Source organism: Physella acuta, unplaced genomic scaffold (genome assembly GCF_028476545.2).
Source record: "Physella acuta isolate Inbredline_101_S28 unplaced genomic scaffold, ASM2847654v3 ptg000746l, whole genome shotgun sequence".
NCBI lineage: Eukaryota > Metazoa > Mollusca > Gastropoda > Physidae > Physella > Physella acuta.
This window is the reverse complement of record NW_026732264.1, coordinates 310,735-382,823: the sequence shown is the minus strand read 5'-3', so window position 1 is coordinate 382,823 and position 72,089 is coordinate 310,735. Positions and strand designations below refer to the sequence as shown.

General features: G+C 35.0%; 6 protein-coding genes across 8 annotated transcripts in view; 4 read left to right on the top strand and 2 right to left on the bottom strand.

Annotated features, from left to right (window-relative positions):
- The window catches only part of LOC131950233 (inactive pancreatic lipase-related protein 1-like), a 10,020-nt gene extending 6,923 nt beyond the window's left edge, over positions 1–3,097 (bottom strand). Inside the window, exons 1-3 of the mRNA XM_059312302.1 lie at positions 3,001–3,097; positions 2,268–2,436; positions 1,805–1,951 (exon numbers count right to left, since the gene is read on the bottom strand). Coding sequence (XP_059168285.1) covers positions 1,805–1,948 — 144 coding nt within the window. The 5' untranslated portion in view covers positions 1,949–1,951; positions 2,268–2,436; positions 3,001–3,097. The remainder of the gene's footprint in view (positions 1–1,804; positions 1,952–2,267; positions 2,437–3,000) is intronic.
- A 2,762-nt stretch (positions 3,098–5,859) lies between these two features.
- On the bottom strand, positions 5,860–6,505 carry LOC131950232 (salivary glue protein Sgs-4-like). Its single transcript, XM_059312301.1, has 2 exons — positions 6,490–6,505; positions 5,860–6,407 (listed from the first exon to the last, which is right to left on the bottom strand). The coding sequence occupies exons 1-2, from the start codon at positions 6,503–6,505 to the stop codon at positions 5,860–5,862; spliced, it is 564 nt and encodes a 187-aa protein (XP_059168284.1).
- Positions 6,506–8,889: 2,384 nt separating this feature from the next.
- LOC131950230 (putative ankyrin repeat protein RF_0381) lies at positions 8,890–9,876 on the top strand. Its single transcript, XM_059312300.1, has one exon. The coding sequence runs from the start codon at positions 8,890–8,892 to the stop codon at positions 9,874–9,876; it is 987 nt and encodes a 328-aa protein (XP_059168283.1).
- Positions 9,877–16,521: 6,645 nt separating this feature from the next.
- Positions 16,522–22,691, top strand: LOC131950229 (putative ankyrin repeat protein RF_0381). Its single transcript, XM_059312299.1, has 3 exons — positions 16,522–17,411; positions 17,645–17,745; positions 21,790–22,691. Exons 1-3 carry the CDS (start codon positions 16,528–16,530, stop codon positions 22,689–22,691), a joined length of 1,887 nt encoding a protein of 628 aa, XP_059168282.1. The 5' UTR covers positions 16,522–16,527.
- A 6,984-nt stretch (positions 22,692–29,675) lies between these two features.
- Positions 29,676–38,839, top strand: LOC131950228 (putative ankyrin repeat protein RF_0381). Its single transcript, XM_059312298.1, has 3 exons — positions 29,676–29,745; positions 29,976–30,808; positions 38,065–38,839. The coding sequence occupies exons 2-3, from the start codon at positions 30,018–30,020 to the stop codon at positions 38,837–38,839; spliced, it is 1,566 nt and encodes a 521-aa protein (XP_059168281.1). The 5' UTR covers positions 29,676–29,745; positions 29,976–30,017.
- A 4,420-nt stretch (positions 38,840–43,259) lies between these two features.
- Positions 43,260–50,558, top strand: LOC131950247 (mitogen-activated protein kinase kinase kinase 3-like). Of its 3 annotated transcripts, none has more exons than XM_059312320.1 (7): positions 43,260–43,347; positions 45,245–45,341; positions 47,096–47,256; positions 48,356–48,469; positions 48,835–48,973; positions 49,691–49,865; positions 50,318–50,558. In XM_059312320.1, the coding sequence occupies exons 2-7, from the start codon at positions 45,317–45,319 to the stop codon at positions 50,556–50,558; spliced, it is 855 nt and encodes a 284-aa protein (XP_059168303.1). In that variant the 5' UTR covers positions 43,260–43,347; positions 45,245–45,316. The 3 variants fall into 3 exon arrangements, with proteins under 3 accessions (XP_059168303.1, XP_059168301.1, XP_059168302.1); XM_059312318.1 differs by lacking the exon at positions 43,260–43,347 and adding an exon at positions 44,827–44,921 and having other exon boundaries at positions 45,142–45,341; XM_059312319.1 differs by lacking the exon at positions 43,260–43,347 and adding an exon at positions 44,840–44,921.
- The last annotated feature ends 21,531 nt before the right edge of the window (positions 50,559–72,089 follow it).

Sequence of the window (72,089 nt, the reverse complement as noted above, 5' to 3'; positions counted from 1 at the left end):
TTAATTTATTGATTTATTCATTGGTAGATTAACCACGTTAATTTTAAAAGTTTAGAAAAATGACTTTACTTTGAGTGAATAGTAACGTCACATGATTTGTTTACTTTTTAGTACAATAAATGGCGGCTCCATACAAGATTTCGTATCTTATTCAGATCTTTAACGCGTTCTAAAGCTAACTTTCTGTCGGCTATAACTTAAACAATACGTCCGTTTGCTGTTTTTTTATTACGTTCCAACACTTATATCAATTTTCAACTGTCTTTTTCATTTAGTTTTACAATAACTTTCTCTAGCGCTAGATCTACAATCTGTCCAAGAAAGTTATTTATAGATCTAGATCTAGAATCTAGGTCAAACCAAAGATTTATTAGTTAAAAATACAATCCATTTTAAAATCATAATACATTTTTAAGTTTCTTTATTAAACTCCTTTAGTCCTTAATTACGTAATATAAATCTATGTGATTTATCTATCTAGATCTAGAATAGGTCTAATCTAGATCTAGCAAGAGTTACGCAAAAACTAGACTTAAGCAAACCAGCCGTAGAATCAAGATAATTCTTTCTAGATCTAGAAATATAGATAATATACAGTGTAGGTGAAGTAGAGTTCATTTGTTTCTTTGTCCTAAGCATATGAAGGGATAGTGTGGTCAGAGACATGCTCGGCCGGAATCGTTTTTTTAACGATAAAAACATGTTGTCTGAGACTTGGCGGGACACTGGGCAGGTGAAGTAGAGTTGAGTAGGTCACATGTGACGTCAGTATATGAAGAGATAGTGTGGTCATACCTATGCTCAGCCGAAATCGGTGTTTTTAAAAGATATAAAAACGTCTTTTTGAATGTTGGGTCTGGTTATTTTGTGATGATAAGTGACAGAGGTGAAGTCATTTATGGATGACCCCTGAAACCCATACTTATCCAAGGGATGATGGGTAAGTCCAGTAAACGAATACAGATTTAACTAACTAATACACGGGAGTAGAAAACTATGTGAAGTATACACCATAGTTCTGATGGCCTAAAACTCTAATGATGGACGGCGTGCTCGGATAGTTGAACATACGACTGCTATCCCGAAAGTCTTGAGTTCGAACACCGGATTTGTATCTCACGTTAGGGAAAGTAAAAGCGGCTTGGCACAGTGCTTACTACATTATTCCTTCGAATTCCGAAGTCACTGAAACAGGTGAACTCTACTGAACATGCGTCATGGGCCGTTATATTCGAAAAGGTACTTCTTACGCTAATTAGGGACGGAGTCCATATTTTCCTGTTGTGCATTTACTAATTAAACTATTCCAACGACTAGACTAGATGCTGTGTACAAGGCTTTACACAAATTGAATGTGGGAGGGTTCTTTTCCTTCAGTACGTCGCTGAGTTGACTCAGCTCATGTGAGTACTTGTCCTTTGTTATAGGTACACATGTCACACACTAAGCTTAATGCCCAAAACCAAAAACCTAATTAAGCTATACTTTATCTAGAACGTTGATAACAAGTCTATCGAAGCCAAACACTTTCCCAACCCACGTACACTGATGTGGTTGATGAGTTAAGCTATCTGAGCCCCTACGACTCTTGTTTTGGCTGTTAAAATAAAACTACGACTCTTGTATTGGCTGTTAAAATAAAATGTACGTACACTGATCAGGTTGATGAGCTGAGATATCTGAGCCCCTACGACTCTTGTATTGGCTGTTAAAATAAAATGTACGTACACTGATTTGGTTGATGAGTTGAGCTATTTGAGCCCCTACGACTCTTGTATTGGCTGTTAAAATAAAATGTACGTACACTGATCTGGTTGATGAGCTGAGCTATCTGAGCCCCTACGACTCTTGTATTGGCTGTGGCCTGGGTGTAGGGCGGCTTGTTGCCGCCTGACCAGTCCACAAGGATGACATTGTAGTCTCCCTGTTTCAACAGCTCGTCCTTCATCAGCTGAAACAACAGGGGGAGATCATTCAAATAAGAGGGGAGCTAATTTACACAACAAGGGAGATAAGTAAAACAACAGGGGAGATATTGAAAAAAGGGGAGGTAATTATTACAACAGGGGATGTAATTGAAACAATTAGGTAGATAATTAAAACAACAGGGGATATAACTGAAAAAATATGGGAGATATTTGAATCATTAGAAGAGATAATTGAAACATCAGTTAAAATTTAAACACTTTAAATTGTACCAAACTTTTCTATAAACTTTTAATTGTACTTTATTTTGTCTTTAATTATTTGATAACTTAATCTCTGACCTTTCCCCAGCTTGTTATTTCGACACTGTCGAGAAATCCGTGTACGATAATTTTGGTCGGTCGTGAGACAAAACCTGGCCAGATGGTGGTGAGACTTGTCTTGACTTGTGTGGCTGGCAGGTCTAGTGGAGTTGCCGGTTGGGCTCGGGTGTACAGCTTGAACAGGGTGCTGGGGAAACAGTGGGTGGGAGGGGGGCGGGGGTTCTAAGTGTTAGGAGCTAGGTGACAGGTTGGTGTGTGATAGAAGAATGTTATGGTTATATATACATCTATAACTTGGTTATAGGAAACAGATAACGGTCGAGGTATAAAGTAAAGTTCCCTTTCAAACCTGACAGTCCTTGCGATATGTGGCGTTCACCTGTTTCACTGCCTCGACATTCATATGCCGAGGTCGCAAAAACAGATTGACACTACTTGCCCCATGGACTATCAATGAAAGAGTGGTCAGCGCTTTGCCCAGCCGGCTCGATATTTTAAAGGGTTACTAAAAATATAAATTTATATCACCAAGGAAACTTCATTCTTGTGTTTTAAAATGTATATATGTTTGTCAAAATCATAATAGCATAAAGTTTGTGTTTGTCAATTGATGCTTAAAACTAAAAAACTGAATTTAGCTATACTTTATCTAAACCATTTGTCAACGTTATTTGGTTTATTAATTATATGTCTAAGCGTCAAATACTTAGTTGTCTCATTGTAAATGAGGCTAAAGCCAAATTGTGTTTACCTGATGAATTCAGGTGACTGGGGCAGGACAGCCACTGGTCTATATACGGTGAGGCTCCAAGGTGGGTCAATAGAGAAACATTCTAAGCCATCGTAACACACGTCTGGGTGGGGGTGGGGGTGGGGGAGACAGCTTTCGTTAGGGTTGGTTCAATGAAAAACATCAATGGTAGGTTATATGTTATATCGCGTAGATTTTTATTTTTCCTTTAAATATTCAACTGTTAGAATACTTATATAGTATGCTTTGAATGGAACTTATTAAAAATTTTAAGAGCCATGACTTTTGTCTAAGAATTGAGTGCCTCTCATATTTCACTAGAAACTTCGTTCAAAGCTTTCAAAATCAATTTGCTCCCACTTGTAATGACGTTTTTTAACTTGTGATTATTTGATGTAATTAAAAAAAATACACCCAATATTACTTGAACTGTAAGGTGAATGTTTTGAAAGATTGATAACAAACTCGATTTCATTTGCAAAAACGTTGTTGGCGTTAATGATAACATTGCATCTATGTTAATTGTAATAATAAAACCATACACTTAGTTTGAATATCAGTATTATAAGACTAAAACACTTACTGGTCAAAGTATTCTGGGCTGTAACCAGCAAGATGTGAAGAATTAAACAGAGTATAGTCGACTGCATCTTATCGTCAGGTCTTCTAGAATATCGAGCCAATGCCTATATATATATATATATATATATATAGATATATATATATATATATATAGATATATATATATATATATATATATATATATATATATATATATATATATATATATATATATATATATATATATATATATATATATATATATATATTTATATATATAAGTATACATTCTTATACTTACATTTAGTGAAAAAGTTGAACAAATTTCACTGATATCCGTTGCCTCTTCTCTTCCTTTTAAAACTCTTGGCTGAGTTAATTTTGGCTGGTACTTTAAAGTTGATTAAATTAATTGCCTTTGTTCTTTCTAAATTAATATTGATTAGGCTTTTAAAGTCCTTATTGTATTGTTAACGTTTCATTTTTTTTTCGCTTCTTTATAGTGTGGTGTGAGAACATGAAAGCTACACTAGATAAAAGTAGATAGGTAGCCACGATGTTGAGTCAGTCGCTTTCATTTGCATTTCATTGTTTGAATAATGAGTAGATTTTGGTAGAGATAAAGTGTGGCGAATATTAGAATGTAGTTATGCTAATGTGGTTGTCTTAGCAAGGTCGTTATTATGATTGTTACTGGAGGGTTTTGTCAGTCATCTAGTTAGTCATTTAGTCAGTCAATTAGTTAGTCATTTTTTTGTCAGTCATTTTGTCAGTAATGTAGTCACTTATTTTGTCAGTCATCTAGTTAGTCATTTTTCAACAATTTAGTCTGTCATTTTGTCAGCCATTTTGTCAGTCATTTCAGTAATTTTGTCGGTCATTTTTTCAGTCATTTTTCAGTCATTTCAGTAATTTTGTCAGTCATTTTTCAGTCATTTAGTCACTTATTTTGTCGGTCATATTGTCAGTCTTTTTTCAGTCATTTTGAATTTAAAAACAGGTGATTCTTACACAGGTGTAATCAAATTTATAACGAGCGATCTAAGTCATGAACGCATTTTAGTCTAAGTCGTATGACTTAGATGTTGCCTAGTAAGTAATGAACGGTCAACAATGATGAAAAATATCTTGGTAAATGTTAAACACAATGTCATATTATGAGCTTAAACACTAAAGTGTTTAAAAAATTGTGAAATTTCACGGAATATTATTATGTTAGTAAACGCTGAACACAAAACTATGCTATGAGTTTAAAAGTGTATTAGAAATGACATAAAACAACATGCACTTTAAAACAAATACAGTGAAGGAGTCTCCTTTATAAAACAATTTCACGCATCATTTTGACACTTGAGAATGTCGTATGTTTGGGGTGGGTTGGGGTGAAGTGGTAGCTGGGCGTGGTTGGGTTCATGTTGTTGGACTTGTCAAGCTGTTCTGTTGTTGCCGTTTACTACCTGTTTTGTGAGTTGTCTGTCGTTGTTATCGTTCTTTATCGTGCCGGTACATAAGGACGATTTATAGAATAACGGTGCCGCCTTAATCCGATGATTATGCTTCATTTCTGTGTTTCTATAATCTTGATTGTCAATACTAGATGTGTACTAGTTGTGGGGTTATTGTAAGATGCCACAAAAATCCTTGTGTTTGGGTGTCAGTTGTTTAAGTGTGGCACGTTGTAGGCTTGACAGACTGTGTTTGTTTACTTTATGTGTCCAGTGTTATGCAATCAGCGTGTGGTTGTGTTTATGTGTACTGTTACGCTTGACTGCGCTTAAAGGTGGGTCGGCGTGTTAAAAAATGCGGAAGGGGTGAGGTTTTGTAAAGTTAACGTTGCATATTTTCTGTGTGACTTGAGAAGAAACATTAGACAAAATATATTACATTATTTTACCATGTGTATTGCGCTTTAAGATGTCTGTTGTGTTGATGAATGTCGATAAAATGGATGACGGGTAGTTGTAAAAGAGATCTAAGTATGTTTACTAGCTAGCAGTAACACAACATGTAACATTACATTGCACTTTGCGGATCGTCTCTTTGTTCTTTGACTTATAAATTGATCATAAATTATACTAATTTTATGCGAAGATAAAAAATAATTCCTTTTGCCTATACATTTTTTGGGGTATTTTGTAAGGCACCAGATGTAGAAAAACTCTGGTGGCAAGTATTACAGGTGAATGTTCACAGGTGACAGGTGAATGTTCACAGTGACAGGTGAATTCACAGGTGACATGTGTTACAGGGGAATCTTCAAAGGTGACAGGTGAATGTTCACAGGTGGAAGGTGAATGTTCACAGGTGAATCTTCACAGGTGACAGGTGAATGTTCACAGGTGGCAGGTGAATGTTCACAGGTGGAAGGTGGATTTTCACAGGTGAATCTTCACAGGTGACAGGTGAATGTTCACAGGTGGCAGGTGAATGTTCACAGGTGACAGGTGAATCTTCACAGGCGACAGGTGAATCTTCACAGGCGACAGGTGAATCTTCACAGGCGACAGGTGAATCTTCACAGGCGACAGGTGAATCTTCACAGGCGACAGATGAATCTTCACAGGCGACAGGTGAATCTTCACAGGCGACAAGTGAATGTTTACAGGTGCCAGGTGAATGTTTACAAGTGGCAGGTAAATCTTCACAGGTTATTACAGGTGGATCTTCACAGGTTGTTACAGGTGAATGTTCACAGGTTGTTACAGGTGAATCTTCACAGGTTGTTACAGGTGAATCTTTACAGGTTGTTACAGGGGAATCTTCACAGGTTGTTACAGGGGAATCTTCACAGGTGACAGATGAATGTTCACAGGCAACAGGTGAATCTTCACAGGCCACAGGTGAATCTTTACAAGACGTCAGTGAGGCGTGTCAGCAACACCACAGATGTGACGTACCGTAAAGGGCGTGTAGTTAACATCAGTTTGCCGTTCACGCGTGCCATCGTTACAATAAGGTGATCCCTCTGTAGTTCATTATACATGCTAATGAGATCGTACTTCAAAACTGCACCTGTAGTTATGTATAATAGGATCCGTTTGTCTGGCTAGATGGTAAGAGTAACATTCTGGCTAGATCAATAGCAAGGTAAACAATTGAGCCAGATCACACACAGAGTGTTTCTTTCAGGCATCTCTATCCCACGCCTACCGCCCTCCCACGAAAGAGATAGAATTTATATAGAAAATAAATACTTTTTCCAGTGTCCGCCCCCTCACGGATAATATGGTCAGCCCTCCAGGAAAATTAATTCCGCCCCCCCCCCCCCCCTGCTCCGCCGAAAGTTTCAAATGTGCCGCTGGAGAGAAAAAAAAAACACTGCATACACATGTGAAAATAATTGAAAATTAAGGAAATTTATCTCATTTATATTATGAAACACCTAACATTAATGTTCATATGTGTCTAGGTTCAGTTAATAAATGTAACATCATCACAACAATTAACCCACTGGTATAGAAGTGCTATCTACACGAGGTACCGCATTAGTATCTGTCTAAAAAGTAAAACATCCTCTTAAGACCTAAGATTAATCGGGCAGATGAAGCAGTGTTCATATGTTTCTTGACTTCGGCTTATGAAGGGAAAAGTGTGGTCAGCACTTTGCCCACACGCCTTTACTTTCTCTGACATGCGTTAGGTACCCATCAGAGCTAAGTGGACTCAGGGACGTTATACTGACATGGATCAGATTTTAAACTCTACCGCTTAAGCCATGCCATCCTATAGTACCCATCTATTTAACAACTTTTTGTTTCGTATTATATTAGTCGTGCGTTAAAAATATAACATCTACCCCCCCCCCCCCCTTTTCCACCATTATTCTAATCAATCAAAGTACTGGTAAGTGTATCGTATGGGCGAGTAATACTTCTGACGTCACATAGCTATCATACAAATATAAATACACATTTATTAACATCGTTCTGTAGCAAAATATTCACGCTCATGTCAATTATTTGATTCACCACGTTAAAATAGACATCGGGATTTCAAAAGCTAAATCATATATTTACGGGTATTCCCGATGTAACTAAGAAGCTAAAAATAACACCAATCACTTCCTGATGCACGTCAAACTTGGAAATTTGGAACCACAGAATGTAGGTTAAAGTCTTTGTCTAATCACTTTTTTTCGTTCTATGTGTTTTTATTGGTTTTTTTTTTTTGTAAGTGGCATCACAACCAGAACAGCCAAATCTATGTATTATAGGGATATGATTTTAACTTTTACACACATCTAAGAGGACGATTGTTTTACCAGAAAAAAAAAGTTTGTCTTCCAAGAAAGATTTTAGTGACAATTTTATCTTTGTTTATCGAATTATAACCACGAATTATTATGTTCTAATATTTATTTTAAAATATATTTATTTTTTAAATTGCAATAAATAAAATGTAAAACTTAGTTGTCACGTTCTTCAATCTATTTTATTCTTAAAGCCCAGTGTAAGATTTATTTATAGCAACCATTAATGTCTATAGCAGTGGCTGAATTGGGTTGTAATCGATAACTCAAAACATATTTACTGCAGCTATGAAATCATAACCGGCTTTACCCGATTGTAAATTATGTTTATACTTTGAACTAAAACATGTAAGGACCTGCAAAACAATTTGCAAAAGCATACAAATTCAAATTGTGATCGTTATATTTCTGCATTAATTAAAAAACTATAAACAAAAATATAAAAAAAAAACAATTTACATGAAGATGTTACCACTGGTATGGTTCACAAACTTTAAATGTCCATTCATTTAAAGAATGTAAATGGCCTTAATTATAATTATATCTCTTCAGATACTTAAGGCTGTAGATCCAATGACCTTTAATTATATATCTGCAGATACTTAGTATTGTATATGCAATGGCCTTAAATTATAATTATATATCTGCAGATACTTAGTACTCTAGATGCAATGGCCTTAAATTATAATTATATATCTGCAGATAGGCTACTTAAGACTGTAGATCCAATGACCTTTAATTATATATCTGCAGATACTTAGTATTGTATATGCAATGGCCTTAAATTATAATTATATATCTGCAGATACTTAGTACTCTAGATGCAATGGCCTTAAATTATAATTATATATCTGAAGATAGGCTACTTAAGACTGTAGATCCAATGGCCTTTAAATATATATCTGCAGATAGTTAGTATTGTATATGCAATGGCCTCAAATTATAATTATATATCTGCAGATACTTAGTATTCTAGATGCAATGGCCTTAAATTATAATTATATATCTGCAGATAGGCTACTTAAAACTGTAGATCCAATGGCCTTTAAATATATATCTGAAGATACTTAGTATTGTATATGCAATGGCCTCAAATTACAATTATATCTCTGCAGATACTTCAGACTGTAGATCCAATGGCCACAACCAGCATAAACCAGGTGTCTGCTACAGGAGGCTACAATTTGATAGACCAATCAAGCGCCTTAATACTGGCTGTTACAGTTAACGATGTTACATTAGTGAAACAACTGCTGGAAAATGGCGCAGACGTGAACGAGAAGAACGCTCAAGGAATAACTCCCTTGATGTTTGCCGCCAATAGTGGCAACACTGAAATGGTCCTATGTTTACTTGAACATGGCGCTTACGTTAACATGGCCGATGTGAATGGTACCTCAGCTTTTATCATCGCTGCTTGTGTAGGTGACGTTAAAACCATAGAGGCTCTCGTCAACAACGGGGCGGACGTCAAACAGAAAACAATACAAGGGAAAAACGCTTTGATTGTTACGTCAGCGTTGGGACATTCCGAAGCTGTAAAATATCTTCTTGAGGCTAAACTTGATGTAAACGCTACCGACGACCACGGCAACACCGCACTGATGTACGCCGCACAGAAAGACAATGATGACCTTGTGAAATTACTTATCGAACACGGAGCAGATGTTAATAAGTTGGGCAATTCCTACTCTACTGCACTACATTTTGCCGCGCTTTTTGGAAAAACTGACAATGTTGGTGTTTTGATAGAAGCAGGCGCTGATGTGAACGCGAGACAAGGTGAAGGTGTAACCGCTATTTTGCTTGCAGCCGAGAGGAATCATGAGGATACCGTGAAGAAACTTCTAGAGAACAACGCTGTGTTGAACATGGAAGAGAATCTCTCGCAAATTGTTCTCATGCACTGTATGAAGAACCAGTACACAGGCGTGTACACACTGCTGCTACAGCGAGCTACACCTAAAGCCGTCATCATTCACATCATCAATGTAGTGCTTTATTTTATCTGTTTTATTTGTGCCAGCGCTTTTAGGTTGTTTATGAGAGCTATTTCCTACAACTAAAAGTGTTGAGAGCTATTTCCTACGATTAAAGTGTTGAGAGCTATTTCATACGACTAAAATGTTGAAAGCTATTTCCTACGATTAAAGTGTTGAGAGCTATTTCATACGACTAAAAGTGTTGAGAACTATTTCCTACGACTAAAAGTGTTGAGAACTATTTCATACGACTAATAGTGTTGAGAGCTATTTCCTACGACTAAAAGTGTTGAGAACTATTTCAAACAACTAAAATGTTGAGAGCTATAGAGCTATTTCATACGACTAAAAGTGTTGAGAACTATTTCATACGACTAAAAGTGTTGAGAGCTATTTCATACGACTAAAATGTTGAGAGCTATTTCATACGATTAAAGTGTTGACAGCTATTTCATATGACTAAAAGTGTTGAGAGCTATTTCATACGTCTAAAATGTTGAGAGCTATTTCCTACGACTAAAATGTTGAACTTTATAATAAATATTAACAACAATGTTTAATACTCCAGACTATTTTGGACGTATCCATGTGATATTTAACATAAAAGTAGATTAAAATATTTAAGTTAAATAAATTATATAATGATTTTATATCAAATCAATTATTGATGTTCGTTTTAACAATATTTAATACATTTAAAAAAAAAAAGAAATCTTATATTTTTTTTCTTAAAAATATAACCATATTTAAAAATAATTATTACAAATAATTTAGTTTGTGATTTATTTAAATAACATTTACACCAACCTTACCTATAAATAAAAACCACTAATTGATATTGAGAAAGAGTGTTTACTTTATGAATTATTCAGACCTATTGTTATAAAACGTGGTATAGACCCACACGCCCTTATAGAAGTCTGGCCGTCTCGTATACTGCTTGTGTAGTTTATGGATCACGTTGTTATAAGAAGAAAAATGTTTCCTTATTTTGTTTGGACAGGGATCTACATAAAGTTTGTTAAAATCTGGTTATGCTCCGTTATACTAATGTAATGTAACACTCTAATCGCTCCGTTATACTAATGTAATGTAACACTCTAATCGCTCCGTCATACTAATGTAATGTAACACTCTAATCGCTCCGTCATACTAATGTAATGTAACACTCTAATCGCTCCGTCATACTAATGTAATGTAACACTCTAATCGCTCCGTCATACTAATGTAATGTAACACTCTAATCGCTCAGTCATACTAATGTAATGTAACACTCTAATCGCTCCGTCATACTAATGTAATGTAACACTCTAATCGCTCCGTTATACTAATGTAATGTAACACTCTAATCGCTCCGTCATACTAATGTAATGTAACACTCTAATCGCTCCGTCATACTAATGTAATGTAACACTCTAATCGCTCCGTTATACTAATGTAATGTAACACTCTAATCGCTCCGTCATACTAATGTAATGTAACACTCTAATCGCTCCGTCATACTAATGTAATGTAACACTCTAATCGCTCCGTTATACTAATGTAATGTAACACTCTAATCGCTCCGTTATACTAATGTAATGTAACACTCTAATCGCTCCGTCATACTAATGTAATGTAACACGCTAATCGCTCCGTCATACTAATGTAATGTAACACTCTAATCGCTCCGTCATACTAATGTAATGTAACACTCTAATCGCTCCGTTATACTAATGTAATGTAACACTCTAATCGCTCCGTTATACTAATGTAATGTAACACTCTAATCGCTCCGTCATACTAATGTAATGTAACACTCTAATCGCTCCGTCGTACTAATGTAATGTAACACTCTAATCGCTCCGTTATACTAATGTAATGTAACACTCTAATCGCTCCGTTATACTAATGTAATGTAACACTCTAATCGCTCCGTCATACTAATGTAATGTAACACTCTAATCGCTCCGTCATACTAATGTAATGTAACACTCTAATCGCTCCGTTGTACTAATGTAATGTAACACTCTAATCGCTCCGTTATACTAATGTAATGTAACACTCTAATCGCTCCGTCATACTAATGTAATGTAACACTCTAATCGCTCCGTCATACTAATGTAATGTAACACTCTAATCGCTCCGTTATACTAATGTAATGTAACACTCTAATCGCTCCGTTATACTAATGTAATGTAACACTCTAATCGCTCCGTCATACTAATGTAATGTAACACTCTAGAATCTAGAACACAAAAGGGGTAACGAGTGTATCTGCTAAACCAGGGGTTCCCAACCTTTTTTTTTTACTCTAGAGCACATTCTAAAATATCGGTAGGGTGGCGGGTACCACATATTTTAAATCGACAAACTCCTTCCATAACTTGTCATTTTCCCATAATTTATTTTCGTACAGTCATAATCAGTGGCGTAGCGAGGTCAAGGTGACACCCGGTGCTGCACTTAATGGTGTAACTCCCCCCCCCCCCCCCAGTAGCGACCTTTCCCGGGGATAAACTTTCAATTTTCGATTTGCACCCCCCCCTCAAACTTTCGACTTTCGATTTGCTCCCCCCCCCCCCTCAAACTTTTGATATGCACCCCCCCTCATGTTTTTCTCTATATATTTTGTTATTTTTTACCTTGGTGTCACCCCCCTAAATGGTGTCACCCGGTGCGGTCCGCACCCCCGTCGTCCCCCCCCCCCCCTCGTTACGCCTCTGGTCATAATGTATTAATAAATAATAAACAAAAATGTTTCAAAATAATAAAATTATTTGGCACTTTTTTCAAATTGCATACACACAGAGAAATGTATTTACAAAACGTAAATAGTGCAGCCTGGCTCGCCGCTAGACAAGTTGGGAACATATTTAATAAACCTAGGCAGTCAACCCCTGTGCTAAACAAACAAAAAAAGAGCAAAGGGGATTAACTGAGAAAAAATGTACTTTGTTGCCTGTGTTTTTATCTTAGCAACTGAATTGTTTAAGGCTGTCATCTCTGTTATACCTGCCATATATCCCGTCATGTGAAAAAGATTAACGTTATCTGCCCTTAGGACTTTTCAGTTCATAAGGTAAGTTACATTTTTCTTCTTAACGTGTCATTTTTTTTTCACTGAGCGTAGCGCCTTAAAAAATGTCAACATTAGACTATTTATAGCAGTCGCGTGACTCGTGTTGCTGTCACATGACCATTAGAATTTAGAAGATTTTTGCTACGGGCGAGGTCAGCGTTTGTCTTGTTTGATACGTATAAACGCAATACCTTTTATAACAATCCTATATTAAGTACGGAACATGTCCACATATTCCATCCTTTTTATTTTTCTCGTATACAGATATTGTAATCGTGCACAAAAAATCACATGAAATTTTGATAGGGGATTTACTTTAATCGGGCAAAAATTCCAAATCTAGATTTATTAAAATTTCGTTGTTTTACGAGTAGTCGAGTCGGAAAAACTAAACTTTCTTTAATTTTCTTTCTTCGGAAGTGGTAATTTACGCTATTTCTGAATTAATAAAAAATGCTTATGAACTTATAAAATACTAATAATAGCCCGCACTATTATACACATATTGTTTGCCATTCACTTGGTTCGCATTTTTTTTTTCAATGAGATTTTATTCTATTTTAAAAAGTTTAAGTAATTAAAAATGGATTTAAAAAATCATGTCTATATTCCGAGTTACCATCCCCCGTAGTGATATATCAGAATATTCGATAAAGTTTAGGGGAGATCACTACCGGTTTTTATTTAACTCACTTTTTATTACAAGCTTTTATTTAACTCACTTCCTCTACTTCAGTCTGTCCAGTGTTTCTTCCAGACTTTTTTCTCCGGGGGGGGGGGGCACTTGAAATCTTCGGGGGGGGGGCGGTAAACTTTCTTCGGGGGGGGCGGACACTGTTAAAAGTATATATTTTCTATATAAATTATATAAATTTCATATCGTTCGGGGGGGCGGTAAAAATTTTTCGGGGGGGGCAAAGCCCCCCCGAAGAGATGCCTCGAAGAAACTCTGAGTCTGTCTGTCATCAGTCTGACACTTCTAACTGACAGATACGGTTCGTAGTTGTTACGTGTGTCAAGACATAAAGACTATGCAACATGACATTCAATTTGACTTAATTGGTTGCTTGATTAATTTTTTATGAATTAATAAAAATTTGGTCCAAATTAGTAGACTGACTCATCAAACTATTCCGAGCTATTAGACACTCGTCATCACGTTTAATAGGTGCGCACTGGTTTTTAGTCATGCAACTCTAGTGTAAATAAAACATGTAAATTACTTAGAATTTTTTTTTCATAAAAAACGTTTTAATAACAAGCTTGGGTCTCTTCCTAAATATTAGTAAAGGTATCCAATAGATACTAAAGGAACACACTCTTTTCTTTATAGTTATTTAAATAGTAATGTATACTTTATTTTTTACTTTTAAGTGCATTATTACATAAAAGCTTTTTATGAAAACGTTTTTGATGACATTTTTAATAACAAACTTTTTAAAATAGATTTCTACGTGTTAAAGAAAAAAATTCTAATGATTTGTGTCACTTTAGCGAATGACGCAATCTGCATTATTGTTTCATGATGCTTTTTGGCGCTCTGGGTTATCCTGTGAATACTAATTTAATTTTAAGTAGCCAGGGGCCGTATGCGGCGCCTTTGCGGCAGTGTAATCGGGGGGCTCCCGAAGGCGCCCCTCTACGCTCCTTACACCCTGACACATGGGCGGTCACCGAAGTGTATTCTACCTCATTATTTCTGTTAGTGATTAACGTACACTCAATGTTTTCATGCAGTAGTGTAGTTAAACACGTGTCCCAATATTTATGATCCTAGCGCAGGCACTGTTTAAATAACTTAGTTTTAGAAAACAAGATCACGGGTTTAGAACATAGGATTGGTAACGCATTGATGAAACCCTTCTTTTATATTTCGCCAGACTTTCTTCTATCCCCGCGGCAACGCGCGAGTACGGGTACGCTAGATTTAATAAATGTTTACCTACTTAAAATTTTTGAATTGCACACCAAGCGAAAAGCAAACAAAGTATGTGTGATAATGAGGGATATTAGCACTTTATAAATTCATATGCGATTTTTGAGTAATAGGAAATAGCTTAAAGTACTAATTACGGTAGACAGAAATAACTCAAAATTTGACAAAAGGCAGAAAATTAGATCTTTTACCTAAATGTGAAAATTCGTCAATCTATCGAAACTGTAGGCTACTCAATTTATACGCTTCTGAAAAACCAAAAGTAGAATAAGTTTCACTTCCACATATCGGAAATCGCAGACAAGCTTATACAGTACTACACATTTGATATAATACTACGAAATTTCATCAACCAAGTTGTAACGGACACACATCCACACACACACACACATACACACAAAGACATACGGACAAAATATTAAAACTATGTTTTTCCGAATCAGAGAGGTGTAAAACGTTGAGATTTGTGAAAATCTCCATTTCCATTTTTGCACGATTACAATACTTCCTCTTTACTTCGTATTCGAGAAAGTAAAAAAAAAAACCCAATGTTGTTCATTTATGAACTCTGTGTTTTATTGCACGTTGTCCTTAAAATGAAAAGTTCTACACTTGTGGGTTTATAAGTTGACCTACAACTCATGTCTTGATGGATTGTTTAAAATGTCAACATACGTGGGAGTAGGCCTATAGCTCTGGCATTTTCATTTTCTAAAGTAGTTTACACTAGAAACGTAGGCCTATATTTCTTTGCTTGTAGTTTCTTTGTGGGTCGAAAAGTAAGTATAATAAATAAACTAATGACACATCTACACAACAAAATTAGCTTGGGTTACGTTAGTTTGTAACAGCCTGGGTTAGGTGGGATTATGATAGGTTAGGTTAATTTAACCTCGGGTTGTTACTGGCTAAATTAAAATAAGCTCTAGTATTGGGAAACATTTGTGCTTAGGCTAGAACGGTTTATAGTTCAGTAAGTCAGACGGGTTTAAACATAGTTTTAAACATCAACACATTCTGTTCAATCAAAGCTTGTAAAAACGTGTAAGTGTGACTCATTCTAAACAAATTTATTTATGCACAATTACAGAGTTCTAGCATTATATAGAATCTCTAATGTTCATCGATTAGTTTTTTAATATGCAGAAAAGTTGAAGGTGATTTTATATAAAGAGGTCAACACAATACACCTGAAATACCCGTGATACATTGAAACATATCATACGCATTTTAAAACCCCAGTTATTAATTTTGATTCAGACTTTCTACACTCAAGTTAACAACCCATCTACACGTTTACACTTATGTAACAATCCCAAACACAATCGTCCCATTCGCGTCTGTCCGGATGTGCTTTGTAAGCCCGAAGCCATTGTAAATTTAAAAAAATCAAAGTTTACATCCTTTTCTTTAGATGGATTAATTAGAACATCTCCAAATATAAAGTATTCATTTGATTTACATGTAAGCTGCTATATGTTTGAGGACATAACATTTGTATACAGACCTTTTTACATGTTTATTTTATTATGTGGCAACATTATCGTTATTATGATTTTCAAATTGTTTTCCCATTTGGTAAATTTTACGCACAAAAATTATTACCTTAGTACTAGTTTTTAGTTATGTTCAAATGCTTGGCAAAACATTTTTTAATGTGATAATTGTTTTATATCTACAGGCACATTTTGTGTGTTAGAAGTATTGTACGACCTTACTTTCAATGGCCTTTACAAACATGAACCAAGAGCTTGGTGTTGGGGATAGCATTGCAGACAAATCAAGCGACTCCTCAGCAGTAACAGCTAATGATGTTTCTTTTGTAGAACATCTGCTGAAAAATGGGATGGATGTCAATGTGAAGAATCCTCAAGGTTTCACTCCCTTAATGTTAGCGGCCTTTAATGGTAACACAGAACAGATTCTGGTTTTATTAGAGCACGGCGCAGATATTGATATGAGAGATGACACCGGCATGTCAGCTTTTTTAATTGCCGCGTTGCTAGGTGACGTTAAAAACATGGAGGTTCTTGTCAATAACGGGGCAGACGTCAAACAGAAAACAAAAGAAGGGAAAAACGCGTTGATCTTATCTTCATATGCTGGCCATTTTGACGCTGTAAAATACCTACTTGACATTAAACTTATTGATGTTAACGGCGTCGATAATTTTGATCTCACTGCACTGATGTACGCCGCACAAAAGGACAAAGTTGATGTTCTAAACTTGCTCATAGAACATGGGGCAGATGTTAACAAGCAGAACAATAGACAATTTACTGCCTTACATTTTGCTGCGCTTTACGGTAAGGACGATAACATCGACGCTTTAATACAAGCCGGCGCTGACGTGAATATAAAGATGAATCTTGGTTACAGTGCCGTTCAACTTGCGGCACATGAAGGCTATGAGTCGATCGTAAAGAAGTTACTGGACAACAACGCGGATCTGAACATGGAAGAATTTCTCTCACAGAAGATCCTCGTGAACAGCTTAAAGTGCCTGCAAATGGGCGTGTACTTCCTGCTGCTCAGGTGGTCGGGGCCGTTTGCCATTATAAATCACGTGCTTGCATTGCTGATCTACTTTGCGATGTTTGTTTTTGTCAGCATCATTCGATTGTTAATAAGATTTGTCACCTACCATTAACCGTGTAATGGCCTGATGTGGTAATTTTATAAACTGTATACTATAACTTTCAATGTTGTGTTAGTTTTATTAAAGATTATTAATTAATTTTGTAAAAAAGTTATACTTTTCTACCTGAAGATCTATAGGACAGTAGAAGTAAAGTTCATCTATTTTCGCGAACTCAGTATTATAATTGATAGTGAGCTCAGTTCAATATACACAGCCACCTCAATGTTTCTAACACGAATCATGTACCAATAAGTGCTAGTAACTTCCGGTACATCCTATGGGCACCAGTCTATGATCCCAACTCGAGACTTCCAGGCTAGTAATCAAGTAAATGAGGACTGTACGATTTGACCGAGCCACGCCATATTTTTTAATGTATTTTTTTATGAATCCTAATAACTCATTTTGTTGTTTTTTAAATTCTTTACTAAAGCTGAAAGAAAACTATTGCATTAGAAGCACGTTAAAATTTACAGAATTTGTCACCAACACACAAACTGACACATTAAAAAAAAATAGACCAGGAGTGATCTCCCCTAAACTTTTTCGAATATTCTAATATAAAAAAAACAGGGGATGGGAACTCGGGATATTGACATAAATTTTAATCCATTTTAAAAACTTAAACTTTTTAAAATAGAATAAAACCTCGTAAAAAAAAGAATTGCACACCAGTGAAAGCCAAATGAAATGTGCATAATAGTGCGGAATTTTATTAGTACTTTATTAATTTAAATTAGTTTTTTTTTTGAGAAATCGGAAATAGCATCAATTAGTACTTCCGTTAAACGGAAATTATTCAAAATTTGACAGATGGTAGAGAATTAGATTTTTTACTTTCTTGTGAAATTTCATTTATCTATCTGAAATAGTACTTAAGTTATAGGCTTTTGAAAAATTCAAAGTATGAAAAGTACCACTTTCGGTTATCGGAAATCGCTCGAAAATTGATACGAATCTACGATTTTGATAAAATACTTATGTATTAAATTTCATTAACCTAGCTGTAACGGTACTCAAGTTATCTTGTTTACAGACACACAGACACACACACAGACACACAAACATACACACAGACATACGGAAAAGTTTGCAAAATTTTTTCCATATCAGTGAGGGGTAAAACGTCGAGATTTGCAAAAATCTCGATTATTTTTTTGCACGATTACAAGACTTTCTCTATACTTCGTATATAGTAATAAAACAGATAGTGTTAGTTACCTCACAAGTTAAAGACAGTTACAAATACTTTGGACGTTTCGACCCAAGGCCTTCGTCAGCACACAACAGTGTGGTTACAGATTAGACAAATTTAAGTATTTGTCGCATTTCAGTGCTAAGGCGATTTTTAAAATTGTGCGTCCGGTTTTGCCACAATTTTAAAAATCGCCTTAGCACTGAAACGCGACTAATACTTAAATTTGGTACACGGGCATCCGATGGTTTGAATCAGGGGTCTCCAAACTACGGCCCGCGGGCCGGATGCGGCCCGCGAAGTCCTCTCATCCGGCCCGCGGAGATGTTTTTGTCCACGGAAAAGACGTTAGTTGGTGACAGCTGAGGAACTTTGCCCAGAAAAATCAAAGACTTGCCTGATAGAAACTGGCCCCCGAACTGAAATTTGATAGCCAATGCGGCCCTCGGACTGAAAAGTTTGGAGACCCCTGGTTTGAATGAACAGAATTCTTTCACCTAACCAACCCCCCCTCTCGCATACACCACGCCCAAAACCTCACCCCTATACGGTGTCCAAGCGTTCTTCTCACGCGTCTTTTCTTTTGGATTTCGTGGCTAGCAGACAAGACGTGTTTTCACTGTCGAGCTAAGTCAAAAAATGTGTTACTGTTTGTCTTTATTTGTCTAATCTGTAACCACACGGTACTGTTGTGTGCTGAAGAAGACCTTGGGTCGAAACGTCCATAGTACTTGTATCTGTCTTTAATTTGTGAGGTAATTAACACTATCTGTTTTATTACTAATTGCATTAACCTCACTGCAGTTACCATTTGTTTTTATCTACTTCATATATACGAGAAAGTAAAAATAATAGGACATATATAAAAATCCTTAATAATAAGAAGCATCTAAAGCACTAAAAATACATAACGTAACGTAACGTAACGTAACGTAACGTAACGTAACGTAACGTAACGTAACGTAACGTAACGTAACGTAACGTAACGTAACGTAACGTAACGTAACGTAACGTAACGTAACGTAACGTACCGTAACGTAACGTAACGGGTAACGTAACGTAACGTAACGGGTAACGTAACGTAACGTAACGTAACGGGTAACGTAACGTAACGTAACGTAACGTAACGTAACGTAACGTAACGTAACGTAACGTAACGTAACGTAACGTAACGTAACGTAACGTAACGTAACGTAACGTAACGTAACGTAACGTAACGTAACGTAACGTAACGTAACGTAACGTAACGTAACGTAACGTAACGTAACGTAACGTAACGTAACGTAACGTAACGTAACGTAACGTAACGTAGATAAAAAATACGAACATAGGATAGTCTTTTCTGGCCTGTTTGGGTTTATGAAAAAAATGCTTTAATTGAGGTCAATTAAAACAAATTACAACATCATGTCATGTGTTTAAGTGCATTAGTCTGTTTCGTGAAAACCAGTTTTTTAATGTATTTCTGCTGTAAGACCCCTTTACATCTAGTCGGTCAAAAGAATATAAAACATGCAAGCTTTCTGTAAATAATGGTGTCTTGTGTCATGTTTATTTTTTATGTTTTTGTATTTATATTATTAATTTTAAATACATTCCCTTTTTGTACAGTGTCGTTCTTTAGTAAGTAATTTATAAACAAATAATAATAAAGAGAAGTAATTGCTTTTTAATTTGTTTAGTACAAATCTACTAAAAGAAGCTTATGAGCACCCCTATTTTACTATTTAAAAAAGGGAAATAAGTAATGGAAGTGATTTGAACGTTTGCTTATCTTTGATAAGTTTGATTGTAGGAGAAAGAGGACTCGGCTTACACCGTGGTTTAAAAACAAAGGAAATATGAATATATAAGAATGTGGGGTTGTGTCTATAGAATAAACATAATCCAACCGCAGCTACAACCATCAAGTCAAAAATGAAAGAAAATTCAATGTTTTTAACAAAAAAAAATATTATGGTTGGCTTTGGGCCCCATAATTGACGTTGGAACCCCGCATTGCGGGGTCTGGCGGCACTGTAGTTCCGCCCCTGGTGCTATACTAAAGTAAATAGTCTCAGAAAAATCACGCCATTAGGCACACATGGACGCACCGTTCAACATTGATGCTTGTGCATTGTTGACTTGGCCGTCAAGTAAGTATTTATCTACGGTGATTTTATTTACTTTCACAACACATTGAAAAATATTAAGTCTACATTTAAAGGCAATTTACTTTCATAATTATAGATCTCGTTCTTGGTTAATATGTGTGTGTGTGTTATAAAAGAACAGGGTAAACAAACAGTTTCTATTCTTGACGAAATTATTTTCCTTTAGTCGATAAAGTAGAGCAATCAAGCAAGTGGCGTAGCCAGGTTGAATCCTTTTTAAATGTACCAACTTGGGAACGGAACAAAACTAAACATAAACACAAACACAACACGACACAAAACACAAACGCAAACACAACGTAAACAAAAACACAAAAGAAAACACAGACGTATACACAAACACAAAGAAAATTCAAAAACAAACAAAAAAATATACTTTATATAAGGCCGCGTCATTCAAGTTCAGTTTACTGTCATTTTGAATGCGATTACTGATATAAGTGTACTGTTTTAGTAGGTTGGAAATTAAACCGCGCGCCTCTGAAGTTTTCCTGCAAGTACCCAATTTAATACAGATATGATAAACAGACACACATTAATCACTTTGCTTGAATCTAATAGATTACTAAATATATGTTGCATTGCAAGGATGAATTATTACTATGTATTTTCGCAGCTTTTATGTTATAAAATATTTTATTTAAGTTAGTACAGTATAATATAAACGTCCGATAATACACGGACTTATTACAACATTCTAAGAGATTGGTGATTAATCATCTAAACCTTTAGACATTATTTTCATACTTTTACGGAATCGTAAAATTATTAAGCGAAATCTAGGTTTGTGTGATTCAGATTTTTCCCCTCGCTACTGTCTGTCTGTAAATATATGTTGCTATTCATTAACGAGCGGCTGATACATAAAAATTTGTATGAATTTTGTGATACATAACAGTTTGTCCAACAAAATCATTTTTAAATGATAATTATTTTTTCCTGCAGAAACATTTTTAGAATAGAAAAAAATTACGTCTGGATATTAAATGGCCCTATCAACCGAAAACTTAGGGCTTGCTTTCGGAGATAACACCACACACATATCAAGTTCCTTTTTCGTTGCTGTCAGGGAGAAAAATAATAAATTCTTAGAATATCTCTTGGACAATGGGAATGATGTCAATGTGAAGAATCCTGACGGATTAACTCCCTTGATGATTGCCGCCGATTCTGGCAACACTGAAATGGTTCAATGTTTACTTGCCCACGGCGCCGATGTTAACATGACGGATGGAAATAAAATGTCAGCGTTAATGTTTGCAGCGTCTAGAGGTGACGTTAAAAACATGGAGGCTCTCGTCAACAGCGGGGCGGACGTCAAACAGAAAACAAAAGAAGGGAAAAACGCTTTGATTTTAATGTCTACACTACGGCAATCCAAAGCGGTAAAATATCTACTTGATGCTAAACTTGATGTCAACGCTACTGACGAGCACGGAAACACCGCGCTGATGTACGCATCACAGAATGACAATGTTGACGTTTTGAACTTACTCATACAGTATGGAGCAGATGTAAATAAGGTTGGCAATGATCAATGTACAGCTTTACATTTCGCTGGGTTCACTGGCCAAACTGCCAACGTTGGTGTTTTAATTGAAGCAGGCGCTGATGTGAACGCCAGACAAGTTGATGGTCTGACCCCTGTTTTAATTGCAGCCGAGCACCGGCACGAGGAGATCGTGAGGAAACTGCTGGACAACAACGCCGAATTGGATTTAGAAGAAGACGTTGCTCAAATTGTTCTTGCGAAATGTATGTGGAACAATAACTTAGTTGTGTACGCTATGCTGCTCCAGCGGGCTACTCGAAAGGCGCTCCTAATGCACGCCTTTATTCTAGTGATGTATTTCTCTGACTTTGTTTGTACCAGTGCCTTTAGGTTATTTATGAGAGCTGTTTCTTACGACTAAAGTGTCGAACTTTATATTGAACCTAAACACTTATGTTGTACAATGGAGACTGTTAGAAAAATGAATTTGTAATTTTATTTTGATAACTCTATTCTAACGCTATTCAATTATGTAAGTTTTAAAAATTAATCCATTATCATCAAATCTTATGTTTAATTAAAAAAATATAACAATCTTTCCATAGAATTATTTATAATCAAATGATTTTTGTTTTGTTTAACTAACAGAATTAACACCATCATTAAGTTGAAATAAGGGACTCATATTGATTTTTGAGTTGCTCAGATTCTAGTTTTTAAAACTCCCATGCAAATACGTTCATAAGATTGTCATCGTGTCTTAGTCCATCAATCGAGACCTTATGTAGCTACCGTCTTTCATGTTACTGTGCCTGACCACTACCTCGTTGGTTCCTCTGTGTGCAGCCCAAACGTCTGGCACTCACCACTAGGCCTCAAACAAGATTATAGTTTTGCAAAATTGCCATTTTCTCTTCCCTTTCGAGGTCCTACCAAGCAGCTGACTTTTAAAAGATATTGGCAATGTAAGTACATTACACCAAACCAAATCTAATGCCTTATCTTTAGTTAGGAAATACTAGGCAGTTCTTCTGTGAGGTGCGCGGAGTAGGTCTGTGGGTGTAAAACACAATTTATTCAGTAGTGATGATACAGAGACCATTGGCGATATAAACAGGAGATGGATCAATTGCTGTAGCTTTTTTTCTCACGTGGTGGGAGGGTCAATTACAAAGGGTTAAATAGAGTGTTTCATGTTTTTTTAAGGGGGAGCGGGTGGTAACAATTACAACTTTCCTGAAAGGAGAGCGAACAAAATGTTCCGTTAGGGGGGCCACTGGTAAGAATTGAAATTCTATATAACTTTTACTTTGTTCCGGGGGTGAGGACAGTAGACGTGAAGAGATGTCCAAAAGATCTGCAGCAGTTACCTTTCTTGGCTGGATAGACTCAGGATGTTCTACAGACTTAAACGCGGATTCGAACTCGTGACTCTCGGTTCAACAGCCTAGCACCTTACCGGCCACGCCGTCCCGAGAGATATTGCCATATACCCAAATCTCTTAATAGCAGCATGGCTCTGTCACACGAGTAGTTTCTCAAAATTTACATGTCACGTGACGAAAATGAAGAAAAAAATGTCCCACTGTTTTATTAGATTCAAAACTGTACTGTATTGTAACGTTAGGTACTTTCTGTGCAAAACCAACAATCTAATGGGAGGTAATATTTAAAAGCTGAAAAGATAACCGTTCATTTTGTCAACCACAAAATATAAGGTAAGGGGGATAAACGAGAAAACAAGTTAAGAGTTGATTGCGTGTACTTTTATCGTAGCAACTGTAATGTTTGTCATCTGTGATATAATTTCCTTATTCCTTTTTTACAGTTATTTTACATTTAATAATCAGTGCAATACTTGATAAAAAAATTGTTATTCGAGTTTACATGATTCTAAGCATTACTGTTGTATAGACGAATATTAATAAAAAGAACATTATGTCCCCACCAATAAGAAAGCTCGTATGTTCATTAAAAAAAGAATGTTATATCTAATTATTGTTATATTTTATGTACTGTTTGATGTATCTGATTGATTTATAATTTTTAGAAATAACTTAAACAATAGATATTTTAAAAAATGATCGGTCTACACAAGGTAGCTAGCCAGGTAGTTGATTATGAATTACACGGCTTAAGAGTCCCACTAGCCTCACCCTAGTATCGAATGTGATTGATATAAAACAAGTGATAACACAAAAGGTGAATACATTCCTGCATGAAAGCACATAAAGTAAGCAAAAAAAATTGGATGTTACGAAGATAGTTTGATCGCTTATATTGAATTAATGTTTAATTTTAATTATATTTTGAATTAACACATTCCAGAACTTATTGGTTTAGTATAAGCTTGCACATTTTGGCATAGTATTATACATATAAACCCTTTCATTGTGAATCGATTGCAATCTATTAATGCGAGGTCTTGTAAGGATATGGGGCCAGTTTCTTCCAGGCATGTCTTTGATTTTTATGGGCAAAGTTCCTCAGCAATCACAAACAAACGATTTTTCCGTGGACAAAAAGATCTCAGCGGGCCGGATGAGAGGACTTTGCGGGCCGCATTCGGCCCGCGGGCCGTAGTTTGGAGACCCCTGGTTTATACGATACGCGTGACTTGCGTTGATGTCACATGACGATCAGGATGTAGAAGTACATAGCTGACGGCGAGGTCACATTTTTTTGACTAGGTAAACGGTACAAAAAATGTTTATTAACCGGTTGTGTTGCCGGTGTTAAAATGTGTCGCTACTATACACGGTGTAGGTTTACATCCTGCAATAGTGGTACACGTATTTCTGCATACGACGTGTGTAATCAGAGGCGGAATTAGAAAAAAGAGGGCCACCCACGCAAAAAAAATAATTGTGCCCTATATATATATATATATATATATATATATATATATATATATATATATATATATATATATATATATATATATATATATATATATATATATATATATATATATATATATATTCTTGATTTAAACAAGTTACAACAACATGTCATTTTTGTGAGTGCTATTTGTAAATTTATATTACAATAAATGTCTGCTTTAATACTAATTAAATGCTAGTCGGTCAAAAAAATATGAAACATGAAAGCTTTGTATGTGTAATGGTTTCTCGAGTTATTTTTAAAAAAGTTTTTTGTACTTATATTATTAGTTTTAAATACCTTTCCTTTTTATACTTTGTCATTCTTTATTATGTATTTTTTTAAAAGTAACCACCAGAAGTAATTTGCTTTTTAATTTGTTTAGTACAAATCTATTAAAAGACGAGAAAAATGGCCCGTTGAGGAAGGATACAACGGGCGCTAGGCTGATAGTGCTGTCTCTTTTCTCTAAACTAAAACCACCCCACCCCCACCCCCCACACACCACCCCCCCACCCCCCCCCCCCACCCCCCAAAAAACATGTCTACCGTCCCATTCAACGAAATATAATTCTATACTTTTTCCAGTGTCCGCCCCCTTCACGAAAATTCTACCCCACGCCCCCGAAAATTTCAAGTACCCCACCCCTCTCCGGGGAGGAAAAAGTCTGAAAGAAACACTGGTGTCGCGCTTAGCCACTACCCGAAGAATTGCATTAAAGAAATTGCAAGAAAACCACTTTTTAGATTAGACACATTAATTAGGCGGTAATTTTATTATAGAGTATCGATAAAGAAATTTCTTTTGAGTTAGGGAGGGGGGGGGGCTCAGACGTTCTTACGCGGGGGTGGGGCTTCGCCCCTACCCGAAGAATTGTATGAAAGAAACTCTTCACGCAAACCACTTAGATTAGACAAAATTTCCTTTTTATTCAATGTTTACTCGAGAATCAATGACGTCATATTACTGTGTGCACTCTCCGGCTTGAGATTATTTTCTACTCTGTGCTAAATGTGACGACGTCATACTTCGTTTTTCGAATTACTATGCATGTTTTTAATTTGCTTGTGTTTTCTCTAGAGCGTTCTTGTCAGATAGACAGACAGCGAAACTATTAGTATTAATGCTAAGGACACATATTTGAGTATTTAAAAAAGGGAACTAAGTCATGGAAATGGTTTGAACGTTTGCCTATCTTTCACACTACAAATCATGTACATTTTTTTTTCTTTTACGCAACAACACGTGTTAGCTACTGTAGAACATCATAATAGATCTGTTTCGTTTTTTTTACAAAAACCACTATCATGGCTCAGTTGTTGGGGCGCTAGTTTGTACACACTACCACAAACACTCCCCGGTTTACGCTGATAGTGAAATAAACATCCCTCGGCGACGGCCTTGATGTCAGAGGCGGCACGGGGCTCTTGGGACACGGCAACCGGCGGAGGCCCCTAATGCAGCGAGACTGATGATTTAAGTAATACACCTATCCCCTTGTGCAAGACACCCAATAAGCGGACCATGGTGCTTAGATAGCCACTTTGGATCTCGGGGCTCTCAACTACACATTTTAAACAAATGTTAGGTCTATGAGTACACAAAAACTTCCCAAACTTTACCGAAGTTGGGATGGTCTCAACTACTTCTCCTAAAGCCTATTTTGAAACACTCAAGTGAGAGAATTCACATTAAACACGTTTACTATCGTATTTGTTTGTAAAACAAAAAGAAGTAAACGTACATAAAACCGAAATAGTACAGAATAATAGTTCTAACAATAAAAAAAAACCGAACATTTTACAATATAAAATCACAATAGATTGTGGGCCCCTACTCAATGCTATAAAGAAGCAAAAGTCGTCTTAATATCTAGCGGCCTCTCTCACGATAGACTAAGATTTATTTTCAAAAGAATTTTGCCGACAACAGCGAGTGTTTGATTGTAAAGGAAAGTCGACTCGGGATGGTGTCAACAGAATAAAGGTAATCCAACCGTAGCTACAGTATTCTTTTTACAAAATAACCATCAAGTCAAAAATGCAAGAAAATTATTTTTTTAAACTATACCAAAAATTGATTACGGTCGGCTGTGGGCCCCCTAAACGGGTTCGCATTGCTGGGTCTGGCGGCACTGTAGTTCCGCCCCTGTGTGTACTACTATTGTAGCATTAACTGTAAAGTCTAGATGATTTTGTTTGATGTATCTCAAGTTAACTCTAAAATAAATAAAATGTTGATTTTTTTTAAGTTGTTTAAAAAGCGATTAGTGAATCTTTGGTTGTATCTCATGAAAAAAGGAAAATAAAGAAAAAAAAACTAAAATAGCCTGAAAAAAGAAACCAATGCTGATCATTTATCCACTCGTTGTCCTGGACATGAAAACTTCTACACTCGTGGGTTAATAAGTTGTACTACAGCTCACGCGTTTCTGGATTGTTTACAATGTCAACATACGTAGGAAGATAGCTCTGGCATTGATATTTTAAAAAGCTAGTTACACTAGAAACGTAGGCCTATATTTATTTGGCTTGTTATTTCTTTGTGGGTCAAAAATAATTATAATAATAAAATATACATAAATAAAACAAAATTAGTTTGGTTTAGAGTAGTTTGTAACAGGCTAGATTAGGTTGGATCATGGGCGGAACTACAGTGCCGCCAGACCCTGCAATGCGGCGGGGGGGGGGGGGCACGCCATTTAGGGTCACATAGCCGATTATAATAAAAAAATTTTATGGTAAAAAATAATTTTCTGACATTTTTGACTTGACAGTAAAAGCTTTTGTGAATTACAAATCTACAACAGTAGTTATGCTATACAGTAGCTAACACATGCTGTTGCGTAAAAAATATATAAATGCCTGAGCTGCAGTGTGAAAGATAGGCAACCGTTCAGAACACTTACATTACTTATTTCCCTTTTTTAAATAGTTAAATAGGGGTGCTCATTAGCTCCTTTTAATATATTTGTACTAAAGAAATTAAAAAGCAATTACTTCTCTTAATTATTTTTTTAAAATGCATACTAAAAATTGAAATAGCATAAAAAGGATATATATATATATATATATATATATATATATATATATATATATATATATATATATATATATATATATATATATATATATATATATATATATATATATATATATAAGAAATAATACAAATACAAAAAAAAACATCAAATAAACATAACACGAGAAACCATTGCACATACAAAGCTTTCACGCTTTATATTCTTTTGACCGGCTAAATACTAGAGGGTAGGCAATATTACAGCAAACATATTGAATAAACTATTTCTAAATCTAAAAAAATAATTTAAAACAGACTAATGCACTCACACATGACATGTAATTTCTTTCAGTTGAAAATAAAACTTTTTTTTTCAAAACCCGATCAGGCCAGAAATGACAATAAAATATATATTATATATATATATATATATATATATATATATATATATATATATATATATATATATATATATATATATATATATATTTATATATATATATATATATATATATCAGTGTCTGACTCGCGCCTGGCTATACAAAGAACATTCCTGAAGGACGTGCTCCGTATTTTCCGGGCCTTGACACAAGGGCACATATCGCCACACACAACCTTTAGTTTTTTATGCATGTGTTAATTTAGTCTGTTATGGTCTGTTCTAAGTCGAAATATTATGTATTGTTGTTTTCGTGTCAAATTATAATATCCATCATCTTTATTGTAGTGAGGGTGTGTGTCCGACTACATTTGCGTTTGTTTGTTTTTTATTATTCTTTTTATTTCTTTTGGGTGTAGCGAGATTTCCGGTTGTTTTTTCTTTCCCCCAATTTTCGCCAGCTGGTCTGCAATCTCATTACCCTGGATCTGGCAGTGGCCCGGGATCCACTGCAGCACAATTCTGGTATTTATTAGCCTTTCTAGTGCTGTCCTAAGTGATTGAGTATAGGACTCTGGATTTTTTAGGGATTGCAATATAGTTTTAAACATCAACACATTATGTTAGATAAAAGCGTGTAAAAAGTTATGATACGTAACTGTGTTAACAAACTTAATCATGCGCAGTTACACACATCCATCATTATATACAATCTATTCAATGTTTTATTTAAAGAACCCTAAGTAAGTTACCCACATCCAGTATTATATACAATCTATTCCATGTTTTATTTATAGAACCCTAAGTAAGTTACCCGTTCAGCGTGACCGCTTTAATGTTGTGTCTTCATCGAGTAGTTATATAATTTAATCAATATGCAGAAAAGTTGAAGGTGATTTTATATGAAGAAGGCAACACAATACACCTGAAATACCCGCGATACACATTTTAAAACCCCAGTTATTACATTAGACAATAGAGACGTCTGACTTTCTATGTTCATGTTTCCAACCTCTCTACACGTTTACACTAATGTAACAATCTCCAAAACAATCATCACATCCGCGTTTGTCACGATGGGTTTTTTTAGCCCGAGGCCATACACAACTAAAAAATTCTCCGTTTACATCCTGTGTTATAGTTGGATCAATTGGAACACCTCCGCACTTAAAGTATTCTCTTGTCTTACATGTAAGTATAAGCTACTATACTTTCGAGGACATAACATTTTTACAAAGACCTGTATAGGCCTACATGTTTATTTTTTTATATGACAACATATCAGTGCTCAGTTTTTCATATGGTTTTATTTCCAGTTTGGTAAATTTAACGCAGAAAAATTATTACCTTAGTACTAGTTTTTAGTTATGTTCATAAGCTTGGCAAAATATTTTTAAATGTGATAATTATTTTATCTACAGGCACATTCTGAGTGTTAGAAGTACTTTACGACTGTATTTTCAATGGCCTTTACAAACAGAAATCAAGAGCTTGTTGTAAGGGATATCGTAGCAGACAGATTAAGCGACTACTCGGCTGTAGCTAATGATGTTTCATTTGTAGAACATCTACTGAAAAATGAGAAGGATGTCAATGTGAAGAATCCTCAAGGTTTCACTCCCTTGATGGTTGCGGCTATTAATGGTAACACAGAACATATTCTGCTTTTATTAGAGCACGGCGCGGATGTTGATATGAGAGATGACACAGGCATATCACCTTTTTTATTTGTCGCGTATCTGGGTGACGTAAAAAACATGGAGGTTCTTGTCAATAACGGGACAGACGTCAAACAGAAAACAAACGAAGGTAAAAACGCGTTGATCTTATCTTCATATGCTGGCCATTTTGACGCTGTAAAATACCTACTTGACATTAAACTTATTGATGTTAACGGCGTCGATAATTTTGATCTCACTGCACTGATGTACGCCGCACAAAAGGACAAAGTTGATGTTCTAAACTTGCTCATAGAACATGGGGCAGATGTCAACAAGCAGAACAGTAGACAAACTACTGCCTTACATTTTGCTGCGCTTTACGGTAAGGACGATAACATCGACGCTTTGATACAAGCTGGCGCTAACGTGAATATTAAGGCAATGCTTGATTACAGTGCCGTTCAACTTGCGGCACATGAAGGCTATGAGTCGATCGTAAAGAAGTTACTGGACAACAACGCGGAGATGAACATGGAAGAATATTCCTCACAGAAGGTTTTCCTGAACTGCTTCACCAGCCTGCATATAGGCGTGTATTTCCTACTGCTCAGGCGGTCGGGGCCGAAAGCCATTGTAACTCACGTGTTTGCATTGTTGACCTTTTTTGTTGTGTCTGCTTTTCTAAACATCATTCGATTGTTAATAAGATTTGTCAGCTACCATTAATCGTGTAATGACCCGGTGTGGTAATTTTATAAACTGTATATTATAACTTTCAATGTTATGTTAGTTTTATTAAAGATTATTAATTTGTTTTGTAAAAAGTTTGAACTTGTCTACCTGAAGATCTATAGGACAGTAGAAGTAAAATTCATCTATTTCGCGACCTCAGTATAAGAATTCGTAGTGAGTTCAGTTTAATGCCCGGCCACCTCAATGTTTCTAACACGAGTCATGTACCAATCAGTGCTTGCAAGTTCCGGTACATCCTACAGGCACCAATCTATGATCCCAACTGGAGACTTCCAGGCTAGTAATCAAGTAAATAAAGATTGTAGGATTTGACCGAGCCACGCCATATTTTTTTAATGTATTTTAAAAATGAATCCTAATAACTCAATTTGTTGTTTTTAAATTCTTTACTAAAGCTAAAAGAAAACTGTTGCATTAGAAGCAACGTTAAAAATTACAGAATTTGTCACCAACACACGAACAGACACATAAAAAAATAATAATACGACACACATAAAAATCCTTAATAATAATGTAACGTAACGTAACGTAACGTAACATAACGTAACGTAACGTAACGTAACGTAACGTAACGTAACGTAACGTAACGTAACGTAACGTAACGTAACGTAACGTAACGTAACGTAACGTAACGTAACGTAACGTAACGTAACGTAACGTAACGTAACGTAACGTAACGTAACGTAACGTAACGTAACGTAACGTAACGTAACGTAACGTAACGTAACGTAACGTAACGTAACGTAACGTAACGTAACGTAACGTAACGTAACGTAACGTAACGTAACGTAACGTAACGTAACGTAACGTAACGTAACGTAACGTAACGTAACGTAACACAAAATACGAACATAGGATACTCCTATCTGGCCTGTTTGGGTTTATGAAAAAACATGTTTTAATTGAGGTCAATTAAAACAAATTACAACATCATGTCATGTGTGTAAGTGCATTAGTATGTTTCGTGAAAATCAGTTTTTTAATGTATCTCTGCTATAAGACTTATTTACGTCTGGTTGGTCAAAAGAATATAAAACATGAAAGCTTTGTGAAAGTAATGGTGTCTCGTGTTATGTTTACTTAAATGTTTTTTTTTTGTATTTATATTATTAATTTTAAATACATTTCCTTTTTTGTACAATGCCATTCTTTAGTAAGTACTTTATTAAAATATAATAATTAAGAGAAGTAATTGCTTTTTAATTTTTTTAGTACAAAATCTATTAAAAGGAGCTTATGAGCACTCTTATTTTACTATTTAAAAAAGGGATATAAGTCATGGAAGTGATTTGAACGTTTGCTTATCTTCGATAAGTTTGATTGTAGGAGAAATAGGACTCGGCTTTCACAGTGGTTTAAAAACAAAGGAAATACGAATATACAAGAATGTGGGGTGGTGTCTATAAAATAAAGAAAATCCAACCGCAGCTACGGTAATCAGTTTACGAAATCAAGTCAAAAACGAAAGAAAATTCAATTTTTTTAACAATAAAAAAAATTCTATTTGTTGGCTGTGGGTCCCATAATTGGCGTGGGACCCCGCATTGGCGTGCCGCCACTGTTTCTATACCAAAGTAAATAGTCTCAAAATAATCACGCTATGAGGCACACATGGACGCACCGTTCAACATTGGTGCTAGTGCATTGTTTACTAGGCCGTCAAGTAAGTATTTATCTACAGTGATTTTATTTACTTTCACAGCAAATTGAAAACTATTAAGTCTACATTTAGAGGCAATTTACTTTCATAATTATAGATCTAGTTCTTGGTTAATATGTGTGTGTTATAAAAGAACAGAGTAAACAGTTTCTATTCTTGACGAAATTATTTTCCTTTAGTCGATAAAGTAGAGCAATCAAGCCAATGGCGTAGCCAGGTTAAAAAAAATTATATATATATATATATATAATATATATATATATATCAATTCTGTATATATATATATATATATATATATATATATATATATATATATATATATATATATATAATAGCCGTCCCGGCCAGGCCCTGCTCTGGCTTCTGTGAAAAACCTTTCTGTTAAAGACCATCACCTGTGTGTTTAGTAATCATCATAAACCCGGCATTGCCCACCCAAACCACAACCAACCAAAACCAAAACAACAAAACGCAAACATAACGCTAACACAATTACAAATACAAACGAAAACAAAAACCTAACAACAAACCCAACCACAACCACAAACACCAATACAAACACAAAGAAAAAACAAACAAAAAAGCAAACGAAAACAAAAACATAACAACAAACCCAACCACAACCACAAACACCAATACCAACCAATAACAACACAAGAAAAACGAAAAAGCAAACGAAAACAAACCAAATCCAAACGCAAAAACACAAATACAAACCCAAAGAAAAAAACACAAACAAAAACGAAAAAAGAAAGAACCACTAACGCAACCACTAACGCAAACCCAACCTAAAAACAAAGAAAACACTAACGCGAACATAACGCAAAGTGCTCACAGTCTAGCCCGGGGCTGAATCGCCTGTTTTAGCTTAATAAACGACTATAGTACCCCAACTTATTCATAGTCTTTTGCACTCACTTAAACAAACGCGCCTGTTTCAATTTAATGAACAATTATAATACTCCAAGCTTATCCGTAAAATACCTACAACATTTGCACTTGATCAATCCCCGCTAATTATGTAATTTTTTTTTCCCAACACCAAAACAAAGTAATAAAAAGTAAATTCTTTTCCACTAATGCAATGGTTTTATAAAGGGAAGTAATTGTGTTTTCCTAATTTATCAAAGGGAAGTAAGTGCTATAGGACTAAATAAAGACATAATTAGAATTTTTGTAAAAGATGATATTTTTTAAAACGTGTGTTTAATGAACATGCCGAAAATTATTTCTTTCAGTTTGATAAATGAAAATTATTTCCCAAAACTTTCAATATTAATTTTTTAACTCATAAATTTAGACCATAAGAACTTTAATTATCTAACTCTTAAATCCATCTAAGATCCACGACAAACATATATGTTACATACAGAATTGAGCTTTATATTATATATATATATATATATATATATATATATATATATATATATATATATATATATATATATATATATATATATATATATATATATATATATTAGGGCGTAAAATTGATAGTTCGTCCTGGGCGCCGAAATAGATCGGTACGCCTTTGTATATTACTATCTAAATTATATTGTTCGCCTTATAGGTAGCGCCGGCCCTGGACAAGTTATATGTATACGATCCTCTACCCCGAGTTTGCTCAATGACTTTAGTAACACCGAGGCCACACGACTAAACAAATGTTGGTCGCATCCTGTGGGTAAAAAAAAACCCCTAAACCCACACTTGAAACATCATATTAGTCTTTTATAGGTAAGCTACTTTTAGTTTAAAAAACATCGAAGTATACATCTGTTATTTATCAAATTTGACAACTAGTTGTACTTGGTTATTGTTTTTTTGTTATATTATTTTACAATAAACTCTTAAAAACACCAACTGTTAAATCGAAACCACCTTTTCTTACGGTTTTTTAATTTCATTGTTATAATATCAGTTCTCTTTGTTAGAGGAAGACAAAGTGTGTATGTATGTATTGTTTTCTCAATATAACCACACGCATTGATTAGAAGAATAGAAAATTACAACAGAGAGACATTTAGTAAGACTTTGTTTTATTTTTTAAGAGAGAGCTGTCGAGTAGATTTAAAATCGAAAACATGTTTTTAAAAATCAACAAAATGTTTGTCAAAATCAACAAAATGTTTGTCAAAATCAACAAAATGTTTGTCAAAATCAACAAAATGTTTGTCAAAATCAACGAAATGTTTGTCAAAATAAAAAAAAATGTTTTACTAATCGTTATCAAAGCATGTATGCCCCATTGCATGTTTTTTTTTATTATTTTTATTGTATAACCTCTGTAATTATTTACTAGTTGCTTAAAAAATAATGCTATGTGTTTTACTAAAGTTGCTAGGATAACACCGAAAAAATCACGCCATTGGTCACACATGGTCGCAGCGTTCAACATTGTAATCATCTTATAATATTTATTTATGCTTTCAGCTGTTTAAAAACTGCCCAGTCTAAACTGTTTGAGACAAGTTGCTTTTATCTACATAGTTTTTAGTTTATTTTTGGGAGCGATAAAAAAACAGCGGGAATAAACTGTTTGTATTCTTGACGAAAAAACGTTCCTTTAATCGGTAAAATAGTGCGATCTAGCAAGTGGCGTAGCTAGGAATCGGTCATGGAAAATTTTAAAACAACGCTGAATAATTACCAGCTACTTTCACACCCGTTATTATTTTAAAAGATTTGATTTAATTAAGTACAATAGTATGCACAATAAAATATGAACTTGGTGCATACTTTTTTAAAATTAGTGATTTAACATCGAATTTTTCAGACTTAATGTTAATATTCTAATGTAATTCTATTATTCTTGAACGAAATTTAGTTTTGTGTAAAAGAAAATTGCCATACTGTTCGAAGATTCACATTTTTCGCCTCTCGCTACTGCATGTCAGCAAATATATTTGTTCTTTATTAAGGTCTTAGGCTCCAGAAAAAACCAACTTCTTAATTAAAATGTTTTATTGATTTATTTGTGTACATCTAAGGTAGGGTACTTAAAGGAAACTATTTCCATGCATAAGGGACTCTATTGAAAATATGGTTGCCATGGCTACGGCGGCCATCTTGAAAAATACATCCTTTTATGGAGTTCTATATTTCATAAACTAATAAATAAGTAAATAAATAAATAAATATATATATATATATATATATATATATATATATATATATATATATATATATATATATATATATATATATATATATATATATATATATATATATATATATATATATATATATATATGGACGGAGTGGTCTAGCGGTAGAGAGCTGGACTGCTAACCCGTAAGTCCCGGGTTCAAGTCAGTAGACCGTCCCTGAGTCCACCCAACTCTGATGGGTACCTAACTCACGTTAGGGAAAGTAAAGGTGGCTGGGCATAGTGCTGACCACACTATCTCTTTATATGTCGAGGTCACAGAAATAAGTGAACTCGACTTCACTTGCCCCATAAACCGTCAGGTTTGAAAGGGAAACTTTACTTTACTTTACTATATATATATATATATATATATATATATATATATATATATATATATATATATATATATATATATATATATATATTAAGAAGTTGTATATATATATATATATATATATATATATATATATATATATATCGGCTTTATAACCATTGATCATTCTTGAACTACAAATGATAGAGTCAGCTGGCTAGTTTTAATAACAGAAAACAATCTAGGAATACTTTTTTTTATATTTCCCGGGTCGAAATTCCCTTAAAAATAATGCTAAATTCCATGGTATTTCACCATAAAAAAATTAGAAAATTTAAAACCAATATTTCTGTTTTTCGGTTACAAAAACTAGCCAGCTGACTCTATTGGTGTTAGTACAAGAAGGATCATTGATTATATGGACGGTTTATATGTTACTTTTTGAAATTTTAGAACTCCACAAAAGGTAGTTTTTCCAAGATGGCCGCCGTTTCCAATGGATTCATATTTTCAGAAAAGGCCCTGTTACATGCAAATATTTTCCCTTTAGTACCCTAATATATACATACACACATAAATGAAAAAGGCTTATTAATTAAAAGGTTTTTTCCCCGTTTTTTCCGGAGCCTACCCCCTTCAAACACCTGATACTCTCACGTTATGTCTTGTAACGGATTTATTACGTCCCTTGCATTGTGTATATTATGGTTACGTCCCTTGAGTGTTTATCGTGTAGGTGATGTGTACCTGTGAGGGCTGTGAGTTAACTGCAGACAGACCCAGAGATAAGTCATGTCGTTTATGCTCTTGAAAAAAAAAGAACTTTATAGGCACTTTGTGGAGTCACCCCCCCCCTAAGTACAAAGTATATATATATATATATATATATATATATATATATATATATATATATATATATATATATATATATATATATATATATATATATATATATATATATATATATGTATATGTATATACTGGTCCTGGGAAAAGATAATTGGTTGAGGACTGATACAGATTTACAATAGTAATATTTCTTTCTTACTATTAGCCTACATTTAAGATGGTTTACTTTGACATAGATCTCATACAAAACGTCTAATTATAAAAAAAAGATTTAAAAAAACAAACAACCTGAAAATGGAAATGTGTAATTAAATGATGATTCATGGGATTTTTTTCCTTCGGCGTGGTGGGCTGAGGAGACGGGGGGGGGGATGGATTTGGGTTTTTAAGTAGAGCTGAAAAAAAAATTTGTGATTACAGAGAATTAAAATAATACAATTTTTAAGCAACCGGAGAAGTTATGTTATTACAATGAGACACGTCAAAGCAAACACTCTTCCCTTTCAAACATCTATATCTATAGCAGTCCTCAAACAGTTATTTTTATACATATATATATATATATATATATATATATATATATATATATATATATATATATATATATATATATATATATATATATATATATAATTCAATTGTTTTAAACATTTAAAATAGTAATAATAATTTATTTGATGGTTTTACACAGCATCAAAGACATGAACACTAATTGCATATATAGTAATCAAATGGAGAAATTAAAATGGCATAAGAACTAGACTAAAGTAGGTGTGCAAACTTGGTTTCTCTTGATTGCATAGTTTACTGTGCGCCATCCTTAGTTGTAAAGTCAAAAGTTCACATTGTAGCCACCCATGGACGGAAATAGAAACGACCGTGGGAGAAGTGTCTCTTTAATACACATATTGATCTTTCATTCCAAAACTTTCCAGGACACAAAATTGACCCCTGGCAAAGAGGGCACGCAGTCCGGTTTAGTGAGGGGAAGTGAGGAGGGGGGAGGTGTGTATCTCTATCTACCATTCAGTACATGATAAACATGATAAAAATAATGTTCGTGTTACAAAACAATTATACTGTTTGTACAAAATTTGTAAGATTTATATTTTTTTTTCTGCAGGAATATTGTTGAGTTTAAAAAAACATTTTTTACGTCTGTTGTTGAGATGGAATCAATAATCACCTACCAACACTATGTTTACTTAAGGAACATGAAAGAGAAAGAACGGGCCTTATTGAACGCTGTTACAGAGGAGAATGTTACATTTGTGAAGTATCTATTAAAAGGTGGCACAAATTTAAATATAAAAAGTTTTGAAGGATTAACTCCCTTAATGTCTGCAGTCAGTACTGGCAACACAAAACTAATTCTATGTTTACTTGCATATGGCACTGATGTTAACGCTACAGATGGCCAAGGTAACACTGCACTAATGCACGCCGCACAGCAAGATAATATTGACATTTTGAACATACTCATACAGTACAGATCAGATGTGAACAAACGTGGCCATGGCCAGTGTACGGCCTTACATTTTGCTATAATGTTTGGTAAAGCTGACAACGTTCGTATTTTGATAGAAGCCGGGGCTGATGTGGACATGACAGAAGGTCAAGGCTATACTCCCCTTTTACTTGCAGCCGAACGAAACCAATTGAAGATGGTGACGCTACTGCTGGAGAACAACGCGGATTCAGACATGGAAAACGATCTCGCTCTAAATGTTCTCCAGCACTGTCTGATTAACAATTACACGGACGTGTTCGTGCTTCTGCTTCAGCGAGCAACCCAGTTTGCGCTCTTTGCACACGCGATAAATGTAGGACTTAGATTGTTCTTTTCTGTTTGTACTGGCTTCTTTGAATTGTTCGTGGCAGCCATTTCCTACAAATAAAGTGTTTACATAGCATATTTGAGATGATTTGTATGATCTTTTAGATAAAAGAGATTTGTAGCTTTACTTTAGAATTCTACAATAATATATTTAGCTTCAATCATGTAAGATTTTTTAATAAGGTAATAACATTAGAATCAAATATTACATTTTATTTTTAGAAATATAACTATATATCCATATAATAATAATTATTTATAATATAAAGGATTAACATAATGGACCCCAGTAATTAGTTTATATTTGGAATATTTGAATTGCACCGATTATTTTATAAACAGTGTTTCTTCCAGACTTTTTCCTCCGGGAGTGGGGGGGACACTTGAAATTTTCGGAGGGGGGTGTAGACTTTATTCGGGGGGGGGGGGGGCGGACACTTTTAAAAGTAGGGCCTATATATTTTCTATATAAATTTCATTTAGTTCGGGGGGGGGGGCGGTAGATTTTCATCGGGGGGACTCGGCCCCCCGCCAGAAGAGATGCATGGAAAAAAACTGTTTAAAAACTGTTCATACAGGTACGTTTATAATATTGCTATCGTGTCATAGTTCGTCAATCTAGATCTTGTATAGCCTACATCTTGGATGGTACTGTGTTAGACCACTTCCTCATTGGATCATCTGTGTGCCACCCACACTTCTGGCACCCACCACTATGCCCCAAAACGTCGTTTATATGTGTAAGGTCGCGTGTCGTTTGTCCTGCCTAGCGAGATATTATCTTTTAAAAGAGATCTAATCTACACTTGAGAAATATTTGACGGTCTGTCTTTAACGTCCGTATATCTAACCTGTGGATGTAAAATACAGTTCATTTTGTGGTGATGATGAAGCAATTATTAGGGTTATAAATATGAGATGGATATGGAGTAGGATATAATTACTTAGATTTATTGTTTTGGGAAGGGGGGAAATACCCATAGGGGTTAATTAAATGTGGGTAATTTACCTGGGGTGTAATGACGGGTGCGATAATCCTGTACCTACATCCCTTGATAGCATCATGACTCTGTCACAGATGCTCAGATTCTCAGTCTTCCCGCCCGTGGCGACACGAATACCCAAAGTTTGATTAGTTTGCAATCTGTAATGTGCTGTCTGTGCAAAACTGTATGGCTCCGGTATGCAAATGGAAGGGAACACATTCATTTTGCCACCCACAAAATACAGGGTAAGGAGGTTCATCGAGAAAAAATAAATCACGATAAGAATCTATTGCCTCGTTTTAATAGCAACAACTGAAGTGCTAGTCATCTCTGATATAATTGTATAATACACTTTTGTCGACAGTTATTGTCAATAAAAATCAGTGGATTATTTAATAATGATTTAACAGTATGTAAGAGATAATGGGTAATTGGTTGTATAGAAGGTTAATTAATAAATATAACATGTGTGTCGCCCTATCTTAGCAAGCTTTTATATTCATAACTAATTGGTTTTGTTTTTTAATGTACTATTGTATTAATCTGCTCGATCTTTAATTTTAAATTAATTTCTTTAAAAAAGATACAATCTTATAAGGATATCAATTTTCGGTGTGTCTTACACCTATATATTCGGCCCTACGAGCCATGGATGTTGATTCTATTATTAATTATACGGCGCGTGTCATATTTGCCTCACTCTTGCTTTAAATGTATTTAATACTTTGTAAGTGTTAGAGAGAGGTACACATTTCAGCTTGAAAGCGCATACAATAAGCTTAGAATTTCTGTTCTTTAATAAAGATAATTCAATGCTTATATCCAATTAATGTTCAATTTCATATGATTAAAACAGTTTTGATTCGTTTATTATTAGCTTGTATATTTTTCGAAAATTATTTTATATTTTAAAGTTTTAATCGTGAATTCATTGCAATCTGTATTTGTAAGGTATTGTAGGGATATTAATAATCAATAACAGACTGATCGAGAACTGAATTAAAAAGCTTACAGTATTGCTGAATTTTAATTGTCGCTCAAGTTTTTGTCTTAATAAAATTAGAGGCGAAGTGCAAAAGTGTCTGTACGTATAATACATTTGTTTAATGTATAACCCGGGACTTGAAACACTTCAGACAGTTTCTTCAAGTATTCATAGATGTTTCCACTGTGTACTTTTACATAGTTTCTGACATTTCATCAATGTACTGCCTTACGTAATTCTATATTGTTGAGTGAAGTCGATAACACCGATGAAATATCCTCGAAATAATTTAAACGAGGTTGCTTCTTATTTGTCTACTCTATTTAGATCATAACTAAATTTTTAAAGAATTGCATATTACATCTCTTAATTTGTACATTATGTGATGTAAATTGTACTCCGGAGAAAATTAAAATTAAAACCAGCAACATCAAAGATCCAAAACTAAGCACGACCTACTTGACAACAAAAGCTGCATAAGTAAGTGATAATAAATACCATCTAAACAAGGTCCAATATTATTTTCTAACAGTACAAGCAACGCCTCTAACCAAAACATTCTCTACTTTTTTATGAGACATTTAGCTTTAAAACTTGCTGGGTGGGTGAATAAAACATGTAACACGAACAAACTCGTGCCCGTTGTATTTGTTCTCAATAGGCGAAATACCATGCTAATGTAAGACTGCCTGCGTCTATTTATATCAGATGCCGTTGTCGATGTACCATGGGAATCAGGATGTAAATTGCTGCCGGCGAGTTCTGACGTCTAACCTACTTGACACATAAGACATTTTATAAGGAAAAAATTGAATTTACCTTTTTGAACCGAACGGTTATAAGGGCAGGTTAAGTTTATCTCTTTCTTATGATGTGATAGTGCGGTCAGCACAATGCACAATCGCCTCTACTTAATACCAACGTAAGCTAGGTAGGAACCTGAGAACAAAATGTATCAGTGGAAATAATACCGTGGACAAATCATCTCAGACAAAATATCTCACGATAAAAATTTTATAGAATATAATATTTATAGTATTTAGGATGATTTAAGTCGATTACAACATCTTTAACTTAAATTTCATATGATTTTTACTGAATTTTTACACATAATTATTTTGTGACTACTGCGTAAATTAGATAAAGTCTTGATTTTATGTTTATTGTATTTCAATTAAACATAAAATACCAAAAAAAATTCTTAAAAAACGTTTTAATAACAAGCTTTTATGTAATAATGCACTAAAAAGTAGAAAATAAATTATACACTACTATTTAAATTACTATAAAGAAAAGCGTGGGTCACTTTAGTACTTTAGTACCTATTGGATACTTTACTAATATTTGAGAAGAGACCCACGCTTTTCTTTATAGTAATTTAAATAGTAGTGTATAATTTATTTTCTACTTTTTAGTGCATTATTACATAAAAGCTTGTTATTAAAACGTTTTTTATGAATTTTTTTTCAGTACTTTACATGTTTTATTTACAATAGAGTTACATGACTAAAAACCATTGCGCGCCTACTGAACGTGATGGCGCAGCTATTGAACGTATCGTGATGGCGCAGCTATTGAACGTGATGACGCGTGTGGTGTGGTTGGCTAGACATGCCTAATAATTCGGTCCAAATTTTCATTAATTCATAAAAAATTAATTAGGCATCCAATTAAGTCAAATTTATTTTCAGATTGCATTGTCCTGATGTCTTGACCCACGTGCCAAGTGTGAATCGTATCGGTCAAGTAGAAGTTTCCGAATTTTCACTCCTGCGTTTCGGTCTAGACTGACGACTGGCGACTGGCGACTGACGAGGAAGTGAGTTAAATAAAAGCTTGTAAAAATGGTGATTTTCTTGTATTTGTTTTAAAGGCGATTGATGAATCCTTTTTCCATGTCATGAAAAAGGAAAACAAAACAAAAAAACAACAGCTAAAATTGCCTGAAAAAGAAACCAATGTTATCCATATATCCACTTGTTGTTTTATTTCACGATATCCTGGACATGAAAACTTCTACACTTGTGTGTTTATAAGTTGACATACAGCTCACGACTTGTTGGGTTGTTTGAAATGTCAAAATATCTAGGAAAATAGCTCTGGCATTGACATTTTTTAAAGTTAATTTACAATAGAAACTTAGGCCTTTATTTATTGTGTTTGTTGTTTCTTTGTGGTTCAAAAAGTAATTATAATAAATACACTAATGAGATTTAAAATTAAAAAATATAGAGTCTATTCAGTGTTTTATATTTATAGAACATTAACTAGCCATACAGCAAGATCGCTTTTATATGAAGAAGTCAACACAATACACCTGCAAAACCCGTGATACTTACAGAATAATATACGCATTTTAAAACCCCAGTTATTACATTGGATTCTAGAGACGCCTGACTTTCTACACTCATGTTTCCAACCCCTCTACACGTTCAAAGTTAGGTAACAATCCCCAACACAATCATTACACCCGCGTTTGTTGCGATGGGTTTTGTAAGCTCGAAGCCATACACAACTAAACATTCACGGTTTACATCATGTTCTATAGTTGGATCAATTGGAACACCTTCAAACTTAAAGTATTCACTTGTCTTAAATGTAAGTGTAAGCTTCTATAGGTTCGAGGACATAACATTTTATACAGATGTTTATACATGTTTATTTTCTTATGTCACAACATTTCAGTGTTTTATTTCCAGTTTGGTAAATTTCGCGCAAAAAAATTATTACCTTAGTAGGGCCTACTAGTTTTCAGTTATGTTCATATGCTTTACAAAACATTTAAAACGTAACGTAACGTAACGTAACGTAACGTAACGTAACGTAACGTAACGTAACGTAACGTAACCTAACCTAACCTAACCTAACCTAACCTAACCTAACCTAACCTAACCTAACCTAACCTAAACTAACCTAACGCAACCTAACCTAACCTAACCTAACCTAGCCTAACTTAACTTAACTTAACTTAACCAAACCTAACCTAACCTAACCCAACCCAACCCAACCCAACCTAACCCAACCCAACCCAACACAACCTAACCTATCCTAACCTAACCTAACCTAACCTAACCTAACCTAACCTAACCTAACCTAACCTAACCTAACCTAACCTAACCTAACCTAACCTAACCTAACCTAACCTAACCTAACCTAACCTAACCTAACCTAACTTAACCTAACCAAACCTAACCTAACCTAACCTAACCTAACCTAACCTAACCTAACCTAACCTAACCTAACCTAACCTAACCTAACCTAACCTAACCTAACCTAACCTAACCTAACCTAACCTAACTTAACCTAACCAAACCTAACCTAACCTAACCTAACCTAACCTAACCTAACCTAACCTAACCTAACCTAACCTAACCTAACCTAACCTAACCTAACCTAACCTAACCTAACCTACCTAACGTATCCTGACCTGACCTAACCTAACCTAACCTAATTTAACCCAACCCAACCTAACCTAACCTAACCTAACCTAACCTAACCTAACCTAACCAAACCAAACCAAACCTAACCTAACCTAACCTAACCTAACCTAACCTAACCTAACCTAACCTAACCTAACCTAACCTAACCTAACCTAACCTAACCTAACCTAACCTAACCTAACCTAACCTAACCTAACCTAACCTAACCTAACCTAACCTAACCTAACCTAACCTAACCTAACCTAACCTAACCTAACCTAACCATATAAACACAAAAGCCTATTGTTAAAAATGACAAAGTTACGCCTTATTAAAGCTGATTTGAGATGGAATTAACACTCTAATGTGAATTTTCTAATGCACATCTATATATATAATTCTCTTCTGGGCTATTAGGGGCAGATAATTTAGTTTGAAACGATTTTTAACTAAGAGGAGGCTGCTTTCACGTGGGGGGGGGGTAGTGTTTTTAAGCAAATATTTTCAATGGCAGCATTGGTACTGTCGAATTCACAAATTATAAATTACTGAAAAGTAGAAAAAAAAAACAACTAAATAGCGGCGTATGATACGCAGCGGGTCGGCTCGTTATAAATAACATACTTAGTCATTACAATTTAGCCTTTCGAAAAGCATATTTATCTGGTACAGTTTATTCTAGCCGAATGTTCGTGTTCAAACAGCTTTAGATGTGAACTTATCAGAGTTCTAATCCGGATTTTATTTGTGTTGGTAATAGCAAATTATTTGTTGACTGAACATTGGGTTGCATTATACTTTTATTTTGAATAACAGCTTAAATAAGAAGTATAATATTAAAAAAAAAAGGTTTAATACATTAAAGTAGTACAAAAGGTATACACATTTTTTTCATGTACTGGGAAAATCCGAAATTATTTTACTAATTTTACTGAATAGTTAACACTACTGCGTTGCTGTTATAACATTACAGTTTATTGTGTACGGAACACAGTAGACCTTTCTGGTATACTCCCAACTTACTAGAGGGTACACGGCTACAAATTGAACTTAAAAATCGACTTTTGTCTTATAAGTTGAGAGTAACTGCGTTGATGAACTTTGGAACTTCTTCTCTGCTTACAATTTAAGTAACCTAGTTATACAAGATGGCCTCACCTGGGAACACCGATAGTGAGTATGATTAACAGTTAATATATATATATATATATATATATATATATATATATATATATATATATATATATATATATATATATATATATATATATATATACATATGTTACGGTCAAAGCCCGAAGTCGGCCAATGCTAGGATTGGCCGGCCAATCCGCGCATTGGCCAAGATCGCCTCCCATAGGTCGGTCAAAGTCCGAAACTTTGCTTGATTTCGGCCTTTGGCCGGCCAATCCGCAGACTTGCCATGGTGGACCGTCCAAAGTCTTAATTAGAAGATCATCTGGTTAGGGACGACCGGCCAAAGTCCGAATTAGAAGATCGTGAGCAGATTTTTTTTTTATGCCGTAAGGATCATGAAATTAAGTCTTTATTGATTATTAATTAAAGTAAATGACAGAAACATTCAAATATTTTATTGTACTATAGTCTCAATCTATCAATATCATCATTTGTTACAATAAGTTGAACTTTTATGGCATTTAGAATGATATAGCAGCTTGTTATTTTTACACTTGCAGCGATTTGTTGTGCACTTAGTTGTGCAATTGCAGCGAGTGTAGCCTTGGCCCCGAGTCAATGATTGTGAAGATGCGATGGTTCGAGGTTAATTTTGCTCAGTGTCAACTGAGGACAATAAGAGCAGTTTTTCGTGAAGAATTGAAAACTCACTACTAGCATACAGTTGTTTTAGAACACCATGTTCCGTTCCTAATTTATAGAAACCGCCCTCGACGCTCATGACAACTGCAATCACGCTTCGGGGATCACCGTGACCTCTTTCAACATCTGGAAAACGGATGCGTACATTGTCACCTACTTCACCATCTTTAAATTTTGTATTTGATGTTTTAAGCATCTTAGCACCTTGAGTTTGCAAGCCAGTATGAGCTGCTGATCTGTGTTCCATGATGGCTTGTTTTTTGTGACACAATCTGCAGGTAATGTTCCCTCCGTACCCTTCGTCTGCTTCATTGGGTATTCCACAAATAGCATGGACATCGTTGCCACAGGATCCACAAGAATGAGCTGCACTACAATGTTTTTCACAAACTATATAGAATCTGTTGGCCACATTATTGTCACGCAACTGGTCTGGACGTTCCGCCACGGCAGCAGATGTGTTAGCTGAGGATGTCGTTGCATTTATGGCAACCTCCATTTCTTGTTCAATTTTCTCAAGATCTTCTCAGTAACTATTTTATCGAGAGCCCATATATGGAAACTAACATGGATTTACATTTTTTTCTTTTGACAGCCATCTGCTATGTCTGTCTCATGGTCTGACTGCCCTTTTGATCCATGTCGCCTTGCATATAGAATGCTATACAAACAAGAGCTAAACAAGACGTTACTCTCAATGAAAACGAACCCAGAATAATGAAAATGCGATCACAACTTAGTCTAGATAGAACATTGGCCATGACATCCCGGCCAGTGCTCGCATTGGCCGGCCAATGTACAAAATACGCTGTCAAGTTTAAGCGCTTCGGACTTTTGGCCAGTACGTCCATGCCATTGCGCGCATTGGCCGGCCAATGTACGAAATACGATCTTAGTGCTAAGTTCTTCGGGCTTTGGCCAAGAGAGCCGGCCAATGCGCAGATTGGACGGCCAATCCGGGGTTTGGCCGCACTTCGGGCTTTGACCGTAACATATATATATATATAACGCTTACGTAACCATTAAAAGTAGCTTGTGCATATAACTTTTTTTAAATTAGTTTTTAACTAGTTTTTAATTATTTATAGTAACATCGACGTCACCGGAATTTCCCCATGTGTGGAGCAAGGGAAATTTTGTGGGTGGAAGTGTAAATGTATACGAGATTATCGACCCTAGTGACCCAAATGATGTCAAGTTTGTTGGCAAAGATATTTCTGTCGCAACGGCTAAAACCGAAAAGGAAAAAGTTAGTTGACTTGTTAAAAGTAATCTTAAAATGTATTGATTGCTATATATTTTATAAATAATTTTAATAATGAAGTAAAATGAAACATAATGTGAAATGATCATATAATATATATTTTAAATGACACAAAACAATATAGTGTATTTTAATCTATAGCAGGGGTCTCCAAACTTTTCAGCCCGAGGGCCGGATTAACTATCAAATATCAGCACGTGGGCCAGAGCTTCTTCCAGGCATCTCTTCAGGGTGGCGGAACCCCCCCCCCCCCCCCCCCTAAGAATGTCTACCGCCCCCCCCCCCCCAAACGAAATATATAATTTATATCGAAATACATATCCACCCCGGGGGAAAAATCTGAACGAAACACTTTCCGTGGCCGACAACACACTCGAGGTCCAAGTTTGTTCGCAATTTGTTCTTGTATTTCATTTTTGAAAATTTTTGTTCACATATTCCAAAATTTGAAAGGTACTTTGATAAAAAAAAATTAATATTAGGAAAGTCTTCCTTGGGCAAAAAAAAAAATATTTTAAAAACTTATTAAAAACCCACCCACCCTTCTTTGAACTTGTCTCTAATGATGTCATTTTGTTTTGCTTGCAATTCAATGACCTCCAGCTGTAGTTCATTTGGGCAACTGGTCACATTGGCTTAAAATGGGTTTTGAAACAGTATCAATTCTTCTGCCATTGAATCCAAGCCAGAAAGACGATACTGAAACTGCAGCTGGAGGTCCTTGATGAACATTTTTTGTCCGTAGACAAAAAGATCTCCGCGGGCCGAATGAGAGGACCTTGAGGGCCGCATCCGGTCCGCGGGCCGTAGTTTGGAGACTCCTGATCTATAGCAGCATTTTTCTCATTGTTTCCTTTCGTTTTTTTTAAACTAATCACGTAGAATTTAGAGAAAGATTTTTAATGCAATGCGTTTCCAAACGCCTTGAAATTCAAATCTTAGGGTTATATATAAAATTTTCATGGTTACCTCTATAAAAAAATAATTTCAATAAAAAATCCTAAAAATAATATCGTGCATTTTAAAGTCATTATGATTTTGTCCTGTTTATCTGTGCGTGTAATGTTTACTTCCTTTCTTGCAGAATAAAGCTGAACTGAACATTCTGATGCTAATAAAACACCCGAGGATTGTAGCGTTCTATGGCTTCCAACAAACCCCGACGCTCTTGACTATTTTTTATAAGTACATGAAACTGGTAAATAAGTTTGATTGTAACAGACATATAAGTAAATAACACTGTATACCTTTGGATAAATAAATTCACTTAATCATAAACTGTTTTTTAACATTGAATGTCAAAGATGTATAAAAATTCTACACACTTTAACATCGTAAATAAAATGTTTTAATTCTAAGATACAGCATGATTTCTGATTTTAATTTCTACACATATACTACCTCCAACATAATCACTCTGTTAGAATTCTAAAAATTGAAATTGACATTTTACATATTTTTTCTAAGTGTGACAGCCTTTCTATAACAACTGAATTCGAAAAGACAATATTATTTACCTATCAAACTTGAAATAAACAACAATCTGTTTTATTTATTAATAAGGGATCCGTTGCGAAGCTGATAAAAGAGAGAGGTTCACCTCTAGATGAGGCCACAGTCCGCCTCTACACCAGACAAATTCTTGAAGGCTTGAACTTCCTACACAAAAATAAACCATCCATCATTCATAGAGACATTAAAGGTAAGTTGATTTATTTTGTTTTGTAAAGTAACTGTTTGCATCGCCATGATAGAAAAATAATATAATTTTACTTAAGCCTTTTCAGGTGTTTTTTTTTAATCTGATTAAAACTTAGACATGTGGTTATGTGATATTGGAAAAATATTGTTCATACATCCATTAAAAATTTCACTTCTTCTCGTACCTGTTAATGAAAATTTTATATTATTAGGATTCGGATTGTCATTCTTTGTATATGAAAATACATTTTAGTATCTATATATATAATTCCCTTCTGGGAGACGCTAGAAAACAAGCTGTAAGCGCGCTCCATACCACCCCACCCCTACATGGTCTGGTGAGCTGTGGTTCACGCTAAATGTTTACAAGCAGAGCCGGGTTTAGTGACGACTATTAGGGGCAGATAATTTAGTTTGAAACGATTTAAAACGTAGGAGGGTGGGGTAACTAAGTGGAGTTTAACGGAGCTAGTTATAGTGTTTTAAAGAAATATTTTCAGTGGCAGCGTTGGTACTGTCGAATTCACAAATTATGAATTACTGAAAAGTAGAAAAAAAACAACAACTAAATAGCTGCGTGTGATATGCGGCGGGTCGGCTCGTTAAATTTAAAATGTAAAATTGAGAAGGCTAAAATATTAGCCTGGTACCCTATCACGGAACTGTTCCACCATACCAACACATGTCCAGGTAAAACAAACCTTCCTACCCTACACAGGTGAGAACGTGCTGTTGGAGTCACCAGACAAGGTCCAGCTGACCAACTTCGGACTGTCCAAGATCCTCCACACACTGACCAATGCCAGGTCAAAGGTCGGCACGTCCTACTGGATGGCGCCTGAGATTATCACAGGAACAGAGGGGGAAAGCTATGACGTCAGGGCGGATATATGGTACATACGTTTTACAGAATTTTAATGTGATAATTCCCAGTTTTAATTTGAGACGGACTGTTTATAGATTTAAAGCAAATTTATTAAAGTGTAGAAACATTACAAATTTTAAATGCAAAAGAAATGCATATTTTGATCTAATTGTAGCCTGTTTAGTAACGATGTCAATCTCCACACATTCGTTAAAAAGAGTTATACATCGCACAATTTTATTAAATTGTATTGGTTAACAAAAACGAACCCATTCGAGACATTTGGCAATTATTCATTTAAAACGCATCTCTTAGATAACTTTTTAGATAATTCTCTACTAGTATATTGTGTGTATGTCAAACAATGTATAGCATTCATTTAGTAAATATGCAGTGTAAATTTCAATGGATCAATATACCGTATTGTATTGCATTTTTCAGATGATCCAATAGTTATTTTATTGTTATGTTTATATCCAGGAGTTTAGGATGTACAGTCGTCGAAATGTCCACAGGAAAACCACCATTTGGTGACATCGACCCAGTTGATGCGGCTTATAAGATCGGCATGGGTGAAGAAATGGACTACAAGTTGCCGGAAACAACATCCAATGATATGCTACAATTCTTGGAGAAGACTTTCCAGAAGGATTTTAACAACCGTCCAAGTGCTGAAGAGCTTCTTAATGCTGACCCATTTCTAGTAGTAGGGAATGTGTAGGTACGGTCCATTTGTAGATGCAGGAAATTTCAGATTGCATTAGGCGTGAGCATCAATGGATTGTTTTTGGGTAGAACGAAAATCTGTTAACGTACTTGAGCTTATATCCCAGTCGCAAGAAACTTCATGCGTGGTTTACGTAAACTGGCCTCATTCCAAAAAGTATTCTTAAAATTGTATAATGTAATTATTTTCTGTGATATGTTGTGATATTTTTCCTTGCCGATATTTGCCGATACTTGTAGTCGTTTTAAAAAAAAATAGTTTGTAGATTGTTGATTAGTCTGTAAGAACGTGGTCTAGGACATTACACCCCACCCCATCGTCAAATACCCAAACCTCTGTCAATTACCACAACCCGATCTAACATATATATATATATGTATATATATATATATATATATATATATATATATATATATATATATATATATAGTTCTATAGAAGATGAATTTGTAAAGTGTTGTCATATAAATTCCAAACAGATAAAAATGTCCATAGATATCTTCTTCTTCGTTCTTAATTTTTAGTGTTGGAAGGGATTGAGCCTTATCTGCCAGAGGGTTTGAACTCGAGACTTTCGAATTTAACAACCACGAGCTTTGTCGACTCGACCACACCTCCAACTCAATTAAATATACGTGTCAACTGGCTATGCGTCTTTGAGGCCATTGACTTCGATTTTAGCCTGCTTTTATATTTCTATTTACTTTCATAGCCTTTGTCCAACCAAGAACAAACTACAAGGCAGCAGTTGTTTGATTTTTGAGTTGTCTCTCCTAGAAGAGTGGCTGTTCACAGCTAACGAGCCTCATCTGCCCAAGGGTTCAAACTAGAGACTTTTCGGTTCAGCAACCATTAGCTTTACCGACTCGACCACGCCGACCTCTTCCATAAGAATGTAAAATATCATTTTATATTGTTCATTTTAATGAATGCTTGTAAATTTGGATTTCATTTTAAAATATAACGTTTTTAGCGGGGGTAAGTGGTTATTATCCAGGGGGTAAGTGATAGTTAGGTGATTACTCAAGGAGGAACTTACTTAATACTCGTCACTCAATGTTGAGTAATACTCGTCACTTAATGTTGAGTACAGGGCAGCAACAAAACTTCGTCATCCAATTCTGTCCTGGGCGAGCCACTTTAATTCATTCCAGGTCTTGCCAGTAGCCTTTACTTCTTCCATCTCTCATTTCCATGTTCCCTGGAGTCTCCCTCTCTTTCGTTTTCCAGGTAGATTCCATTGTAGCGGGAGTCTCCTTTCGTTCATGCAAAGGACATGGCCCAGCCATCGCCCTATTTGGGTAGTTTGATGATGATTGCCCGTTTCAATGAGTCTGGCACTTTTTCTTCATTCCATACTTTGTTGATGATCCCTGTTAAAGTTTGTACACCTATTTTTGGGTCTGCTTTTAATACATCGTCAGTGATTCTGTCCTCTCCTGGAGTCTTATTGCTTTTTTTTCTTGTTCTGAGATGGGTTCTCTAGATATTTCAAAGTGTATGTTACTGTCAGTGTAGTTAGCAGTTTTTTCTGGGTCTGGTCTGTTAAAGGGTCTCTGCAAAGTATTCTGCCCATCTTTCCAGTTCCTTTATTTTTCGTTGTGAGAATCCTCCCGTTTTTGTCCTTTATAGTGGATGATTTGTTTGCTATTCCACATGTAAGAGTCCTGATGATCTTGTAGACTGTTCTGCTCTCTCCCTTATCAGCTGCAGCCTGTGCTTTTGTCGCCATGTTATCTCTTATCAGTCCTATCTATATCGGCACCCCGTCAAAAGAGCGCACGACAAAAGAGCGCCGACATAAGAGCGCAGTCAATTAAAAAACATATGTTGTACGCTAAACGAATAGGACATGGTTAACACTTGTTTTAATTAAACAATCGGCAAGAGAACAACGTCTTTATTTATATTTTATGGTTAATATGTTATGAATGCAGTTTGACAATATTTCTCTTTTGTCTGCGCTATTTTGTCGGCGCTCTTATGTCGTGCGCTCTTTTGACGGGTCACCATCTATATCTATATCTAATCCATATCTATATCTATAGTCATATTTAAGAAACTCTACACGCAAAACTCTTTTAAGATTAGACAAATATAATAGTCCAACATTTCAGTTTTTATTATGGAGTATCGTCATTACTTTTATGGGTTTTTTTTTTGGGCAATGTGTCTCTAGAATCAATATGTGTACTTTTCCGGCTGTAGAATATTTCCTACTATACGTTGCATGTGACAGCACGTTTATTTTTCCGTATGACTGTGAAAGTTTTTAATTTTCTTTTGTTTTTTCTATAGCGTTCCCAACAGATAGATAGATAGACAGACAGCCAAACTATTATTCTAGATATCCATATATATTTCTTTATCAGTTCTATAATTTTTTTAAACAATTTTTTCTCCAATATTGTTCATAATTTTTAATTTTGTTTGCCATTCTCTTGGTGAGCAATTCATTTCTTCCTACGAGATTCTATTCTATTTTTAAAAGTTTGAGTAACTAAGTCTATATCCCGCGTAGCCTCCCCCGGAGTGTTAATATTGTTATATAAGAATATTTGAGAAAGTTTAGGGGAGACCACTCCTGGTTTATTTATAATTAATTAAGCCGTGGTAGTTTGTACATTCATGGTTTTTCAAGTGAAGCAGGGGCGGAACTACAGTGCCGCCAGACCCTGCAATGCGGGGGGGGGGGGGGGGGCTCCATTTAGGGGCCCAGAGCCGACCATAATAAAAAAAATTATAGTTAAAAAAAAAGTAAATTTTCTTTCATTTTTGACTTGATGGTTGTTATGTACAAAATTACCGTAGCTGCGGTTGGATTATAATTATTCTATAGACCCCACTTCACGCTCTTGTATATTCTTTTTCCCTTTATTTTTAAACCACTGTGAAAGCCGAGTCTTTCTCCTACAATTAAACTTATCAAAGATAAGCAAACGTTCAAACCACTTCCATGACCTATTTACTTTTTTAATAAAATAGTCAAATAGGGGTAATCCAAAGCTCTTTTTAATAGATTTGTACTAAACAAATTAAAAACCAATTACTTCTCTTAATAATTATTTTTTATAAGTAATTACTAAAGAATGACAATGTTTAAAAGGAAAATGTATTAAATCAATAACATAAAAAAAATTAATAATATAAATAAAAAAACATAAAATAAAAATAACACGAAACACCATTACTTATACAAAGCTTTCATGTTTTATATTATTTTGACCGACGAGGTGTTAAGTGGGTTCCTATCAGAAATTAATTAAAACTAATTTTCACAAAACACACTTATGCACTTACACACTTGACATGATGTTGCAATTTTTTAAAATTATGTTTTTCAAACCCTGAACAGGCCAGCAATAAGTATCCTATGTTCGTATTTTGTGGTTGTTTATATATATATATATATATATATATATATATATATATATATATATATATATATATATATATATATATACACATATATATGCATATAGGCCTATATATATATATATATATGGGGGGGGGGGGCTAATCAAATTTTACGGGGTGGCCCTTTTTTCTAGTTTCCGCCACTGAAGTGAAGTGGTTCATTTATTACAGTCCAAAACATTTGTATCCATACTTTTCAGAGTTTAAATAAAGGAAGTTTTATTGACAGTGTATAAAGTCTTTGATAATGTGTTTCATATTAAATTATTATTCAAAAACACAACCAATTGTTTGTACGAATCTTTCATATATTTCGTTTTTTTTATTTAACAAGAACATATTCAAATGCTGCAGTGTTGTGAGGCATATAATAGTGTCAAACCTAACCCCCACCCCCCACCCCGAAAAAAAAATTATATATATATATATATTTATCTCTCTCTCTCTCTATATATATATATATATATATATATATATATATATATACTACCGTACCAGCCCCCGCGCGTTGCCGCGGGGAGAGAATAAAATCTGACGAAATATATAGAAGGATATCACCAACGCTTTACCAATCATATGTTCTTAGGCGCGTGACCTTCTTTTCTAAAAATGAGTTATTTAAATGTTAACAATGCCTGCGATTGGATCATAAATATCAGTAAACGGGTTTACCTACACTAATGCATGAAAACCTTGAGTGTACATTAATCACTCACCGAAATAATACGGTAGAACACACTTCAGTGACCGCCCATGTGTCAGAGACGTAGAGGCCCGCTCTCAGGAGCCCTTTCACCCCCCTTCCCCCCGATTACTCTACCGCATAGGCGCGGCGTACGATCCCTGGCTCATTAAAATAGCATCCTGTTAACAATGATGCAGATTGCGTCGTTCACTAAAGTGACACAAAATAACAGGATTTGTTATTTAACACGTAAAAAAAATATTTGACGCGTATTAAACATCAGTGTGACTGATGCAAGATGGTCTATTCTTAGATGCTCGATCTCTGACGAAACTGTTTGGATTTTTTTACGGACAAAAAGAAACATCCCAGTTAATAATCTAACCTTGGATAATTTTTCTGATTATTAAAATAAAACGTATTACATGGCCCACAGCGGTACATGTGAGACTTTGGGGGCCGAAACAGACATTTTTATTTGCAGCCTTTTAATCGCACCCTGCCAGGGCGCCAGAGGACACGCCTGATTCAATTTAGTAAGCGTTTGTAACGCCCTATCCTATCCATTGTCTATCACACTGTTTAGAACGAACGTAGTTACCATAGCGCTCACGGGAAAGACCAGGGCGCCAAATCGCATCCTGCCGGGGGGCCGCCATTGCAAAATTAAATCCCCCGCCCCCACCACCCAACCACCCCTATTCCCCCCTCCCACCTCAGAAACCTTCTCGGGAGTATTCATCAACTCCCTTAAGTTTTATGGCACCGGGATAAATTGCGTCAAACCGCAATCGTCTTTTATTTTTATATACCGTACATTGAGAAAAATGATTTTTTACAGAACCTTTACCTGGAGTACTCTAATCTAGTCCTAAAGTTTGATGGCTACAGGATGAACGTTGTGAGTCCGAAATCTACTTTTATTTTTATATAAAATATATATAGAGAAAGCAAATCGCGCCCTGCCAGGGCGCCACCCCTGCGTATTTGAAAATGTTTTTAGCGGAGAAACCTCCCCAGGAATATTCTCAACATGGCGATCGTGTGAACGGTGTCACCGCAATTCACTTTTATTATTTTTATATACCGTAAAGAAAGAAAAAATTAAAAATGATTTTTTTTTACAAAACAACTCCCCCAAAGTCTCATGGCTGTCGGATAATGGTGTCAAACCAAAATCGACTTTTATTTTTAAATACCGTATATAGAAAAAAAATCGCACCCTCCCGTGGCGCCGCCCTTCTGAAATTAAAAATATTTTTTTTTACAGAATCCTTCCCCAAAGTGTTCTAATGAACTCACCAAAGTTTTATGGCGATCGGATGAATGGTGTCAAACCAAAATCGACTTTTAATTTTATATTTCGTATATAGAGAAAAAACAAATCGCGCCTTGCCTGGGCGCCACCCCTGCGAATTTTTTCTTTTTTTTTTCGCAGAAGCCTCCCCAGGAATATTCTCAACAACTGCCCAAAGTTTCACGGCGATGTGATAAGAGGTGTGGTCAGAGTTTCGGGGGGGGGGGGGGGGGGTTAGCTAAGCCCCCCCCCCCCCCGAAATTTTTTTACCGCCCCCCCCCGAAGGAAATGTAATTTATATAATTTATATAGAAAATATATACTTTTAACAGTGTTCGCCCCCCCCCCCCCCCAAAGAAAGTCTACCGCCCCCCCCCCCGAAAATTTCAAGTGCCCCCCCCCCCCCCGGAGAAATAAGTCTGGAAGAAACACTGGGTGTGGTAATGCATAAAAGACAGACAGACAGACAGACAGACAGACAGACAGACAGACAGACAGACAGACAGACAGACAGACAGACAGACAGACAGACAGACAGACAGACAGACAGACAGACAGACAGACAGACAGACAGACAGACAGACAGACAGACAGACAGACAGACAGACAGACAGACAGACAGACAGACAGACAGACAGACAGACAGACAGACAGACAGACAGACAGACAGACAGACAGACAGACAGACAGACAGACAGACAGACAGACAGACAGACAGACAGACAGACAGACAGACAGACAGACAGACAGACAGACAGACAGACAGACAGACAGACAGACAGACAGACAGACAGACAGACAGACAGACAGACAGACAGACAGACAGACAGACAGACAGACAGACAGACAGACAGACAGACAGACAGACAGACAGACAGACAGACAGACAGACAGACAGACAGACAGACAGACAGACAGACAGACAAACAGACAGACAGACAGACAGACAGACAGAAAGACACACATACATTGCTTTATATATATATATATATATATATATATATATATATATATATATATATATATATATATATATATATATATTTATATGAATATATATATATATTTATATGAATATATATATATATATATATATATATATATATATATATATATATATATATATATATATATATATATATATATATATATATATATATATATATATATATATATATATACATTTGTAAGTATGTGAGTATGTATTTAGAAATATTTTTTTTCTAGATATATTCTTTTTTTTTTAAGCTGCGCACTTTTATTTGAACTTCGTCTTCTTTTTTAATGTATACAAGATATACGCTTTTTATGGATATACTAAATTTGTAATTACTTTATTATAATTTAACATAATCCATAGCATTCCGGCAAGTGGCTTTTGGGCATTTATTCGCATTATGACAAGTGTCCATTCGGATATTTGTCGCACATGGGCAAGAGTCCAACCGGGAAAACTTCCTGATTCCCTTACATCCCCCACCACACACACCATACCACACACATAGAAATATACACACTTACACACTCGTAGGATGTTTTATAATAATTTGTATGCTCAATGATGGGCAGATTTGTAAATTTCCTATGTGGTCTCACTCCAACCAACTTCAGTGGAGTTTGTACTTGGTGTTACCCTCCTTACGTTTTGTCGCATGATGTCGATATGTTATATTATAATGTCATTATACTAAAACACCTAGAAAGTATTTAGGCGCCTAACTCTAACACTTATTAATGCGATTGTAAATATAATTGTTTTTGTAGTCAATTATAAATCTCGATGTCACCCTCCCTAACCCAAAAATGTGGATTGACATATAAATATTACAAAGTTATTACAAAACCTGTCACCGCAAGGTTATAGCTTTGAACTGTGCTCACATAATACTAACATTATTACTCGGTAACTAATATAGCTGTTTTTCTATCGTTAGAAGGTCTACGTGATGGTGTCCCGTCCCCCCCCCCCCCTTCCACCTTTGTCGGGCTTTGTCAATTTTGCTCTTAAAATTCTATTTAGCTTTAATTTATTTAAACTTGAATTGGAATGATACTATTTTTTCTATAGATTTTTTGCCTAAGTGTCACCGGTGCAGTGCGCAAACTCCGCCCACCTCCCCTTGATACGACTCTGGATTGCACCCTACCTGTATGTTATGCTATTTTATTTAGCTCAAAGAAATCAATACCTTAACGATTTTTTTGTGCTAGATTAATTTAACTTCGATGACGTATCGATTTTTTAAAAAAAGTTCATGGGCGACTGAATTTCTATGCAAAAACGAAGTTTTATTACACTCTAGCTATACGCAGTTTAACGTCACGACTCTTTTAATTCGGTCTTGAATTCACGCTTCAATAGTAGCGTCGTGAATAAAACACGTTTACCATAAATGCCTTTCATATATTCTTATATTTGTGTATGGACCAAATCCCTTCTATATACACATAATATGGAAAGAAATACAAATATTTTTTTTAAATATTTAAAGTCAGTTTTTAAAACAATCATGAAAATAATAACCATGACACATGTCTTTTAAAAGACAAAAGAGTTTAACATCAATATTTGCACACAAAAAATGTGTGTGTTTATCCTCTTAATGGAAATAACGATCCTTCAGTTTTAAGTCCTGATAGAGTCCCAAATTAATTAAAATAATTGTAGCTGCTTGAAGTGTGAACGAAGTAGCTTACATAATATACAATTTTTTTTAAATAAATTTATTTAAGTTGATTTACTTTTTAATTTAATGACATTAAATTGATTAATTAATTTAATGATTAATTAATTTAAAAAATTAATTTTTTAATTAATTAAAAACCGAGGCATCCCGGCCAATGTACGAAATACGCTCTTAGTGCTAAGCTCTTCGGGCTTTGGCCAAGAGTGCCGCCCAATGCGTGCAATTGCCAGCCAATGCGTTCTTTGGCCCCCACTTCGGGCTTTGACAGAAACATATATATATATATATTATATATCTATATATATATATATCTATATATATCTATATATATATCTATATATATATCTATATATATATATATATATATATATATATATATATATATATATATATATATACTAGCGCTATGTCATGATGGAAATATCTGAATCACCCCCCCCCCCCCAAAGTGACGCCACGGGTACGCATGTAAACGAAGCGGCTTGTTTTTCCGTTGACAAAACTTTTTTGGGTGAATTATTAGCAACGAGCCGAACCGCATCATACGCCGCTATTTAGTTGTTGTTTTTTCTACTTTTCAGTAATTTATAATTTGTGAATTCGACAGTACCAATGCTGCAACTGAAAATATTTGCTTTAGAACATTAGAACACGATCAGATGGTCGTTAAGAACGACACCCCCACCTTTCCCCCAACCCCAACCCCTAACCCCTACCCCACCCCCCTCCCTTGAAAGCAAACTCCTCATAGTTACCTCCCCTAAGCTTAAAATCGTTTCAAACTACATTATCTGCCCCTAATAGCCGTAACTAAAACCGGCTCTACGATTGTACACATTTAGCGTAAACCACAGTTCACCAAACCATGTAGGGATGGGGGTGGTAGGGAGCGCGCTTACAGCTTGGTGTTTTCTATCGTCTCCAAGAAGAGAATTATATATATTGACAATGCGTACCCAGAGTAAAGGATTTACTACGGGATAAAGGGGCAAATTGTTGACTTGGAGGTTTATGAAATGTCAATGTGCGTGGGTAATAGGCAATAGGTTTATAATTTACATTTACATAAAGCGTAGGCTTTATGCATTTAATCCAGCGGAAACATTTAAGTACCCTTGTAATATCTAAAAAATATAATGTAGGGCCTAAGATCGACAAACCGTTCTCAAATTACACTAAATCTAGGTCATATGTCAGTATAACCGAATAAAACTTTATATGACGTAAAGCACGCATGATCTTATCTGTCTAATGAATAAAACTGAAGGACAACCTACGTCAGAATGTACAATGCTGAAGCCGCTTGTTAAATAAATAAATGCTAAATGCTAAATGCTAAATGTTAAATGCTAAATGCTGAGTGCTGAGTGCTGAGTGCTTAAAGCTGAGTGCTAAGTGCTAAGTGCTAAGTGCTAAGTGCTAAGTGCTAAGTGCTAAGTGCTAAGTGCTTAGTGCTTAGTGCTTAGTGCTTAGTGCTTAGTGCTAAGTGCTAAGTGCTAAGTGTTAAGTGCTAAGTGCTAAGTGCTAAGTGCTAAGTGCTAAGTGCTAAGTGCTTAGTGCTTAGTGCTTAGTGCTTAGTGCTTAGTGCTTAGTGCTTAGTGCTTAGTGCTTAGTGCTTAGTGCTTAGTGCTTAGTGCTTAGTGCTTAGTGCTTAGTGCTTAGTGCTTAGTGCTTAGTGCTTAGTGCTTAGTGCTTAGTGCTTAGTGCTTAGTGCTTAGTGCTTAGTGCTTAGTGCTTAGTGCTTAGTGCTTAGTGCTTAGTGCTTAGTGCTAAGTGCTAAGTGCTTAGTGCTAAGTGTTGTTTAGTGCTTAGTGCTTAGTGCTTAGTGCTTAGTGCTTAGTGCTTAGTGCTTAGTGCTTAGTGCTTAGTGCTTAGTGCTTAGTGCTTAGTGCTTAGTGCTTAGTGCTTAGTGCTTAGTGCTTAGTGCTTAGTGCTTAGTGCTTAGTGCTTAGTGCTTAGTGCTTAGTGCTTAGTGCTTAGTGCTTAGTGCTAAGTGCTAAGTGCTAAGTGCTGAGTGCTGAGTGCTGAGTGCTTAGTGCTTAGTGCTTAGTGCTAGAGTGCTTAGTGCTTAGTGCTTAGTGCTTAGTGCTTAGTGCTTAGTGCTTAGTGCTTAGTGCTTAGTGCTTAGTGCTTAGTGCTTAGTGCTTAGTGCTTAGTGCTTAGTGCTTAGTGCTTAGTGCTTAGTGCTAGTGCTTAGTGCTTAGTGCTTAGTGCTTAGTGCTTAGTGCTTAGTGCTTAGTGCTTAGTGCTTAGTGCTTAGTGCTTAGTGCTTAGTGCTTAGTGCTTAGTGCTTAGTGCTTAGTGCTTAGTGCTTAGTGCTTAGTGCTTAGTGCTTAGTGCTTAGTGCTTAGTGCTTAGTGCTTAGTGCTTAGTGCTTAGTGCTTAGTGCTTAGTGCTTAGTGCTTAGTGCTTAGTGCTTAGTGCTTAGTGCTTAGTGCTTAGTGCTTAGTGCTTAGTGCTTAGTGCTTAGTGCTTAGTGCTTAGTGCTTAGTGCTTAGTGCTTAGTGCTTAGTGCTTAGTGCTTAGTGCTTAGTGCTTAGTGCTTAGTGCTTAGTGCTTAGTGCTTAGTGCTTAGTGCTTAGTGCTTGAACGCTGTACGCTGTGCGACGAGCGACGAGCGACGAACGGCGAACGGTGAACGGTGAAGATTCAAGACTGAAGATTCAAGGGTGAAGGTTCAAGGGTGAAGGGTGAAGGGTGAAGGGTGAAGGGTGAAGGGTGAAGGGTGAAGGGTGAAGGGTGAAGGGTGAAGGGTGAAGGGTGAAGGGTGAAGGGTGAAGGGTGAAGGGTGAAGGGTGAAGGGTGAAGGGTGAAGGGTGAAGGGTGAAGGGTGAAGGGTGAAGGGTGAAGGGTGAAGGGTGAAGGGTGAAAGGTGGAGGGTGAAGTGTGAAGGGTGAAGGGTGAAGGGTGAACGGTGAAGCGTGAACGGTGAACGATAAACGATAAACGATAAACGATAAACGATAAATGATTGAAAAATGATTGAAAAATGATTGAAAAATGATTGATAATTGATTGATAAATGATTGATAAATGATTGATAAATGATTGATAAATGATTGATAAATGATTGATAAATGATTGATAAATGATTGATAAATAATTGATAAATGATTGATAAATGATTGATAAATGATTGATAAATGATTGATAAATGATTGATAAATGATTGATAAATGATTGATAAATGATTGATAAATGATTGATAAATGATTGATAAATGTTTGATAAATGTTTAATAAATGATTGATAAATGATTGATAAATGATTGATAAATGATTGATAAATGATTGATAAATGATTGATAAATGATTGATAAATGATTGATACATGATTGATAAATGATTGATAAATGATTGATAAATGATTGATAAATGATTGATAAATGATTGATAAATGATTGATAAATGATTGATAAATGATTGATAAATGATGAATGAATGATTGATGAATGATTGATGAATGATTGATGAATGATTGATAAATGATTGATAAATGCTTGATAAACGATTGATAAACGATTGATAAATGATTGATAAATGATTGATAAATGATTGATAAATGATTGATAAATGATTGATAAATGATTGATAAACGATTGATAAATGATTGATAAATGATTGATAAATGATTGATAAATGATGAATAAATGATTGATGAATGATTGATGAATGATTGATGAATGATTGATAAATGATTGATAAATGATTGATAAATGATTGATAAATGATTGATAAATGATTGATAAATGATTGATAAATGATTGATAAATGATTGATAAATGATTGATAAATGATTGATAAATGATTGATAAATGATTGATAAACGATTGAAAAATGATTTATAAATGATAAAAGATAAACGATTAACGATAAGCAATAAATAATAAATAACAAATAAATAATAAGACAGACAGAAAGACGGACGGACGGACGGACGGACGGAAAAACAGTCAGACAGTCAGACAAACAGACAGATAAGTGAAAATTATAAACCTAGTCACGGAAGGTCAAGGACACAATCACGTAGAAGTCACGCATAAACACAACGTCGCAAATCCTAGAAAACGTGCGCAAACAAGTTGACTTATAATGCAAATCTATTTTCGTTTTGCTTTCTTAAGCTAGTGTTAACATGTTTACGTGACCCAGAAATTAAATTTTCCGTTTTGTGTGAAAACATTGTGTATATGTATGTCAAATTACATTTATATCATGCCATTTTTGAGACATTTAGCTCGGCATATTTTATACGGTGCAGATATTCATACGTAATGTCCTCCTAATATAATTTACTCATATAATGACATCTTTTATGACTGAAAAAGTGAAGCTTAATTAAATTTTGAACTTAACTCATGGGTCAGGGCTTCGCTTTAAAACAAAGACGCCTGGCCAATAAAGTTCATTTAAGGCACTTGGAATGATTAATGCGTTACAATCCGTTGTTAGCTTTCCGCTTTAGCATTAATCATTAATAATATAACTAATGTTTCTATTAGGTTCCAACACTATTATCAATTTGCTAATTCAAGAATACACGCTATAAATAGACTTAAGCCATTTGTGTTAGCTCTGCTAGGTCTGTCAGAGAAACTCGATTCTAGATTTAATATTTAGGCCTATAAAAATTATAAATGATTATTAAATTAATTAAATGCATTATTAGTTTACTGCTATATCTTTAGCGATATATCTATTTTTGTTTCTATTATGTAACATTGAAATAGGCTATTTATGATGTATTTTAATTAAATCACTATTTTAGTTTATGATTTCAACATATTTTCATTGACTGATATGAAAGCTACTAGCAAAGTTGATCGCGTGTTAAGCAGTCATTGTTAATTGTTTTGTTTTTTAATGTTAACACACATAACGCGGACATACGGAAATGCCAAAGCATGCGAATGTCTCTAAATCATTGCTGTTCTTTTGACGTTTGGTTTAATCATTTATTTACTTATTATTCATTCGATGTTCGCGCTAGAAAGAAACCGCCTCATAATTATTATGATTGATTCAGATTTAGTGAATCACGGGTTTTGTTTTGAAAGTTCTCTTTCTTCCCAAAAAAACATGCTCTTTGATGCATACGTTCGTTTTATACAGTGCAATAAAATAGAGTTAAATAATGGATAAAAAGGGTTACTAAAGTCCTACAATAAATCGAATTCAGGGTGTCTACTGGCGCCCGTGAGCGATGCGGCGAATACGTTCGTTTAAGTAAGTGCAAAAGACTATGGATAAGTTAAGGTATTATAGTCGTTTACTAAGTTGAATCAAGCGGTTTTGATGGCGCCCAAGCAGGGTGCGATTTGGCGCCCCGGACTAGACTGTGAGCACTATGCTTTTATGTTTGCATTTAAGTTTGTGTTTATGTTCGAGTTTAATTTTTATTAGTTTGCGTTATTGTTTGCGGTTGGATTTGCGTTTGTGTTTCTACTTGTATTTGTGTTTTTGTTTATGTTTGCATTTGTGTTTTCTTTGTGTTTGTGTTTAGGTTTGCGTTTATATTAGTGGTTGGGTTTGTGTTTTTTTTTGTGTTAGCGTTTGTGTTAGTGGTTGAGTTAGTGTTTGTGTTTGCGTTTGTGTTTGCGTTTTCTTTGTGTTTTCTTTGTGTTTTTTGGTTTTGGTAGGTTGTGGTTAGGGTTAATTCGAAAAGTAATATATATATATTCCTAAACCCGGGCAATGCCGGGTATATGCTGCTTAATATACACATAAGTCACGGGCCCTTTACATACAGTTTTTTTTTACGGAGGCCAGTGCAGGGCCTGCCCGGGACGGCTAGTACATATATATATATATATATATATATATATATATATATATATATATATATATATATATATATATATATATATATATATATATATATATATGAATAGAATTAAAATCGTATTATTAATTTATTATTCAGATAAATACATAATATTCTCGAATTCGCTTGCATATAACACACATATCTGACCTATCATGATTAACAAAATGCGTGTTCGCACAAGTCATATACAGAGTTAAAACATACACTGTGTAACCTTCAAATGTTTGAAGAACTCTCTATTGATTTTAGATTTTAGGCGTAAACGCCTTATATCGATCTTAGTAGGCGTCATAATACTCTTTTTATGTGGTATAACGGATGAATAGAATGAATGGATCTGGTTAGCACCAAAATAGAGACTAGTTACAAAAACAAAGTTTACTGCTATGTTGTTTGTATTAAGGTCACCTTCACATTCAGGTTAGAGACAATTTTTCTAGGTTAAAGATTTGTAGCGTTTAGCTAGAAAGGATTTTTCTAAACAGGTAGTATAAGCCAAGCTTGATAAATAATTCCCAGTACTGGGGATTGGCGTGCTCTGGTCGGTAAATTTCGATGAGGCTTGTTGCAGAGTAAATCAACTTACTATGAGAGACAACTGAAATCACACAACTGCTGTGAAAGCAAATCCAAAAAATAAAATAAAAAATAAACGCGATGGTGCTTGATCGGATTACACATAATGTCCAATTGTGTTGGAGGAAATAACGTTCAACATTACCATTAACAAACTTGAACATTGTTTAACCCTTTCCGATTATTCTTGTACCGATTTACTAAGTAAAAACATACATTTTAATATTGTTTAGCACTGTATGTATTCTGGACCCCCCTCTAAGCACAAAATTTCCTTTTTTTTTTAAATTGCTTTACAATTTGCTACTTTTGCTCAAGTAAATGATGAGTTGGGAAGAAATTATAAAGGAAACTTTGACATTTGTTTTTTCTATTATTTTTACACTGATTCTAATTGTTATAGCATGGGTGGTGATATGGCGACTATTTTTCTCCAAAATCCAATTTATTAGAGAACTGATATTTCCTGATGGAGATGTAAAGCAGAAAAAAAAGGAAGAGCTACGCAGTAGGAGAGAAAAAAAAACATGAAAGGATTCTTGACGGTTCCCTGTAATAGTCTTCAAATTGATCTATCTTCACAAGATTTTTGTTAGGTTTTGATAGCACACGTGAAGAGTCAACCAGCATTCACCTACAGAATCATGATTGATACCTCTAGTTTAGCAACATCTCAAGTTCATTTAAAAAAACTTTTAAAACAAACTGTACCCAGCATTCACTTGTGAGCAGTGTAAATAGCTGTTGATAACTGCAATATGTGTGTAGTGTAAAAAGCTTTTAACAGCAATATGTGTAAATATCTATGTATGTCATCCATTTCTAATCACATAAAAGCGCATTTGTGTCACACGCAGTTGCATGGGCAAGGGGTTTAGACCCCCCCCCCCCTCATGATCCCCCAAAATGGCAACTTCCTCATCATTTTTACGGTGCACACATGTTGTTTTAACTTCATGGCTACAGTTTCAAAATTTCACGAAACCACAAGTTTATTTTTTATAATTTGTATGGAGAATAAATATATATATTTGTGGAAAATATTTAAAAACCCACCCTTCCCCTCCATAACAAAATCGAGCCTACGCAACTGATCATATGTTCTGATACATCTTGAAATAGAAAATAATATGTAAAATCTAATTACAACAGTTAAACTTAATATTAAAAATACTTGTCACGTTTTTAAACTAAGTGTAGTAAGGATAAGAAATAAAAAAAGTAAAGATGACTAAATAACATTGCATTTGTATAACATCAGCCGCAGGGGCCTAAGCTTTTTGATTTAGTCTATATTGACATCAATAAAAAAAACTTTTAATAAAAAAAAAATAATAATTTACAATTTCAACATTCAGATTTGAGTTATTTTAAAAAAAAAAAAGAGCAGTTTATCTCATTTTGTATGAAAATATTTGAAAATTCAAAAAATCATTTAATTATGTATTTGTGTATGAAAACTCTATATATCTTGAGTAAATGATAGCACTTTAAAAACTGTGTCAACTGTGTGCATGTATCCCCCGAATGATATTTTTTATATTATTCGTCACTTAAACAAGTTCATATTATCCTGCTATGTAGTGTAAACAAGTAGTTGCTATTTACCTGTTGCTGTGTATCAACTGTAAGTATAGGTTGCACCGTGCCTAAATATTACACGTAACTTTATTCCATAAAGCCCCAGGAAATCAATACCTGAATGACGTCTTTTAAAGTCATATTTAGACTGACATTAATAAGTAATTTCTTAATAAGCCGTATAGAGAAAAACCATTCGCGGAGGATTGGTTTTGTATAAAGAAGATTTATTATACTCAATAGTTAGTTTAATGTAACGGGCCCATTAATCCAGGCGTCTCTAGGAGGGAGTGGAGGTGCGGACCGCACCGAGTGTCACGATTTAGGGGGTTGACACAAAGGCAAAAAAAAGCAATATATATATATATAGAAAAAATGATTATTATAGTTAAATAAATGATTAAAAAGGTCTTGTAATTGAGATCAAAACTAACAAATCCCGACCAGAGTGGGGGAGGGGGTGACACCACGACGTAAACATGCCATATATATATATATATATATATATATATATATATATATATATATATATATATATATATATATATATATATATATATATATATATATATATATATGGCCAATAAATTCTCGATTAGTTATTTATAATAACTATTATAGGTAACTTTTGTGAGTCAAATAAGAACGTTATGCGTGAAATACATTTAGATAAAGACGTGTTGCGGATGTAGGCACTGAAGTTTGTCACACTTGAAAACATTGAATGCATCTCAAGGCAAATCATTTTCTAAAAAAGGGCTGATCTTTTTTCAGGAAAAGCAATCTGAGTTAGAACGTTTCAAAGTCATGTGAAAGTCATGGCTTACGTTAATCTTTTTTTCGAGGAAAACTCATGAATCGTAATATATAAAAGCCCATCTGCGCACTTCTCTCACCCCCCTCTCTCTCTCTTTCTGTCGCTCTCTCTCTCTCCCTGTCCGCAAGTCCCGGGCCTAAGATATCAGTATATTCAACGATATATGGAAAAGATACGACATTTAGTTGAAAATAATATGTTGGATGTTTTAAATTTATAAACTAATTTTTTTTAAAGAAAGGAAATATAAAATTAAGCAGAAATTGGTTGTAGAAACACATTTTTAATCAAACATTTTTAGTAACGTTTAATATCTTCCGCCGCCCCTGGCCAGCTTAATAGTGACAAAAGCCTGGCTTTCGTTCTCGCAACTCCCTGTGCCGCGCCCTAGGCGTGTAGTGTCAAGGGTTTAAATATAAAATTTTAATACAAATCCTGATTTTTTTTTCTTTAAGGTAAAAACTCCTTAACCCTAGAAAATAGAACCTGATGGAGATGTCACCCTATAGAAGCAGGTGTTACCCAACATAAACTGGTGGTGATGTCAAATTAAAACATTATTTAGTGTGTGAAAACTGATAGGTGTAATGCAACATTGAGGAACTCTATCGAATAAATATTTTATGAAAAAAAGTGGCCGTATAATATATGTATATTTGCAAGTTGTGAGGTAAAAACAAAGCGACCGACATTTTGCCGAATGGCATAAAAGCCCATTACTTGAGAGCCAACTGGGCGTGGTGTTTACACTTCTGACCAAATTATAGATAGGGGAAAGAAATAAGTGTCTTTGTGGAGTAGGGGTCAGTATTGTACAGAGATTGGGTTTTGCTAATTGCCTAACAAAAATATCCATAAAAAGGTGAATGTTAAATGGATGTTATTTAGCTATTGCACTGTAACTATTCTATATGTCACCCGAGACGTGCTATTTGACGAATGACATTTACGGGTCTGTCTGTTTACTCATATTTAATAGTCGACGTCCTGAAGCGTATATTGAGCTTAATTTAAAGACAGACGATAAAAATAAAATAACTGGTGGATTCTGTTCCTATATTTAAAAATCCCCAACTTCCTCCTCCTCCCTTCTTATTTTGTTTTTTTCGTGAAGTCAGTCTTCCATGGCAAAGTAATTCGTAACCCATAGAAATGAACAGGTGCAAGAAAATATCCTTGACCTTACGTTTATATAAACACTGCGCAATTCAATCACGAACATAAGAAAAGAAATGTACACAGCTGAAAATGTTTTGTTATAATGTATAGGGTGATCTTTAACTTTATTAAGTTAGATAAAATATAAATAGTATTATTTTGTGCAGGATGTAAGAAAAAGACCTAGATAACATTTCAGGTCAGCAATGAAGGTGTTATAACATCAATACTGGGCATCTGGGCTGTAATGTAAATAAACCCGAACCCCAAACAAAGATCCAAGAAATATTAACGCCGGCTTTGTTTATCTTTAAAAACCACCCTTAAAGAAAACAAGGTAACACGTCTAAAAATACATGTATAATGATAAATGGTTGATAAACAGTTTATAAAATGTTTCGTCACTCTGGTGTGTAGGACTAGATCAAAGCAACGTGCTCTACCTGTTTGGCTAGTTTTTTAAAAATTGAAATGTTAGTAGTATATTAGGTCCCTTTTGATTATTATTTTTGGCGGAGGTGGGGATGCGGATGGACAATGACATATAGTAAAATACTCGGGAGCAGGATGCGCGGGATGGACAATGACATATAGCAAAATACTCCCAGCCTGGCGCATCGGGAGGGTAAGGGTGGGTGAGCAGGATGCGCAGGATGCGCAAAGACATATAGTAAAATACTACGCCAACTGGGGTTGGCGGAGGTGGAGGTGTGACGTAATCATTGACCTTGTGACGTCATCATTGACCTTGTGACGTAATTAGTGACTTTGTGATGTAATCATTGACCTAGTTACGTAATTTTAATGCGTTTTTTAATGAGTTTTAATGAGTTTTTTTAATTTTTAATTAATTTTTGACCTAGTTACGTAATTTGATTATTTGTTTACTTTTTAATTAATTTTTATTGACCTAGTTACGTAATTGGATTTTAATGAGTTTGAATTTAATTTTGTAATTTTAATTAATTTTTATTAACGAGTTACGTAATTTAATTACTTTGATTGTTTAATTAGTTTGTTTACTTGTTGTTTATTTGTTTATATTGTGTAATTTTTATTAACGAGTTACGTAATTTTATTATTAGTTTACTTTTTAATTATTTCTTTTCTTTGTTGTTTACTTGTTGTTTATTTGTTTGATATATTTCTTTTCTTTGTTGTTTAATGTTGTTGGTTTGTTTGAATGTATGTATGTTTTAAATAAAAGACTAACACTATCATGTACTAGAACAGTCTTTGTATACCAGCCTTTAACCAGACATGTAACATCTGGTACTTATCGATCCGCGATCCTTTGTGTTTAGAACGCCCGTAAAAAGGGCGAGTTCATATTGATCGCAGCTACAAGTCATTAGCATAATGGGTCGCCTAATTTAAGTTGGTCACGCATCATGCGTTTTATGCGTTGTTCACCGAACCGCATTTAATTGAAAGAGCTAAGTGGTTAACCACAAAGCCCGCGTTAAGTGTGGGAACATCTGTTACCACGTTAATCGATTTTACCGATCGCTTTGATAGGTCATGATGATTAATAGCTTTTTTCCCCGCTCGGTTGACGGGTTATGGTAATTAACGACGTACATTAAGTACGGTGCGTTGGTACGTAGGTATGCGGGGTAGACATATTTTTTACAAGTCTGGAAAAGTAATTACGTTTTTTTTTTTTTTTTTTTTTTTTATGACCGTTCCGATTTTCTTTTGATCTGACCACCATTTGACCACCCTGCACCGGTGACCTTGTGACGTAATCACCGCAGGTGACCTAGTTACGTAATTTTAATAAGTTTTTAATTAGTTTTAATGACTTTTTTAAATTTTAATTAATTTTTATTAACGAGTTACGTAATTTGAATGTGTTTTTAATTAGTTTTAATGAGTTTTTAAAATTAATGGATTTTAATTTTAATTTTTTTATTTTATTTTTTTTTTTTTTTTTTTTTTCATTATCTGTTATGTTAACTTTAAGGTTCTATAACTCTATATATTTAAATACATTTTTTGATTCAACCGAGTTTACTTTTCCTAACATAAGTACATGTAAAGAGGGGTTTCCAATAGGTCTGTAATGAATTAGGCCTTTTTGACTATGACTTGTTGCCCACGTGTTGACATGCTACGCTTTTTTAGATATACGTACACACACACACACACACACACACACACACACATGCGCGCGCGCGCGCGCGAAATTCATACTAGGTCGGTAAAGGCGGAGAGAACTTATAGGTATACACTATCATGGTGACAACAAAAGCGACCCTTATTTTATTTACATGAAAGCGTGTTTTCCAAAAAGTGTCACCATGCCATTGTCATTTTCGCACCGGGGTTTATTTTAAGTGCACCCGTGCACGGTTGTTTACATTTTAAAAGAAGTATCACGTGTCTTCTCCATAGGTCTTCCCTAATAGAGAAACGAGAGGAAAGACAACTGTTCTAAAATTAGAACAGCCTTGTCTACAGACACGAGTATCGTCCCTTGTGAAAAAATTCGCGTCAGAATCCTTAACTAAACAGTCAATTTCTTTAACAAGTTAAAAATAATTTAGGAAGACAAGGGTTAACAAAATATATATCTTAGTCTTGCAGCAGATTACATTCCCATGTTCGCTTTAGTATTACAGTTTTCATCAATCTTCTTTTTGACTTGAACTTCTTTAATTTTTAAGAAAGTTTACTTATACATAATACATTACGTCTAATGACAATTTTTTATTTTTACCACTCAATGTATTTTCTTTTTCTATATCTTACATTGTCATCTTAATTTTTGATCACCTTAGGTGGTGGTAAGGTGGTGGTAAGGTGGTGGTAAGGTGGTGGTAAGGTGGTAAGGTGGTGGTAAGGTGATGGTAAGGTGGTGGTAAGGTGGTGGTAAGGTGGTGGTAAGGTGGTGGTAAGGTGGTGGTAAGGTGGTGGTAAGGTGGTGGTAAGGTGGTGGTAAGGTGGTGGTAAGGTGGTGGTAAGGTGGTGGTAAGGTGGTGGTAAATTTGCTTAAGATTATAAATTTCAAGTTTTAAAAATCAACAACGTTATAGTACGTCGTGTCAAATGACACACCGTTTAAAATGTCTACATTTAAATTTCACCAAAATAATGATGTATAAACTAAATATGATATGACGTTAGCATACATATCATTCAATCTAATCATTCTAAAGTACAAATCAATATTTTTTATTGATTAAGGGGCCGTGTTCATACTAGGGTCGGTGAAGTTTTCACCGAGGTTGGTTTTGAACTCGGAACATGCATGTTTTGGATTCGGTAGGTGTGGGCTGTAATTAGAGTGTCCAACCGTATAAATGACCGCGCAAATTGTGTTCTAATCACTTCGACTTCGGACTTTAAACCAACCATCACAGCGACTTATCCTACCTGAGACCTCTGTTGACTCCTGAAACTAACCCACGTCAGCTTTACCAACCATCACACCCACCTAATCCTTCCACGGACCACATCTTTTGTGCGTGTTTATTCT

What these genes read in the sequence shown, in the direction of transcription:
- LOC131950230 (XM_059312300.1), top strand. Translation starts at nt 8,890, where the DNA reads ATGCAATGGCCTCAAATTACAATTATATCTCTGCAGATACTTCAGACT.
- LOC131950229 (XM_059312299.1), top strand. Translation starts at nt 16,528, where the DNA reads ATGAACCAAGAGCTTGGTGTTGGGGATAGCATTGCAGACAAATCAAGC. An exon ending in TTTGTCAGCATCATTCGATT is followed by an intron (nt 17,412 to 17,644) that starts GTTAATAAGATT and finishes CAATATACACAG; the next exon opens with CCACCTCAATGTTTCTAACA. An exon ending in TCCCAACTCGAGACTTCCAG is followed by an intron (nt 17,746 to 21,789) that starts GCTAGTAATCAA and finishes CCGAAAACTTAG; the next exon opens with GGCTTGCTTTCGGAGATAAC.
- LOC131950228 (XM_059312298.1), top strand. Translation starts at nt 30,018, where the DNA reads ATGGCCTTTACAAACAGAAATCAAGAGCTTGTTGTAAGGGATATCGTA. An exon ending in ACCAGCCTGCATATAGGCGT is followed by an intron (nt 30,809 to 38,064) that starts GTATTTCCTACT and finishes TTTTTTCTGCAG; the next exon opens with GAATATTGTTGAGTTTAAAA.
- LOC131950247 (XM_059312320.1), top strand. Translation starts at nt 45,317, where the DNA reads ATGGCCTCACCTGGGAACACCGATA. An exon ending in TTTATAAGTACATGAAACTG is followed by an intron (nt 48,470 to 48,834) that starts GTAAATAAGTTT and finishes TTTATTAATAAG; the next exon opens with GGATCCGTTGCGAAGCTGAT. An exon ending in GACGTCAGGGCGGATATATG is followed by an intron (nt 49,866 to 50,317) that starts GTACATACGTTT and finishes GTTTATATCCAG; the next exon opens with GAGTTTAGGATGTACAGTCG.